General features: G+C 28.4%; 2 protein-coding genes, 1 long non-coding RNA gene and 1 other non-coding gene across 8 annotated transcripts; all 4 read right to left on the bottom strand.

Moving 5' to 3' along the window:
• Positions 1 to 32,740: 32,740 nt before the first annotated feature.
• Positions 32,741 to 32,823, bottom strand: TRNAL-UAA. The gene has a single exon. It is a non-coding gene; the product is annotated as a tRNA-Leu (tRNA).
• Positions 32,824 to 34,344: 1,521 nt separating this feature from the next.
• LOC114165723 lies at positions 34,345 to 35,353 on the bottom strand. The gene is made up of 3 exons (XR_003599767.1): positions 35,204 to 35,353; positions 35,025 to 35,092; positions 34,345 to 34,881 (listed from the first exon to the last, which is right to left on the bottom strand). It is a non-coding gene; the product is annotated as an uncharacterized LOC114165723 (long non-coding RNA).
• An 845-nt stretch (positions 35,354 to 36,198) lies between these two features.
• LOC114167636 (uncharacterized protein At5g41620-like) lies at positions 36,199 to 39,758 on the bottom strand. The gene is made up of 3 exons (XM_028052751.1): positions 39,123 to 39,758; positions 38,292 to 38,414; positions 36,199 to 37,870 (listed from the first exon to the last, which is right to left on the bottom strand). Exons 1-3 carry the CDS (start codon positions 39,507 to 39,509, stop codon positions 36,482 to 36,484), a joined length of 1,899 nt encoding a protein of 632 aa, XP_027908552.1. The 5' UTR covers positions 39,510 to 39,758; the 3' UTR covers positions 36,199 to 36,481.
• A 19,724-nt stretch (positions 39,759 to 59,482) lies between these two features.
• Positions 59,483 to 62,517, bottom strand: LOC114167219 (F-box/kelch-repeat protein At3g61590-like). 5 transcript variants are annotated; one of them, XM_028052232.1, is made up of 3 exons: positions 62,206 to 62,517; positions 61,078 to 61,489; positions 59,483 to 60,989 (listed from the first exon to the last, which is right to left on the bottom strand). In XM_028052232.1, exon 3 carries the CDS (start codon positions 60,922 to 60,924, stop codon positions 59,707 to 59,709), a length of 1,218 nt encoding a protein of 405 aa, XP_027908033.1. In that variant the 5' UTR covers positions 60,925 to 60,989; positions 61,078 to 61,489; positions 62,206 to 62,517; the 3' UTR covers positions 59,483 to 59,706. The 5 variants fall into 5 exon arrangements, with proteins under 5 accessions (XP_027908033.1, XP_027908034.1, XP_027908035.1 ...); XM_028052233.1 differs by having other exon boundaries at positions 61,078 to 61,121; XM_028052234.1 differs by lacking the exon at positions 62,206 to 62,517 and adding an exon at positions 61,980 to 62,199 and having other exon boundaries at positions 61,078 to 61,121.
• Between the last annotated feature and the right edge of the window lie 9,572 nt (positions 62,518 to 72,089).

Raw genomic sequence — 72,089 nt, 5'->3', positions numbered from 1 at the left:
GTAAATAGTGAATTCATTTAAGGGGATCAAAAACGTACCACAAATTAGACTTTTTTTTCGTACTGGACAAACCACTTTCCATAATTACGAGAATACGCATTTTTTAAAAAAATTACGAATTTGGACAAAACGTGTTAGGGTTGCACATTTTCTCATGAAAAAATCGTGGGGGTGTGCATTTTTTGGCAAGAGTTGGTTAGAGAGAGAAATCGTAGTTGGTCAGAGAGAGAAATCGTGTAGGGACCAAACGTTATTTAATTTAAAAAACGTGGGTGGAGGTAGGCGTTTTCTACTCCATTTGATAAGTCTTTCCTATTTTCTACTTTATTCTCTAAATGTGACAAAAATATAATAGTCAACGTTTCCTATTCTCAGATTATAACAAAAATATAACAGCCACTACAAATATTAAAACTATTCCATTACATAATTGTTTCTGCAAATATTAAAATTACCCATTACATAAGCGTCAAATGTTAAAACTACCTACCTATTACATAAGCGTTTATGCAAATATCAAAACTACCCATTACATAAATCCAAAATCTATTACAAACTAAGAACGAGAATAATATAAGAATTGTTAAACATATTCTAGATTTGATCAGTGCAAAGAAATGTTAAACCCATAGCTATTTGACAACATATAACAACTGTCATAGTATGTATTCCACCTCTCAACTTAATAAAATTATGTTCATAATTTCTCACTATCGGGAAAATCACACCACTGACCAAAAATATAATAGTCATTCTAGAACCAATTTCTAGATAATAACTGCATAAAAAAATAACTATTACATTTCCCACAAGAAATCCAAATACTGATCCTACTATTATTTTCACTAATCTTTTCAACCCTGCATCTCCCTCAATCCTTCCTTCAAGTTTGTAAATAATGTATTCATTTAAGAGGACAAAAAACGTAACGAAAATTAGTTTTTCTTTTTTGCAAACCACTTTCCATAATTACGAGAATACACATTTTTTTTAAAAATTACGAATTTGGGCAAAACGTGTTGGGGTTGCACATTTTCTCATGAATATATTGTGGGGTTGTTCATTTTTTTGGCCAGAGTTGGTCAAAGAGTAAAATCGTGTAGAGGCCACACGTTTTCTAATTTAGAAAACGTGAGGGGAAGGTAGGCGTTTTCTGCTCCATGTGATCAGTGTTTCTTATTTTCTACTCTACTCTCAGAATATGACAAAAATATAACAGCCAGCATTTCTTATTCTCAGATTATGACAAAAATATAATAACCACTTCAAATATTAGAATTATTTCATTACATAATCATTTCTGCAAATATTAAAACTACCCATTACATAAGCGTCATATGTTAAAACTACTTACCCATTACATAAGTATTTCTGCAAATATCAAAACTACCCATTACATAAATCCAAAACCTATTACAAACTAAGATTGAGAATAATTATAAGAATTTTTAAACATATACTGAATTTGATCCGTGCAAAAAAATGTTAAACCCATAGCTATTTGACAGCATATTACAATTACTGTATGTATTCCTTTGGTGTCATGTCCACAAGAAATTTAAATACTGATTCTATTGTTGTTTTCAGTAGTCTTTTCAGTTATGCATCTCCCTCAGTCACACCTTCAAGTTTATAAATAATGTATTAATTTAAGGGGACAAAAAAGGTACCGCAAATTAGATTAAGAATAACTCCTTTTATTATAGTTTTAATTTCAGTATCTATTAGATACAAAGAAATTATCAACGTAAAATCAGTAATTAGATTTCTAAAGAATTCTCTTCTTACGTAGTGATCAGCGGGTGACTGTGCTTTTTCATTTTTCACATCGATCACTGGTTGTAGTTCAGTTTGGCCTTCCACCACGCTACATATATCGTTGCATTTGTCTTTGCTATGCATCGTTTTACCACGTTGTGTATATCATTGCTATTGTCTTTGTTATGCATCGTTACATCACAGTGTGTATATTGTTACATTTGTCTTTGTTGTACATCGTTTCACCATGCTGCATATATCATTCTACTATGTTATGTATGACGTTACACCATGCTCTGTACCTTTTTTCTTTTTTGGAAGTCGAACAGGGAATGATTGATGGGTATGTATAGAATTATTAATTATTAATAAATTAATTTTTAAATCAATTTTTTTTGCGTGCCTTCTCTTCACAGTTTGCACGCTCGTTTAGGACATATTATGTTCAAGACGATTAAAAATGGCATCCATTTCACGTTCACGAGCTATCTCATGTTCATGATGTAATGCTTCAACTTCACGTTCAACTACAATATTTGAACTCATAGTGAAAATTTGGATTTTATTGTTAGTGATTGTAGTGCGTTAGAATGATGGTCATATAAATAGTGAGTGAACGTCGCAAAACGACAAATATTTGATTAATATGAAGTCTTTGTGCTCCCCTGCATTTGTCTTTATTGTGCATCGTTCCACCATGTTGTGTATATTGTTGCATTTGTCTTTGTTGTGCATCGTTCCACCACGCTACGTATATCGTTGCAATTGTCTTTGCTATGCATCGTTCCACCACGCTACATTTGTCTTTATTATGTATCGTTCCACCACGCTACGTATATCGTTTCACTACGTTGTGTATGACGTTCCACCACGCCACGCTACATATATCGTTCCACTACGCTGCGTATGATGTTCCACCATGCTCCGTACCTTTTTTTTTCTTTTGAAAGTGGAGCAGGGAAAGATTGAAAGTGTTTCTGCAAAAACTACGCATTACATAAATTCAAAACCTGTTACAAACTAAGAAGAACGAGTATGATTAGAAGAATTGTTAAATATATTCTGAATTTGATCAATGCAAATAAATGTCAAACCCATAGCTATTTCACAGCATATAACAACTACCATAGTATGTATTCCACCTCTCAACTTAATAAAACTATGTTCATAATTTTCCATAAGCAGAAAAATCACACCACTGGAAAAAAATAGAATAGTTGTTCTCGCACCAATCTCTGGATAATAACTACATGAAACAATGACTATTATCCCTCCCAGCAGAAATCCAAACACTGATCCTAGTAGTGTTTTGAGTAGTTTTTTCAGTTCTGCATCTCCCTCATTCCCACCCTCAAGTTTATAAATTATATATTCATTTAAAGGAACCAAAAGGTACCACAAATTAGATTTAAAATAGCTCATTTTCTTATAGTTTTAATCTCTTTTAAATATAAATAAACTATCAAAGTAAAACCAGAAATTAGATTTCTAAAGAACTCTCTTCTTACATAGTGATCAGGGGTGGCTATGCTTTTTCATTTTCCATATCTGGCTGCATTTCAAGTTGGCCTTCAGTTATTTATGGCTGCCCTTCTTCATCTTCCACTTCAATCACGGCTTCTGGTTGCACTTCTTCATCAATCACGGCTGGCTCTGGTTGCACTGCTTCAACAATCACGGCTGGCTCTGGTTGGACTACTTCAACAATTATAATATCCATTTTTCATTTTAGTGTTAGTGATGACATTGTATAAGAATGATCGTTCATATAAATAGTGAATGAACGATATAAAAGGACAAATTATACGAATATCTTTGTCTCTGTGCTCTTTGCATTTCTCGTTCCACTGTGCATTGCTCTTCCTCCTCTACATTTGTCTCACGCTGCTGCTTTGCTGTGCATTGCTCATGTGCTCTCTGCATTTCTCGTTCCACTGTGCATTGGTCCTCCTCCTCCTATGCATTTGTCTCACGCTGCTGCTTTGCTGTGCATTGCTCACATCGATCCACTACCCTGCCACCACGCTCCATACCTTCTTTTTTTTTTCTTTTGTAGGTGGAGCAGGAAAAGATAGCGTAACTCTTTTTTTTTGCCTTTTATTCATAGATTGGGTTAAAAAAATGGATTACATGATTGAATGCTTGTTTGGGTTAAAAAAATGGATTACATGATTGTAATATTCACTACAAAAAAAACTGAAATTATTGATGGAATTTTATCGACAGATATATTTTTGTCGGTAAATTTGAATTACTGACGGATTTTACCGACGGATTCTTATATTTTAATTACTGACAAAAAAATTCGTCGGTAATTCAAATTTTTTTTACCGAAAAATTTACCGACGAATTTTTTCGTCGATAAAAAAAGCGGGAAATTTTACGTCCAAATTTGAATTACCGACGAGTTTACCTGTGGAAAAATCTGTCGGTAAAAGAAGCGAAAAATTTCTCGCCTAAATTCGAATTACCGACGAATTTTTCTGTCGGTAAATTCGTTGATACTTATATAACTCAAAATCCGTCGATAAAATCCATCGATAATTTTTTTTATCGACGAATTTACCGACAGATTTATCTGTCGGTAAAAGAAGTGAAAATTTTCCCGCCCAAATCTCACCTTATAAGAAGACGAGAAGAAGAAGAAAAGAAGGAAAAGAAGAAGAGAAGGAGAATAAAGAAGAAAAAGAAGGAGAAATAGAAGAAGATGGAGAAGAAGGAGAAGGAGGAGAAAGAGGAGAAGAAGTAAAGGAAGAAGGAGAAGATGAAGATGAAGGAGAAGAAGAAGAAGACGACGGCGGCGACGGTGGCAGCGGCGGCGACGATGGTGGCAGCGGTGACTACGGTGGCAGCGACGACAACGACGATGGCGACCACGAAAAAAATGAAAAAAAAAATTGAAAGAGGGAGGAGGAAGAAAATGAACCGTGCAACAAATTTACCGACGGATTTTTGGTCGATAATTACCGATGGATTTTATCGACGAATTTTTTCGTCGGTAATTACCGGCAGATTTACCGACATATTTACCGACAAATTTTTTCGTCGATAGTTACCGACGAAACATGATTTCCGTTGGTAAAATTTTACCGACAAACATTTTACTGACAGATTTTTGACCGTCGATAATCCGTCGGTAATGTTGATTTAGCGACAGATTTTGACCATTACCGACGGATTTTGGCCGTCAGTAATATCGGTTTTTCTTGTAGTGATTTTTTTTTCTATTTGTGTTGTTATTTTTTATTTTGTTTTGGATTTGTATTAGAATTAGAAATGTGTTTCTTTTGCCTAGTTTTGTTTTTCGGTACTTTTATATTTACGGAGTTTTTTTTTTTTGCATATATCTTAAGGAGAAACTGGATTTTTTTACAAAACTATTAATTAGATTATGATTTAGTCTTTCGGTGGATAATAGATTAATTGGAATATAATTTAAAGTTGAGGTTTTTGTAGAAAGATAATTGAAGTTTAGAAAAAAAAAAAAACTTACTATCAAGTTTGGAAGAACAATATTTTTTTAATTATTTTTATTAACGATTAATCTTAAAATAAACAAATTTACAAGTTTGTGAAAAAGTTTAGACTGAACGAAAAAGAGACTTGAGACTTTAAGATACTGCAAGTCTACTATCGAATTTATTTTCTTGACAACCAGAACCAGATTTTATTGTTTTAATTCATTCGTTTTATATATTTATCTTTAGTAGTGTTTTTGTATATTATCATTTTTAATTTCATATAAAAATATATAGGTAAGTCAACTAGAAATTTTGAATTAGGGTATTCAAGAATTCAAAAGAAAAGAAAAATTGAGACTTTAATTACATAACAACAAGGAGTTATGAAGAAAAAGAACAAATGTTTTGTGTGTTACGATGTGTAGATATTTCATTTTTTTTAAATGCTTAAACTTTGAAAAATCTTTAAAACATAATAATTTGTTGTATATTGATGGATTTGATTTAATTTCATAATTAAATATCTTAAGAAAAATTATAGGTTTGGAAAATGATAAACCAATTGACATTCTTAATTATATAAAAAGATAAATTCTTTTCCAAATATATATATATATATAACTTATAAAATAATATTAACAATTCCAGTGTAAATTGTTTAAGTTGAAATGAGTTTTTCAAAACTAAAGATAACAAAGACTTATTTAAGATCAACAATGTTTCAAGATAAATTAAACGAAATAGTCCTATTATTTATTTAGAAAAAAATGTTAAATAAAATTAATTATAATAATTTAATAAATAATTTTGTATAAAAAAACTCAAAAAATAAATTTTAAATAAAAAGTCTCATTTTTTAAATTTGTTTTAGGTGTCCCAAACTGTTGAGCAACCCTCGTTAACGTACACTAACACATTACTAAAATTAAGTTAATGTATACTTAACTGACATTACTTTATTTATTTTAATTAGTATTGACTAATCTAACGTTAGCTTATCTTTAATATTTTCAATTAGTCTTTATTATGTTGATGCTAATTTAATTATTTTTAATATTTATTTTGTTAATGTATACTTAACTGACATTACTTTATTTATTTTAATTAGTATTGACTAATCTAACGTTAGCTTATCTTTAATATTTTCAATACTCTTTATTATGTTGATGCTAATTTAATTATTTTTAATATTTATTTTAGTTAGTATTCGTTAAGTCAACTTATTCACTTTTATTATTTATTTTATTTAACGTTCATTAAGTTGGCACAAATTTAAATATTTATTTATTAAAGAAGTTAAAATTAGTTTTACACCTCTCAAATATGTAAAAGATATATTTTTTTTCTTATGTTAGAGTTGATCTAACATAAAGCTAAGTTTATATTTTCTTATGATAAATGTATTTTTCTTGTAAATAGGTTAATAGCGACCCAAGTGCACTCACATTAGCAAATTATTTTTGAAATTTTAAAAGGCTTATTATTTAAAACATTTAAAACATTATCTGATTCACGTAAAAAATTCAAATGAAACATTTAATATTTAGATTGTTAATGCTAATTCCTTTAAATATGTTATCAATTCATCTTATTTATTTTAAAAGTTATTTTTATTTTTTTTACAAGAGAGATGTGCATTTAATAATTTTTTTAATTAATAAATGAGTAATTAATATTTTTGTGAAAATTCTATAAATTTCTTTAATATAGTAATGAGATCTGTATATAAAGTATGAATTAATTAAATCTGGCCCTTAAAGTTCAAACGAATAATCAAGTGCACTGAAAAGATTGTAACAGAAAAATAATTATTTTAAATGTAATAACCCCAACAATACATTCGATTTGATGTCAAGGTTAATTTTAATTCATCAAGAAACTTTTAAAAGAACATAATGGTAAATCAAATGTGGTAAACCAATCAAAAAGGAAAGGGACACTTATTATTACTTCTACGTAAAAATCTGATACTAAAATATTGAAGAGGTAATTATGATTTTAGTTCTCGAATTTTAAAGTATAATTGAAATACGTGATTATGAAACTTTTTTGATATATTTTTATTTTTAAATTTTAAAAAAATAAATAGATATGTTTATTAAAAAAAATGTGTCCATGTTTGAGTTTGAAATACTTTTGTCTCCGTACTCTAAAAATAAATATATATTTTTTAACTCAAATTAATATCAGTTAAAAAACAAGTTATATTTTTTTTATAAGTTTAAATTTGATGTACTTTTTGTCTTCAAATACTAAAAATAAATGAATATATTCTTTTTTTAATGTAAACGGTTGACATATTATTTTTTCTTCTAAAAGATTAAAATGTATAAAAATTTCATATAGATACATATTAAAATTAAAATTTAAGAACTTAAAACATATTTAATTTATTATTAGTATACGTTTCTAAACTTTAATAATAACATTAAAAGCTATTTAATGACATTAAATGATTTTTAATTAGCTACGTTTTTTCAATTAATACCAAATGTGCTACCCATGACATTGAGATTTTCTTTCCTATTCAAAACCATTTCCCATCCTATATAAAGGTGAGGTTGAGGCATGGATATTGCAGACCGCCCTTCTCTATTTCTTATGACAATAATGTCTTAGGTTAGAAATAGGGCTTCAAACCCAAGTTGGAGTTCCATTCACTCCAAGTATTAGAAGATATGATGGTAAACATCTGCTGCTGGTTCATGGATATCTATGGTTTCGTAACAATACTTGTTTCCACGAAATCAAGGGTTTGCATGAACTGGGAGATGAGTTTACTTTGATCTTTTAGTATTGGAGTGAAGGGAACTCCAAAGACTATATATATTCTACTACGATCATCACGTTATTCTTCCCATTTTGTATTTGAAAAAGTCATTGTAGGCTTTTATTTTTCTTTTGTCAATCAGAAATCTGGAAAACACTCCAATGTGATGCTAATCCTTATATATCCTACAGAACAAAGAAGTTTTTTTTAAAAAAAAAATATTCTAAGAAAGTATTTAATAATTATTTGATTAAAAGCATTCACTAATATGTTAAACTCTCCTTAAACATGCAGGTTTATGATTCTGATTAAAATCGTTGTAGTAAGAATATCATACTAATTCCTTTGACTTGTTGGGAATTAAAATGTAAGTCTAAGTTTTGGATTGAAAGTTATGTTTATATTTATACGGGTTGGATTTGAGTTTTTGTATCAAAAGTTTTTCTGACAAAGATTCTAATGGATTGATAAGAGGAGCTTCAACTACCACTTTTGAAGTGTTTTTGATGTTTTTTATATCTACTTTTTCCTTAGAAATCTTGTTATTATTGTAGGGAAAATGAGTGTTCATGCAAGGTTTTAATGTATGTACATGTGTAAAGAATATGTTTTTCACTAGTCCTTATAGATGTATATCACTCTTCCTATTCCATTAACTCCTATGGTGTTTTTGGGTTTTTGGGAAACAAGATGTGAAAGTTCCATTTCAATGTCTCTTTTTTATCATTTAAAGATAGTTTGAGTAAGAAGAACACCGTGTTGTTGAATACTATAGTGATACTAACTTCTACCACATAGTAAATTCATCTAAATGCAATGAAATTTGTTGAGTGGATTTAATTAAGAAATTACCTCATTGTTATCCGTTTGAGAATGCACTTGTTGGATATCAAAGAACAAAGTGAAGAAGGAGAAGAACCAAAAAAAATAATAGGTTGAATATCATGCAAACAAAACTTAAATGGTTTAAACAAAAAATGTATCTCAAAAGAAAAAAGAAAAAATAAAGATGGTAGAAGAAAAATTAAGTTTTGACAAAAATTGAGATTTTAAAAAAATAAATCGAGATTTAAAAAATATGGATGAAGAACAAACCTTCTAAAAATATATTTTCTTCGCATTGAAAACAGTGTTTAAAATTCTCTTATTACATAAAATTATTTTCTTCATATATTGAAAACTTTATTTCCCTTGATGTGAAGTTTCATTTTGTCCCTCATATATTATTTATGGGATCATTATAAATCACATACAATATACCATCAAAAGTATATATGTGGCCTCAAATAATTCATATACCATACTAATTAGAACATATAGCAAATTCATCTTAATGCAATGAAATTTGTTGAGTTGATTTATTTAAGAAATTACTAATTGTTTTTCGTTTGAGATCTTTTAGACAAAAATCTCATTCATCCATTACATTAGAATGCACTTGTTGAATTAAGTCTAAAAGGAATCATGGTTTTTTAGATGAAGTTTACTAAGCCGAACAATATTTAAAAAGAAATTTGTTGCATTCATAAAATTACAATTTTAAAATAAATACAAACAATATTATCCAACCAAATTTTATTCTCTTATATCATTTTGTTATAGAAATCTATAACTATCATAAAAAGAATTTATAAGAACACTAAATAACATTTGAAAAAACAAGAAGGATGAAACATAACTGCACGTGCGGAGATGATCAAGAACTCTTCAAGAAAAGAAAAAAAAAAAGTAAGTTGAATCTAATGCAAAGAAAAACCCTAATAATAAAAAATAAAAACTTTAATGGGTTAAAAAAAAGATAGCAAAAAAAAATCATATTTGAAAAAGAAAAGAAGTAACCATGAATTAAATTAAATTAAAAAAAAAGACTTTAACTACTTTAACATAGTTGAAAAAACATATCGAGGGAGATCAGTATAAAAAAAATAGTAAATTAATTTAAATGTAAAAAAAAAATCCTAATAACATAAAACTTCAACTTTAGCATAACAAAAAGGAAAAAATTTCGAAAAACAAAGTGAAGAAGGAGAAGAACCCAAAAAAATAGTGGGTTGAATATGATGCAAACAAAACTTAAATGGTTTAAACAAAAATGTATCTCAAAAGAAAAAGAAAAAATAAAGATGATAGAAGAAAAGTTAAGTTTTGACAAAAATTGAGATTTTAAAATAGTAAATCGAGATTTAAAAAATATGGAAGAAGAACAAACTTTCTAAAAATATATTTTCTTCACATTGAAAACCGTGTTTAAAATTCTCTTATTACAGACAATTATTTTCTTCAGATATTGAAACTTTATTTCCCTTGATCTGAAGTTTCATTTTGTCCCTCATATATTATTTATGGGTTCATTATAAATCACATACAATAGACCATGAAAAATATATATGTGGCCTTAAATAATTCATATACTCTACTAATTAGAACATAGTAAATTCATCTTAAAGTAATGAAATTTTTTGAGTGGATTTAATTAACAAATTACCTAATTGTTTTTCGTTTGAGATCTTTTAGATAAAAATCTCATCCATCGAGTACATTAGAATGCACTTGTTGAATAAAGTCTAAAACAAAGAATCATGGTTTTTTAGATGAAGTTTACTAAGTCAAACAATATTTAAAAAAAAATTGTTGCATTCATAAAATTATAATTTAAAAATAAATACAAACAATATTATCCAACAAAATTTTATTCTCTTATATCGTTTTGTTATAGAAATCTATAACTATCATAAAACTTCAACTTTGGCATAAAAAAAGGAAAAAATTTCGAAGAACAAAGTGAAGAAGGAGAAGAATCCAAAAAATAGTGGGTTGAATATCATGCAAACAAAACATAAATGGTTTAAACAAAAATGTATCTCAAAAGAAAAAGAAAAAATAGAGATGGTAGAAGAAAAATTAAGTTTTCACAAAAATTGAGATTTTAAAAAAATAAACTGAGATTTAAAAAATATGAAAGAAGAACAAACCTTCTAAAAATATATTTGTACTTATGCTTGGCCTTGTCGTTGATTCTAAAGAGATCTTCAATCTTATCCTCTTTGAAGATTTCACGGGGATGATGTTAGTCCTTCTACTAAAAATCAAACCTTTCAAATTTGATCTTCGTCCTTGTGCTTCAAAAGCTCTTTCATCTTCTCCTTGAAGTTTTCATTCATCTTGAAAACAAAATTTGAGATAAATTTTCAACAATTGCAAACCATATGAGAAGAGAATAATCCTCATAAAAAAAACAGGAAATTGATAAAAATCAAACCTTTCAAAAAACTGAGTAATCATTTATTTCATTCTGCCAATAAAAATCAAACATTTTTATCTCGAGGCACACTTGCATCTCAATATTTTTTTCATCTCTAAAACAAAACAAAGTTAAATAGGGAATCATAAACACCACAAAAATCAAACTTTTGTAAAAATCAAAGGTAGTTTGCATCATCACAGAACAATAACCTATGGTGTTCTTCGAACAAAATCTTCTACCTTTATTGTATTCTTCATCCATCTGGCAGAAAGCATTCGGAGAAAAAAAAAACAAAAAATATTCAGATTTGGGAGAAGAAGAAAAGATCTTGAGAAGGACAAAAACGTATACATTTATTGTGTTCTTGGAACGGTTCATCACCCATCTGCTAGATAACAATCATTCATCATAGAAAAAACATAAAAAAGTATACAGATCTGGAAGAAAAAGAAGAAAACATTTGCGAGGAGAATGAAAGTTTATAACTTTATTGTCTCACCTTTATTTTGTTCTTCAAATCGTTCATCTATGTGGCAAAAAACATTCATTCATCAAAGATTCAAATTTTATTGTGTTCTTCAAATATTAATATTTGATCCACCTCGTAGAAAATATATATTGATCAGTAAAAAAATTTCAAACCATTCAGATCTTACAGAACAATAAAAGATGTGGCACAGTCTAGAAATTTCGTAACTTTATTCTTGTCTCCAAAGAGTGAAAGGTACAAAGATGGAACATTTATTGTGTTCTTCAAACATTTGATCCACGTTGCAAAAAATATAGATTCATCAATACAAAAAAACATCAAAACCATTCAGATCTTGCATAAGAACAAAAGATCTGACACAAATAGACCATGAAAAATATATATGTGGCCTCAAATAATTCATATACCATACAAATTAGAACATAGTAAATTCATCTTAATGCAATGAAATTTGTTGAGTGGATATAATTAAGAAATTACCTAATTGTTTTCCGTTTGAGATCTTTTGGACAAAAATCTCATCCATTGAGTACATTAGAATGCACTTGTTGAATGAAGTCTAAAAGGAATCACGCTTTCTTAAATGAAGTGTACTAAGCCAAATCTCATACATCAGACAAATTATACAAAATCTTAAATACGTACAATTTTCTTAAAATAACATTTAACTTCTAATTAAGTAATTCAATTATTCCAACAAGTTCAAAATAAATAAAAGTCTAATTTGCATAGTAATACTAGTATAATTCCATTTATCATGTCAAACTCAAGTTCAATCATAAAACCAACATGAATAACAAATTTAATGTATTTAACTTTAAATAATATATATTAACAACTTCAAAATCAATTGTTTATCATAATTCATAATCAAGAATCAAATAATTGTCCTTGTCCCATACTGTTTAAGATCAATAGGTAGACACCCATCGTACACCTAGATTGTTGGAATCTTCGGAAGTAGGAATATACTTAGTCTTGCGGAGTTTTTACCATGTGGAGACTTTACATTAAAAGGTGTAGCATGGAAGAGGAATAGGGCATTCGTGAGTTAGGAAGAATAACATGGTATTTGTAAAGGAATATCTATGATTTATTACCTAGACTTTGTGGTCTAGAGTGCTTTGTTTTGCTATAGGTGTAGTGTTCAGTTTCTACTAAGAAAGATTCACTTATGGATACCTTTCATGGACACAACATCATTCATACCAGAGTCATTAAGAAAGTTGTTGTAGGTGTTTAAATAAGATGGAAAGCTCTATATAAGCATGTATGCGAAGACAGATTTTGTGAATTGAGTTTTTAGTGGAGGATTTGTGTTCTGCTTTAATGTCGTAGTAAATCAATTTAGTGACTAATTATAATTTTTTATTTATAATAGTGGACACAAATAAAGCACCGAAGAAAAGGTATTATTTCTGTAAGACCCGTAAAATTTAAATAAGTAAATAAATAATTATGTAATAAATACGGGTAGTGGAGCCTTTATGGCACTTAAAGTTAAGGTTTATGACATGAAAAAGTACTAGTTCGAGGGGTTGAGAGTACTTTATTGGATTGAGAGGACTTGGGTTTGAATATCATATGCATGCCATTTAGGCGTTATTTTAAATATTTAATTTTAGTAATAATATGTTTCTCGTGAAGAGGGATAATATAATCTCATACTTATAGAAATTATCAAGGAACATGAATTGATTTGATGTTTATGCATGGATTTAGCATTGGCATGGTTAGGGGTTCAATCCTTGCTAGAACCAAATTAAACTTTCTTATTTGCCAAATTTATTTTTGGTATGAAATTGAAGGGACAAAAGAACCCTAGCTGTGTGAGAGAAACTAAGGAGGCTGAGAAAAGAAGTGTAAAACAGCCATTGAATGATAATTATGCCTAGCTTAATGGCAAATTTTCGTTTTAGTCATTATGGCAATTAAAACTAGGCTTGAAACTTGGGGTAAAGGGAAATTTAGTGAGAAAGGAGGACTCTAAGGAGACATAACTCGACTGCACCGAAAAGTGGAGATTGAGAGTGAATTAGAGAACAATTTCAGAAGATTAGAAGCAAGTTGGAAGGAGTCAAGGGCTGGACTTTTGGTGCACAAAGACTTGAATAAATTCTAAGAATTAAGCAAAGAAACCAGGTTAGGGGAGCTGGACCACGTTTATTTATGTTTTTGAATAATTACATGAATTATAGCATGATTGTGTATGTTCTTTGCCGTATCTTATTTTTGGATTTTGTGTTTCTGGAAAATTCCCAGAAACCGCCTGGCGAGCGACGAACTGCCGCCAGGCGACGCATATGCTTTTGTGTGCTTTTCTGGGTTTCAAGTGGAACCGCCCGGCGGCACAAACTGGACCGCCAGGCGGTGCTTGCTGTTCAACCCAATTCTGGGTTTTCTGGATGAAGGGCCTGGCGGTGGTGATTGACCCACCAGGCGACGCGAGCTTTTGGTTCGATTTTACTTTGTTCTGGGTGCTTAAAAACTAATATTGCGCAAGTATTGGTGTAGCGTCTGGCGGTGGTGTTTGACCGCCAAGTGATGGCTACAAAACCAGTAGAGAATTGAAGCGTGTTGCGCCTGACGATAAGGGTTGTCCCACCAGACGATGCTTGTGGAAATAGTAGCATCAGAGGCACTTGGTGCCAGGCAGCACGTGTCCCCCGCCAAGCGGTCTGGAAGCCTTTGAGCTTGGCGACTCGTGTGGAGCGCCAAGCGATTTTTGATGAAGCAGACATTGTGTTTTGCTTCCGTTGGATGTGTGTGGTCTACGAGACTTTGGGTGATATCTCAAGGGTCAGATGTTGGAGTATTCCTGGAGTTGTGGCTCAGGATGGAGGGTAATACGAGCATTCTTTGAGTTGTGGCTCGGAATAGCGAGTGTTCCCGCATGTGTTCTACAAGTGGTGGCTTGTAGGTTTGACAACAATGATAGCTTGAGATTATCAACCAAAGACGTAGAACATGGATTACATGGTGGTGGCCATGTGTGATGAGACCAAAGGATGGAGTTCCTTTAATATGTGTGTTTTGGTTGTCTGAATTGTTGCATATGTTTATATTCCTTTAGCTCACCCTATCTGCCTGTGTTTGGCGATGATCGTGTACGCGGTACACGGGAGCAAATGATGTTGCAGGTGGTACTGGTGGAGCGTAGAGCCAGAGCGTGGGCTAGTTGGAAAACTTTATGGCAGCATTTTATCATTTTTTTAATGAATTTTAAGGATTTTCTTGTAATTATTTGAACTACAGAACTTGGCTTTATAATGAGACTGAGTTGATAATGTATTATGTTTAATAAATATTTGGATTGGATTTGGTTTTATCAGTGTAATAAAGTTTTAAATTTCCGCGGTTTTTGGGAAACGATTTAAAATAAATGAAGTATTATTATTATGTTTTTGTTTTATTATTTAAATTCGTAATATCCAGACGGAATGTTACAATTTCTTCATTCAACAACATTGCATTTGAAACTGAACAAGTATTTATATGTTGTTAGCTTGCTCTGTTTCTAACAGAAGCAAAGCCTGAAACTGAAAACTAATTTTTGGTTACAACTGTCAAGACCCCCCTTAATCCAAAAATTCTAGGCTTGACATCCCAATCTGTTTTCTGAGCTTGTCAAACCTAGCTTGCTTCAGCGGCTTGGTGAAGACATCAGCTGCTTGCTCTTATGTATGACAGTAAAGTAGGATTAGCTTTCCTCTGCTCACTTGATCACGAAGGAAATGGAACTTCGTGTCAATGTGTTTACTTCTCCCGTGTAGAGTAGGATTTTATGACAGGTTGATTGCTGACTTGTTATCAATGTTGAGCTGAACTGGTTTCCTGTAGTCCAGTTTTAGCTCCTCCAAAACTACCTCCAACCACAAACTCTAACAAGCTGCTTCTGAAGCAACTATGTATTCTGCTTCACACGATGATAGAGCCACAACCTTATGTTTCTTAGAGCACCAAGAAATTGGTGCATCTAAGTATCTGGATAGGTACACATAGGTACTCCTTCTCTCCACCTTGTCTCCACACCAGTCTGAGTCAGAAAATGCTTCTAACACAACTTCATTTTGCTCATCTTCCTTTGGGAAGAAAATTCCCTAATTGTAGTACCTTTTAGGTATCTCAATATATGCTTAGCAGCAGCCATATGGGGTGTTCTCGGGTCATGCATAAACCTGCTTATCATGCCCACTCCAGAGCTTAGATCTGGCCTACTATTACAAAGAAATAATAGTGAGCCAACAATCTGCTTGTACAAAGTCCTATCCACAACTTCAACTTCCTTTTCTTTTATCAGCTTTAGTCTAGGCAGCACTAGAACTGCAACCTCATTGCATCCTTCCATCTTGAATCTTTTTAAAATCTCTTGTGCATATTTCTCTGATGTAGGAACACTCCCTTATGCGTGTGCACAAACATTAGCCCGAAAAAGTAGCTTAGTGTTCCTAGGTCTGTCATTTCAAACTCTATCTTCATTCTCCCTTTAAACTCTTCAATTTCTTCTTCCATGCTTCCTGTAATGATCATATCATCAACATACAAGCATACAGTGAGTGTGTTTCCATGACTTGTCCTCTTCACATACACTCCAAACTTAACTGTGCATTTAACAAATCCTAGCTTGGCCAGCACTGCATCAATTAATTTGTTCCAAGCTCTAGGAGCTTGTTTAAGCCCATACAAAGCCTTTCTCGATCTATATACAAGGTGTTTTCTCCCCTCCTTCTCAAATCTAGGTGGTTGTACAATGTACACCTCCTCTTCCAATGGGCCATTGAGAAAGGCTGACTTCACATCCATTTGACTCATTTTCCAGCCTTTTGAACTGGCAACTGTTGTGACCAACCTCACGATTTTCATCCTCGCTAGAGGGGTAAACACCTATGTGTAGTCAATTTCTTGTTGCTGCAAAAAACCTTTTGCAACCAGCCTGGCCTTGTGTTTAGCCACAGACCCGTTTGGCTTCAATTTGAGCTTGAAAACCCACTTCACATCAATGGGCATTTTATCATGTGGTAGATCAACCAGCTTCCATGTCTTGTTCTTCTCAATTGCTTATAACTCTTCTCTCATAGGATCCTTCCATTCCCTTATTTTCAAAGCTTCTCTCCATGTGATAAGTTTTGTGTCAACCATTAATTCTTAATGAACCAAATCACCACCACCTGTAATTACACCATCACCATAAACTTCATGGCCAGCAAATCTAGTAGAAGGGAACCTTGATCTTTGGGTTCTTTTATTGTTTGGAACAACAACAGTAATTTCAGTTTTGTCTTCCAAGACACATGGAACATGTGTTACCACATCATCCTTATTCTTCCAATCCTAACTGGCTGTCGCATCTACCACCACATCTCTGCTAATCACCACCAAATTATTTTTTAGGTCATACAGCTTGTATGCACTTGTTGGATGGTATCCAATCAAAAAATAAATTTGGCCCGGGTGAGTCAACTCAGCTCACACGGGTTGGCTCATCACGAGTTGAGCTAAAAAAGGGTCACTTCAATCTGGCCCGACCTACCATATGTTAGTGGGTTGGCTCACTTACAAATGTTTTGTTTTTTTTTTCAATTTATTTTGTATATTTAGTGCTTTACAATGAGAGTGAATTGACTTAATTTATTTTTTATAATAGTAGAATCAAAGTGTTCACTTAATTCTTGAATATTATTATAAAGATAATGGTTAAAGATTAAAGTATAAACGTATATACCTTGACAAACAAATTAATTAAACATTCAAATTATTCAAATATTATTAAGCAACATTCTAGCATTTAAAAATATGAAATTGTAGACCTGTGTAACTAAATTTTGCTCAATCCAACCCAGCTCAAACTCGTGATAAGTCAAGTTGACTCACGAATTTAAATTCATTTTGACATCTCTACACATTTATCTTTTGACTATCGGATAAGAACTAACTTGATTTCTAGAAGAACCTACATTATTTTTCTCTTACTTTACTACGTTAATTTAATCGGTATTAATATTTAAATAGAAAAACATTTATTACAAGACTTATATATACTTGGTTTAATTAATACAGTCTTAGTTGTCTTCCATATACGAAATTTCTCACGAGCTTCATTCAATACTTTTGAAAGAAAATAATCAATTGTCAAAAAATATTAAATGGGAAGAAATATTAATTGCAATTGTCTTTATTATTTCTTCTCTTTAAGAGCAATTAAGATGCATGGTTGTTTTGAAACTTAATTTACGGAAAAATTAACTTTATCCACCTAAATATTAAATGTTCATTGAAGTCTCTTGCAGAAAGAATCTTAAAAGTCGAAAAAGAGTTTTAAATAATACATTATAAAATTTAATTTAAATCAATTACGAGATGCAAGAAACTCAATTTTCTTTTTTTTAGGCCTATATAATCCAAGGCATACTGGTGCTAAAATCATTCATATTCCAAGTAAAACACTTTCATTCATCTCAAACTAGTATTAGAAGATGTGTTAGTGTTCAATGGATGAAAATGGAACTCACTTTGCCATGAAAATTGAAAGGAGGTGATTGTAGACCATGATTGAAAGCTCATATATATCCCATGTGAGTGACCACAAATATCATTATGCACTCACTAGGGTGTTCATGATCTTTGAAACATGGCTATTTTGATCTTTTCTATTTTGTGGTGAAGTGAGTTCCATTCAAATTTGAGACTAATTTAGCATCTTTTTCATTCATTTTTCTAACAGTACATATTTGAATTTAATGTTCTTCTCTTCAAGCAATTTTAATTTTGTTATCATAGTTTTCACTTCATTTTATATGTTTATCATGTCAAACATTGACACTCTAGCTTTATATCTGTGGATCTAATTAGGTTTAATGTTAAATCTTGATTAACTTTTTTACTTTAAACCATTTTGGTTTTCTATTTTGCGTAGGGCATGATCTGGATCTGAAATTGGGATTGAGGAGATCTTAGAGTTTGTGGAAAACTACACAAAGCGTGGACAAATTCAACATGGTTCGTGGATAAATCTGGGCTTGCATTTGTTTGTATTTAAAATACACGTTTATGAGATAAATAGTTTTAAGAAAAAAATAGGAAAAAGATCAAAATCAATTTAAATTAAAACTTAACAATATTTATTTATAGTATTTAAATTAGATAAACATCTAAAAAGTAGAGAAAAAAGATTCAAGAACTAAATAAACTTCTGCCAGCTTCACTATTTCTCCTTGCGTCACAATTACGAAACAAAACTTTACCGGCGGTGGAAACAAAACTTCACCGGCGGCCTTCACCACCGGTGGAAACAACCTATATAAAAAGTATAATAAAAAATATAGAAACCATGTTTAAGGGTTTTGTATTGTTTTAGGCTTTAAAAAAACCGTAAAAAATCTCAATAAATGAAATTATGATACAAATTAATTCATCACACCTGCAGTAACGATCAATAATATACACCTATCAAATGAATTTATGATACAAATAGAAAAAATTCCAACGCTGAAAAAGATGAATATGTAATAATATAGAGCTATCAAAAGAAACATTTTTGTAATAAAGAAACAAGAAACAGATTACGCGATAGCATGTATGAAGAAGATTGAACGAAAGAACAGAAACCTTGTTGGAATGAGATGACAGAAGATTAGGGTTTGAGGAGACGATGGTGCTCCCTTCACTCCAATACCAAAAGATCAGAGTAAACTCATCTCCCAGGTCATGCAAACCCTTGATGTCGTGGAAACACTGTTGTTACGAAACCATAGGTATCCATGAACTAGCAGAAGAGGTTTACCATCATATCCTTTCAGATTTGGAGTGCAGAGAACACCAACTTCCTTTCGATACCCTATCGGAAACCTAATTCAGACAGTTTCTGTGTGAAGGAAAGAGAGAAGGCTTTGTCTCTGTGGTTCTGTGGTTGCAGGGTTCTGTTCCGTCCGAGAGACCATCGTTTATATACACGGTCTGAATTTTCAATTTTCAAAAGCAAATTAATTCATATACTAAATCATTGCCGCCAGAGATTCAAAATTTATTCAAAATATATTATTTGATATTATTTCAGTTTAACAAAAACCTAAAAGATAATCACCTAAACAACTTCCGCCCGTACACACACACGTATATATATATATATATATATATATATATATATATATATATATATATATATATATATATATATATATATATATATATATATATATATATATATATATATTCCCAATCTTTTATAAATTACTAAGAAATTTCAAAAAAAATAAAATTTACTATTCTTATTATCGCAAATTACGATTTTCTCGAATATTTATAAGTTAAGAAACCATATATTTATCTCTCGTTTTCACAAATATTTAGAAAATACGTGCATATTCCTAATCTTTTACAAAGTACTAAGAAATTTAAAAAAATATATAAAAAAGTCAATTTTTCTATATTTGTGTTTCGATCTCACTAAATTACGATTTTGTGAATCCTCTACTATCGTAACCATTTATTGATTTTAATTACCTTGTGCAACACTACAACCAATTAACATCCATTTTTAAATCAACATTAAAAAAAAAAAAAAATCAAACATGACTTCACACTTAAACTTTTTCACAACATTAAACATTACCACTTTGAGTGACATACCTAGCAATTACCATCTAGATTTGTTGTACCCAATTGAAGTGAGACCGCTATTTAAGTCGCTCATAAATTTGGATAGTTTAAATTAAACTTCTGATAAGTTTTTTTTTCGTATTGAGTATTAAAAAATTGTATATTTTTCAATTAAGTATTCATCCATAACAGCATGAAATAAGTGTTCTCTTATTTTGTTATCTACTTACTTATTTCCACATTAAATAGTATGAGTTTTGTAATTAATATAAAACAATATTGGGTTAATGTAAAATGATAAGTGACTTTATTATTTTAGTTAAAAAAATATTAGATAATAAGATAACGGTCACCTATATTAATATATAGTGATGATATTAGTGGACGTTTTAATTTAGACAATAAAAGTCTTTATTTCACACTAACCATAATAGTAGTTTAGGAAAATGTTATTCAATGCCTTAAAAAGACAGTTTAAGGTCTGAATCATTCTTGATTCTATTACATTTATGTTAAAATTTGAAATAATTAACTCTACTAGTTAAAATAATATAAATTTACAAGTGTTATACAAGTATAATAATTGTATTATGGTCTTAATAATTATTAATGTAATTTTATTTTAGTTAGAAGACAAAAATGTTCATATAATTGATACAAATGTTATCAATTATAATTGTATAATATTTATAATTTTTTTTGTTTTCTAAATAAAGTAAAATTACATTAATAGAGTTAATTACAAAATTGTGTAAAATTTAAAGTATATTAATTATCCAGGACAAATGTAACAATCGATTGTTTTTTCATTCACCGTAAAATCTTTATACTTGGATCAAATTTGAAAACCAAATATATAGTAATTATGTATTAGAAAATCAATTTAACTAATTTGATGTAGAACCAAACACAGAAACATCATGTCATTTAATTAATAAAAAATTAAATGACATGAGCTCAATTGAAAATATAAAAATTAATTATTTAATAGACGAAAGGAAAATTTAATATAAACTTAATTAAAACTTATAAAATAAAATTAACATGAAATACATACTCCCCCGATCACCGTCTTAATGAAAGGTTTCGAGTCACTGTTTTTTGTAGTATTTAATTTAACAAATTTTTATAACTAAAATCTTTTTTTTTTTCAATATCGTATTCTCATCTGCAAAGTCAACATTTTAATAAAATAATATCTCAAAATCATTCCTATTAATTTAAAATTCTAAAATCTTATATAAAATCTTGTTCACTTCACTATCCTAACATAATGTTTAGTCACTCCCTTTCATATACTAAAAATATTTAAATGTAAAACAAAATCATTGCCCTTTCATATAGCCTTTCTGTTCATCCTTTTACAAAAAATAATGACTAAATGCATAAATAATTGTACATATATACTAAAGTCTAACTCCAAACTTAAGAGAATGTAAAAAAATTATCAAATATTTTGTACGTACCATATATAGTTGTTAATCATTACCCTTTCATATAGTGTAAAATTAATTAAGTGTGAAATAACTATTAAAAGTTAAGATTGAGAAGAGAGTATGAATGATTAAACCATTACCCCTTTATATTTTGTAAGGTAGTTAATGCTTATATTTATTGTTTTCAGAGAAAATAATTTATTATTATTATTATTAGGGTAATTTATTATTGACCAATTGAAAGGAGAATTACATTGTATTATCTATCATATATTTATTTTCTCCTTTCTCTTTTTTTTCCCTCTCTCCAACATATTTTTCTTGCTCCAGTAAAAATAGAATGATAGGACCACAAGAAAAAATATAGATGAAAAACTGTCTTTCTAAATTTTAATGGAAAACAGCAAGAAGGGAAATTATTTCTGTGAGATCCATAAAAAATGAAATAAAATCCGAGGAACTTTTTGTCTTCAAATTTTTGTTTCTTTTTTAAAAAATACAAATATTTTTATGTTAAAAATTATATTAGATAAAAAAAAATTGTTTTAATCAATTTAAAAATAATGTATATAATTTATTTATTTATTCCATTTTTTTCATTTATAAAAACTAATGAAGGGAATTTCTTAAGTTTCTTCTTTCCCTATTTCTATTACTAAAACAACATATATTTTTAAATTTTATTTTATTTTTATATTTCATATTTCTTTTTGTTTTTATTTAATTCTCTATCCAAACAAACATAACTGTGTATTAAATTATTAACACAGAGGTGGTCTTGATCAAAGATGCTTACACTTTTCTCGTCAAGCATTCGTTCTTAATAAAAAAATGTTATTGATCAAAGATGCTTATATTCATTTTTCTGATTAAGTATTCAAGCTTAATGAAAGTGCTTTAGAACAGGTTCATATTTAGAGTTCCCTTAATCTGGTACTCAATAAGCACCATTTTTTCAATTATTACTTCCTTTATCACTTTATCCCTTTCACTCGTTAAAAAAATTAATTAATTTATATTCTCATTTTCTAATAAAAGACTAACTGATATTTTGTTGAGTATTTCGATAAAGGATCACCGGAAAAATACAACACCAATAAACATGAATTCAATCCATATATAAAAGATTGATATCGCTATTAATAAAAAATCTTAAGACGATAGATTTATGGGCTTTTATTATAATTTAACTTTTTTATTTTTAATCAATATAGAATTTAGACTCACACTTAAATTTTCAATATATTTTTATATATTCTCAAATTAATTAATCTGACACATACAAATAATACATTTTAAAAAAAAAGTAAATTTATTTCAATATGCAATAAAAATAAATAAGTATTTTAAGTTATTTGCAAGACTCTATTATTTTGATTTTAAGTGATTATGTTAGGTTAGGTTAGGTTAGAAAGAGAAATTAAAGTTGTGAATGTTATTATATGTTGATGTTTTGGATTGTTAATATTGATATAAGCATATATATACTTGTTATTTTTAGGATTAATTTTGTATTTTATACACATTCAATAATATACAATTTTTTCTTCATATTTCTTCAGTGATATAGAATAATGAAATTAATTTAAAATGTATGAAAAAAGATGCTGAAAAGGTGATGCTCTAAGTATCCACGATTTTTATTATAAGGCTTAAATATACATTTGGTCCCTATTTTTGTTGATTTTATTCAATTTGGTCCCTATTTTCGTTTTATGTTCAATTAGATCCTCATTTTCGTCAAATTGTGGTCAATTTGGTCCTTTTCACTAACGGTGTTTAAATAGTTAACGTTTTTGAACAGTACATGCCACGTGTCAGCTCCTGGTTTTTTTGATTTTTTTTTTAATTTTTTTTAATTTTTTTTTTAATTTTTTTTTTAATTTTTTTTTTAATTTTTTTAAATTTCAAAAAAATGGTCCACGTGTCAAGTCATAATTGTGCCACGTGTCAGTTGTGGTAGTATTATTATTTTTGTTCAATTTAGTCCCTATATTCGTTATTTTTGTTCAATTTAGTCCCTATATTCGTTATTTTTGTTCAATTTAGTCTGACACTAAATTTAATATCTTTTATACAAATTATATTAATATCTTTTCTAAAATTGATCTTTAAATTTATTATTTTTTAAATTCAATTATAAATTATTAAATTTAATTATAAATTGAATAAATTCTTATATTTAATTTCTAAATAGAATATAATTATTTAAAATATTATGAAAATATAATTATTAATTTTTTTCTAATATTTATATTCTAAAATATTTTTAAAATTGATATATAAAAATATTTTACATATTCAAAATATTTTAGAAAAATAAACTAATATTTGTAAAATTAACATTTACATATAAAATATTTTAGATTTTAATATCTAAAATGCAATAAAAATATTAAATACTTTAAATTTAAATGTAAATTTTACAAATATTAATATATATTTTTAAAATTTTAATAATTATATTGTAATAATATTTAAATAATTATATTTTAATAATATTTAAATAATTATATTCTATTTAACAATTGAATCTAAGAATTATATTCAATTAATAATTAAATATTATAATTTATAATTAAATTTAAAAAATAAGTAATAATAATGTCAATTTTAAAAATTAAATGGTTCTATTTTCACAAAATTTGGGACTAAATTAAACAAAAATAACGAATATAGGGACTGAATTGAACAAAAATAACGAATATAGGGACTAAATTGAACAAAAAAAATAATACTAGCAGAAATTGACACGTGGCACAATTGTGACTTGACACGTGGACACTTTTTTTGAAATTAAAAAAAATTTAAAAAAATTAAAAAAATTAAAAAATTAAAAAAAAATTAAAAAAAAATCAAAAAAACCAGGAGCTGACACGTGGCATGTACTGTTCAAAAACGTTAACTATTTAAACACCGTTAGCGAAAAGGACCAATTGACCACAATTTGACGAAAATGAGGATCTAATTGAACATAAAACGAAAATAAAGACCAAATCGAATAAAATCAACAAAAATAGGGACCAAATATATATTTAAGCCTTATTATAACAATAAGTGCGTTCATTGTTTGCCTCATAGATTTTTTAATTATATGATTAAAAAATAATGAAAACTATAAGATCGAGTAGTCTTGTCACATTCATGACAACATTGCGTCAAAAGCAAATTCTCTTTTTCTTTTCAATAATGAGTCATCACTCACTAATACCAAACCCTATTAGCTTTGAATTACTTGTTCCAACTTCTCAAAGCTTTTTTCCACCTCATTACAAATGCACTTCTATGTATAAAATTATTTATGCTTTCATTTAATAATCTAAGTTTTTAAAATTATCACATAAGACAAAACTTGTATTCAAAATTATGTATTATTAATTAAATTTAGAATTTTACTTTAATAATTTGTATTTGTTAAATACATTATACTTTATTAAGGTAAAACTCGTATAATTTGGCACTGCACTCCATTTTCACACATGGATTTGCAAGTTGAAGATATATAATAGGAGAAAAAGGTTGATGCAGAAGAACAAACATATAAATAGGAGTTGGATTTATTCTTACGTGAAAACAGAGTCCAGATATTTTATTAGATTTTTTATTATTGATTTCTATTGAATATTAGAAATTATTTATGTTGATATATTAAAAAATATAATAGAATTTTGAAAAATCAAAATTATTTTTTATTTTTTTTAAATCTTAGCAGAAAGACACGTTAGTAGAAAAATACATATTTTTTATAAATTTTGTATTTGAAAATTTTTTATCAATAAATATTTACAAATTTTGAAAATTTTGTTATGAATAATAGTTTACAAAAATATACTATCAAATTTTGTTTAAAATGTTTTGTACAAAATGTTTTTCGCATAAAATTTTGTAAAATTAATTATAAATTTTATATTTTATTAAAAAATAATTATATATAATAGAATTATATAGAATTATCTGTCAATTAAAATTTAAAAAAAAAATTATACAAATTTATAACAAACTTGTAGAAAAAATCCATAAAATATTAAAATTTGTAATAGTGAAAATACTAAAAACTCATTTCTAAAAAAAATCATAGAAACGAAGGAACCCACCAATTCATTATAAAAATATGTGTCCTATTTCATTTACTATTTTTATTTTATTTGATATCTAGTATCTATACAATTTCTGATTTTGAGGTTAAATGTTTAATATAAAAAATCGTGGTTGGGACGGTTATAGTAGCAAGAGCCGTTGGAATTTTTTTTATACATCGGAAGAATCCATTTTTGTTATTAATAGACTAGGAAGAAAATCTAAAATCGTAAAACAAATGGGGTATATGAATATTCACTTTGACCAACCATTGGATAAAATCTGACCAAAACAGATCCCATTTTAATCTAAATCAAATATTTTATGGCATGTTCGTCCACTACACGATTAACTACACGATTAACTTTTTAATTTAAATATGTTGAATCGAGTATTTAATGTCTCTCACTTATGTGTAATGAGTCAAATGATACAATGTATATTTAATTTGAAAGGAATTCGCATTTAAAGAAAAAATATATTAAAAATTCAAATATAAATCTAATTCTCCCGTATGAAAAAATTGAATGATATATTAAAAAGATTTAAGTCTTAAAATTTTAGGTAAAAGATCATATCATATTGTTATATATAAATTTGTTGGTAACTTGGTGTTGAATCTTTCCGATATCACTTATTTGAAAATGATTCATCTTTGTTTCGAGTTTTTATAAAATATTTCTTATGAATTTTAATTTGTAAAGAAAAGTGTACAAAATATTAAAAAGGTTATTACTATAATTTCAATTTTTCTTTTAATTTATTTGATATCATGTTCATAAATTGAAATTATCGTAATGTATATTTTTTAAATATAAATGATTTAATCATATTTTTTTAATTAATATAAATTATAATTGAAACATCAGAATAATAAAATTTATTTTTATATAATTTATAAATAATATAACCGTTGATGAAAGTTATATGATATGTATGTATGAATATTAATTTATTTGTAATGTTATCATCTGGTATTCGTTATTGGACAAAGAAAAAGTTAATTTGCTATAGTGTGAGGTAAGTGTTCAGATGTATGCAATTGTGACATGTAATAAGAAATTATAAATACTTTAACCATAGGCCAGATCAGTGATACCAGTTGTGTAAAGTTATTATAGTGATAGGACATAAAAACTATATATACTTTAAAACTCAAAAAAAAATTATATGGTCAAACCTGTCCCCACATAGTACTTTTCAAAGGTGTAAAACAACTTGGCAAAGAAAACGATATTTTTTATTAATTTAGTTACTCTTAGAGAATAAAATAATTATAAAGACTAATCATTACCTTAAACTAAGTTCATTCCGTTTTGTTAACTATATCAATGTGACACGGAATGATATTTTAAAGAGTTGATTTTATGATTAAAGAAATTGAGATGATGATAAAATACGGATTAGTTTCGTCTTTTTCTAATTTTTTAACAATATTTTATAAATCATTAGAATTATGGGAAAAGGAGACGATGAATTGTTTTACTTAAATTGATGTAGATATGAAATATGAAGTGAAAGCATATGTTAATATCAACGTAGACGATACAAAGTTTTTTAAGAGGAGGGATATGTATGGATGAAAAATAAATGTTTTTTATAGGTATTGTTTGAACACATTTTTATTTTTTATTTTGATGAAAAAATTTTGTACCGAGTATAAAAAATGGATAATATTTAATTTTTTCTATTGAGTTTATAAACATTTGTTTTTATTCTCGTTTTTATACTCATCTTAATACCTATCCATGTTCTCGTCAGTTCTCATTTAAATTAATAAAGTACATACAATTTATTACATTATATATATATATATATATATATATATATATATATATATTATATATATATATAGATATTTAAGAATTGGAATCAAGTTGTTTTATAAAGTTGAATATCAATGAACTTTTATGAAATGATTTTCAAGCATTCAACCAATTGTTTGGATCGTACGATATCATTGAAAAATCTATCAAAAAATTTTCTACCATTAACATAAAAAAGACTTATTTTTACATATGTTATTTTGGACTTATATTGAAGGTCCAACATTATAATAGGAGACATTAATGAATAACAGACATAAATTAGGATTTGTTATAAATGCAACATATATTAATTTACATCGCAGGGACAACAAACATTAATTAGTGGTCTTTTACTTTTCAAAATTTTAGCTAAAATTTACTTTCACTAAAATCATGGAAAATCAATACACCAATACACCACAAAAATTGCTGGAAGTTTTTTAAGTACTATGAGTATCTTAATTAAAGATGTAAAGTATGAAAAAATGAGTGAAAATACTAAACATAAAAAACATAACATAAATGATGGACTTTTGGAGTGTCTTCATTTGAGATCCGTAGCAAAAGTTACGACAATTAAAGTTTTTAACTATAAATTCTTGAAACTCTAAATCCATAACCAATATGTCATACATGAACTCTACATTTAAATACAACCTAATAGAAGTTACCACAAAAAAATTGAGTAAAGAATAATTTTCTAGCTATTTTTAGTGAATTTTATAAAAAAAATAAGATTTAGGGTTTATGGTGAATGAAAACACCAATCGTAATGTGAAATGCAATCGAGGAGGATAAAAGCGTGAGCCCAAATGAGTACCACAACGGCAAGATAGAATGAAATGGGTGGAAGAACTTGCTCCTACGAATTTGGCGTCGTCGCTACTCTTCGGTGAGACGTTTCGCATAAACAAGAAAGAGAAAGGTGAGAGTTGGCATTGTTTTGTGAAATTTTAAGAGGTTAATTGACATCAATCCACCTCCCAAAAGACGTTATTTTCCCGTTTAACATCAATCCTAGGGTAGTCCAACATCAATTTAACGTTTGTTGGGCCTATGGCCAACGTTAAACGGGAAATTAACGTTTGTTAGGAGATAGTACAACATCAATTTGGGTGAAATATTTCAAAAATGCTATCGCGCATTTTGACTGTTAGATTTTGCATCACCTTACGTGGAATTTGTGTGCGATTCTTTTTAGTGTGGAATGAGTCAATCATCCACTTCGGTATCTTATTGAACAAATATGGTGATATTGTTTCTCCATTGATCAAGAATTGCGTATATATTATTTTCTTATTCTTTAGTTAAAACCCTTCTTTTTTTTAGCTACACACTTTTTTTTTCTCATCTCTTATGATTCTTTAGATTATTTTATATCCACAAAATTTACTCACATATCCAAGGTACTTTCCCTTTTATCAAAATCTTTGTGTGGTTACGTTTGAATGAGATATTATCAATTATAGTGAATCAAATAACTTTTACGTCTCACATTTTAATATTTCTACTCTTTTTTAATATTTTTTTTTCACATAAAAATGGTTTTCTCCCAATTTCATTATCTATTAATAATCTAACTAATATTTGAAAAAATTTCTTAGATTTTTAGAGCATTTTCCATCTTCTCATAATCTTAATTATAATTTTGTTTTTCTTTATGTGATTTCATCCAATAGTGTATTAAATTGTTTCTAGCATACATTTGATCATGTAAAGTAACATTTTAATAAATATTTAAAGAATTATGTTTAATTTATAATTTATTTTCATAAATGTAATTTTATAACTACAATTTTATGTTATTATAATATAATAATTTAATGTTATTCTCATAAATTTTTTTATCATTATCTAAGATCAAAATTCAAGTTCAAAAATTTAAGTAACATATAAGAAGAAAAAAACACTACAAATATTGAACATTAAAAGTTTTTTATATTGAGAGTAGTCTTTGTATGATCAACTCATGCCTTAAAAGTGATTGTTCGATACTATTCCAATAAAAAAAATGTCAACAATAGCATCAAAGACAAGACTCTCTCCGCCAAATGATTTTGGTAAATTCTCCCCTTTGAGAAATGATTTCAACTGTCACTCAAATGATGATGATTTTCATTCTTGTTGAAAATCACGATGAAAGAAAATTATTTACTTGTATTATTTTCTATAAAAAAAGCAATATATATATATATATATATATATATATATATATATATATATATATATATATATATATATATATATATATATATATACCTTGAAGGCAATAATCGTTGTATAAAATAAACCTTGTTATTTGTTTGACATCTTTTGTTGCACACGTGTATCTTTCAAAACACTACAAAATGGGTTGACATTGATGAATGATATTACGAGATAATTAGGAGTAATAAAGACAAAAAATCTTACTCAGTCACAATCCTATTCTACCCACTAATCTCTTCCATATTTTAAAATCGAGTGTGATTAACCATGTAATCCTATACTTTATTAATAAGGAAACAATAAGCCAAAAGGATTAATTCACTAAAGCATCTCACTTTCAGAGATTAAATATATTACGTAGTAGTGACCATAAAGTTGATCCAAACATGTATATGACATCTATTTTATTATCTTCATACAATAATCCTTCTCTTAATTTGAAATTTTACTGAAATTATTTTTTATTTTCTATATTAATTCATTATTTAATATATTTAAGTATTATTAGTTAGATCTCTTCAGATAATAAATAAACCTATAGAGTCGTGAGACGATGTATTCGTCAAATCAATAATTCGTGTACTTTTTAAACATTGATTGAAACTACCAAAATAAAACATATATTTTATTGCAAAACAAACATCAAATAACATGTTGATTCCAAGAATATTCTGATTAATTGATTCTGAGGAGAACTTTAAAAATAAGCCCTATAAATATCATTATCAATTACAAAAGAAAAATTGTTACAGGAATATTCGACTGTTTGAAAAGTTTGACTATACAAATACACATTAAAGACAAGAAAGATTTCAACATCTTTCCTCCCAGAAACTTTGAATATCATATTAACCTCAAAGAACTTGTGCACAGCTTTTCGTCTCTCTCTGGTTTAACTTTTCTCTTTTCAGTTTATGCCTCGTGCTTTTCATATCTTTACTTCGCTTTGGACTTACCAAGGTTGAGTGGTGTTGTTCAAATGAGTCACAGATATTCACTGCATAATTAACTTGCCTCTGATCAGTTTTCAATCTTCTTAACCTGCCACATGGAGTGAAAAACATCATATATGTGATCAAAACTTACAAAGGATGTCATCAAAACTTAAAGGAAAAAAAAAAAGCAGAAAGATGTGAAGAAAAGGGTGTGGAGCATCATATATAACACCTGCAATCATCACAACAGCATACATATATAAAATCAAGGTTTTAAATTGAAACTCTGACCAGAAGAGAGAGTATAAGAAGTTGTGAGTTTAACTCTCCGACTAATATAATATTAACAACTAACGATAAAATGAAATATAAATATATAAAGAAGGCGAAATTCGGAGCTCCCTTCACTCCAATACAAAAAGATCAGGGAAACCCCATCTCCAAATTCATGCAGACCCATGACTTTCACATGGTTCTTTGTGTGAAGACAAAGGTGACCATGAATTAGCAGCTAGGGTGCACCATCACCTCCTTCAGTACTGGAGTGGTGAGAGCTCCAACTAGGGTTTTTTTAAACTAATATTTATGTAGTAACTAAGAACTTGGGAGAGAGGATTGTGATGCTTGGAGACATCATAACATTGGGTTTATATAGGCCAAGACCTAGGCTTGATGTGTAATCTGGACCATTCAATTTGAGGATTAAATATTTGATTGGAGAATCTGAAAACAGGATCTTGATGTTCAAGGATTGGTGAACATTGTATTAAATTTAATTTAAAGATTATTCCAGCTGATTAATTGGGGATCTTTTGCTGTCAATCGTCTGATAGGATCTGCAGTTGATAGTGTGTGATGATGCATCAGTTTGGTGATGCTTGCTTGTGTGGGAATACAAACATATGATTAATGATTGGAAGATTTGGGATTAATTATGTTTACATATTTAGAATAATTCTGTTATATGCTTATACTATTATGCTGTTCTTTCCAATTTTTCTTATTATATTCACAGAGATTGATTTTCTGCAACTAAAAATATGTGAATTGATCTTCTTAAAACAAATTGTGGATTAAGAATTCCGGATTTTAATATATATATACAGTGAAATAAAAAAAAAATCTACCAATCAAATATTTCAACCTGGAAAATAAGTTATTGCACAGTCAAATTTTTAAATATCAATAGTGATTACCTTCTAGTTATCAATAGTTTAGTTTTAGAGAGACTAGAAATTAATTAAAAAAAATACCAATGCCAAAATCAGAGCTCACTAATTTTACGTATATTAAAAATATATTTAAATTAAATAAATTTAAAGTATTCTAATGAATAGTAAGTATTTACTAAATATATTAGATGATAATAATATTCTTAGTAACGGTATTTCCGATATTATAATCCTCTATCAATATAATTTTGAATTGAGTTAGTTAATTGTGAACCCCAATCATAATCTTCATTTGCCAACACAATTAACACTTAAGTCATTCCTATACACAAAAAAAGTAATTTTAATTTTTAAACTAATCTTCTACTTTATATTAGGTAATGTTTGATTTGGGACACTTTTCTTAGTGCTTATAAAAAGTAACAAAAATATTTAAATAATACTACTGAAGTACAAAAAAAGTTAGTAATTAATATACTATTACCTTAAGATTTTTTTTTTTACTGAAGTAATAATACAATAATATAATGAAACTGTAAACAGCACGACAACAAAAATAAATAAAAGAATAGTACTTTATAATTAATATAACAAAATGATTTACGAGTATAAAGCATTAAAAAGTAAATATATTTCTTTCCACCTAGCATCACAATGAGTACCAAGTCTAGTATTTTTAACAAGGTGATAGGAACAAAAACATTTGTTCAAAAGGAAAAGAAACTAGCATTATTCAAAATTAAAAAGTGAAATAAACAAAGGAATGAAGAACACAAAAATACAAAATGCAGGCTGTGGGGTTCGAACCCACGCGCACTTATGTGCAGAAGATCTTAAGTCTTCCCCCTTAACCACTCGGGCAAACCTGCTTCACATTTATTAGTTTCATTATCTTTTAATAGTCTTTGTTTAAGTTCTGCTTAACCATTTCTTTTGTTTTGAAGATAGATATTTGACCCTAGTTTTTCTTACGAGTTATTATTTCGTACTATCTACAAATTGAGGCGAGAGAAATCTAGTGTGTGTAATAATCTAACATAAAGTTTATGTTAGCTTTACGACAGTGACTTAGTAACAAACAACATTTTCTTATCATTCTTTCATTAATGTCATCAAACTGAGGAACCAACAAGGAAATCCAGTAAAATGGTTACTGTTATTGTCTTTCTCTAAATCTCGATGACAGTGCTTAAAATAACGTTGCAAAGTTATAGAACATCAAAGAACAAAAAAATGAAACTCATGGTCTTGTTTCTCTTAAAGATTTCTATCTAAACTTTCATGTACATCTTGCTTAAAGATTTCACCTCACATTAATATATATATTTTTTTTCAATTTTCAAAGACTTAATCTAAAAATTTATGATCAAGAATTTTGTATTAAAACAATTTTCATCTAAAATCTCTTTCAGTTTATAGAAACATTAAGCGTACCAAAATATATAATTATTTGTTAATATCAAATTATATATATATATATATATATATATTATTTCAAACATAACATTCAAATTAAGACGTGTACCTTATATAATTTTTGTTCATATATTAATAAATTTTATATAAGAAAAACATTTAAATTAAAAAAAAACGTAAAAAACTTATATAGAAAATTTCTTTATGTTCCGCTAAATAACTTATTTCTTTATGATAATGAATATCATAATAAAAATATGCTATTACTATATTTTACAATACTGTATTATAGTTTGTGTAACACTCCATTTAATTAATAACGTAATTAAAGAAGCGTTACACTAGAATAATATCTTAGCGCAGTCCTAAAGTTTAAACTCACTCTTTATCACATAAGGCACACCACGGTGCCACAGGAAAAACCCAGTTATAAAGTAAAAGGGAACATGAAGAGGTCACAAGTCAATGGAATACATGGGCCGTGGCCCTAAGCAAAAGCCCAACAAAAAAAAAACATCAGCTCCAATCCAGATGGACTATGCAGCCAAAACCATTTCATTAATAAAATCATATACATATTCACAGTTCATTATGCATACATCACGCAAGCATGTTACGACCTTCCAAACAATACACCAAGACTTGACTCGACTCATCCGGACATACATATAGCCCGGTCGGATTCAGCGGATGCTTGCACTTGTGGTGGATACCTCTGCTCACCCCCGAACTACTCACCCATGAGCTATGTGTTACAAGTGTTATAATGAATCATTTTTCCCTCACCACAAGGTTAGCCCTTAATGAATTTCGGGCCTCCTGCTACTCTCACCACAAGAGTCAGTCCGCTCTAAGTGAGACTAACTGACTCCTTAGAGTGTTAGGATGCAACCTTACCTTGAATCCTTACCAGACCATATAGATGGGGCACCACCATGGACACCCACTAACAGGGGCCATGGAATTACGTCCCGACCACTGAAGCGCGACCCTGAAAGTCTCACCTAGAGACTCCAAGGAATTACGCACTGACACGGACCAACATATATAAGTAGCCAAGAATTTACACATACATTACACATAAATTTCATACCAACATCCATAACCAATCATGAGTAAAATGTTTCCTCTCATACCAACACCATGCCACTGGTTTACCAACCATCAATGTCCATTGTTGCTCATGCCAAATTTGTGACCACATGCATCAGGACGCAACCTCGCCCAGCTCCTCGCTCAGGCTGGAGGGTCTCGCTCAAGCGAGAATGACTCTGGCTCAGGCGAGTTCCCCTCCGCCTAGGCGAGAGCTCGACCTGAAGAACAGTAGCCCCTGCACAATCTCGCTTAGGCGAGATCCCCTTCGCCTAAGCGAGACATCTGCTCGCTCAAAACGAGTTTTAGTCGCCTGGGCGACAACTCGCGCAGAAAGCCCTGGGCGAGCCTCTGCTCATCTCGCCTGAGCGAAGTGAGGTCGCTTGGGCGAGATTATCAGTGTTTGCCACTGTTCACGCCTGCAACGCACATAAACATATCCCAAACAAGAAAACCAGTCAGTCCAAACATCCATGGCAGTATATCAACTCAAAAAAAATCATTAAATCAACAATACACACATCACAAACACACCAAACAAGGGGGTTCTAGCTTCCCTTACCTGGAATATGCTAGTACAGGAACTCAACAGCAACCACGGACACCACGGCTCTAGGGCATGCTTAGGAACTGGAAAAACAACGGAGCAGATCACAAGATAAGCTCAGTACGGAATCCTAGCTAAAAACAAACATGAAGAAACACCGAAGGAAGTACGAGCACGAGTTGGAATGGACTTACGAGAAGCGAAAAATTAGTTCGAGCCCACTGGATGCGAAAAAGCGGCTGAACCCTAGCAGAGCTCTCTCTCGGAGTAGAAGGCGTGGCGGCTGATTCTGTGAAGAGTGAGAGTGAGTGTGTTAGGGAAACTTAGGGTTTAGTTTTTATCACTTGGGCCAACCCTATGCCCAATTACAAGAGGCAGTCCTTTACTTTAGGGCAGAATTACATAAACAAGATTTTAATGGACCTTACAGTTTGTGGTTAAAATAATAAAATTTACTCACTTAAAAATTTTAATTCGTGTTTTCCTCTTTAAATATTTAATTATGAATTAATCCTAATCTCTAATTTATGAAATTTCTCTCATATAAATCCTTCTTCTTCAAATCTTCCATGTTTGAATTCGTCCCGAACAAGCATTTTTGCTCCTTTGACGTAGAAAGAAGTAGCCTCCTCTATTGTCGTCCATTGCCAAGTCTTTGTTTCACAACTTGTCCTTCTTTCGACACGTCAGGGACTAATTTAAAAAATAAATAAATATTATTACTAGATATTACCCTGAAATATTAAAATATAGTATTAATATGACCATAAGGCCATAATTTGTTAATGTAGGGAACTTAAGTGTTTTAGGATTGAAAAGATGAAAGAGTTTCATATAGCACTGAGAAGAAGAGTTAAAAATAAGTGAAAAACTGGATTAATTTAGTTTTAAGGGGGTAGCTCCAACATTAAAGAACAAGATGAATTTTCTAGATGGTTCTTTGTCAAAATCAAATATCGGTAATTCATTGTTGACAAGAACTGAAAATTTTCAAGCTAATCCTGAATGGCACTTGTGCAAATAAATGCAATTGCAAACCGATACCAACCATAAAAACCTACAGAGAAAGAAACTATGTTATCATATTTTTTATAACAGTCAAACACAACAATTTGATAATAATCAGTTAAAAATAAGTAAATAAAAGTTATGATCTCTGATTTTCTACACATAGGATTGTTATTCAATATCATCATAATCATGAGTTTATGTAGCAGAATTTTGGAAAATAAGGTCAATTCAACATATATTCCAAATCACTGGTAGTACTCACCAGCACTTGGTAGGCACAGTGAGATCAAATATCTTTTACAGATAATGGATACAACACTGATTTTCATTCGACCATGTACAAAGCTAAACATTATTCAAGGTAAAAGATGGCTACTGGAATTATATGAAAGGTCCTACTGTAATAACCATTTCCACTGTTTCATATTTCCCATTTCCACATTCTTAACTTCTCTAGTTCATCAAGAAGTGCTTTTGCTGGCTCTACAGCGAGATCTCTGTGCCTCTAATCTTGCTTCGAGGAGTTTTGCCATCAATGTGTTTTCCTTTACTCCCGCAGGCAATTTGGAAGAACAAGATTCAGGCTTGTCATAATCTGAAACAGAAAACTTAGGTTTCCACAGTTTTCCAGGACTACCAGTAGTTGTAACTGCAGAGTGGACAGAATAATCTTCCTTGCAAATACTATCAGGATAAATCTTATCACCCTCTGATGACAAGGAACTGTTTCCAACCAGAATATCTGGCCGGTGACTTGAGTTCATTCTCAGGATCCAGGGTCTATCACTCTCTTGTTGATCATGTTTTGCATCTTCATTCAGTAGAGCAATGTTGTCTTCTCCCATTTCACTTGATTTCCTATGCACAAAAAATCTCTCAGTATCATATGACATGTTCTTGTCCATGTTTGATTGCAGGCTTGAACTAAGTTTGTGAAGTCCTTCACCATTAGCCCTTTTTGGTTCAAAAAAGTCATCAATGGAATCTTCCAGACCCATATTTTGAGGTGCACTTCCACCCTCCAATGAATGCTCACAAGGGTGAATCTCAGTGAGCTCCTTTGGTGAGGAGTAACCATATTTTTTCAAATCAACTGATCTTCTAGCATGAAGGAATGTCTCAATATCAAAACCTAACTTGTCAACAATTGAATTTCTCTCTATGAGATCACTGTCAGATTGAGCCAGCTTCATCTGCATGCGCTCATCAAGCCAAGCTTCTGAAATATGAAGTATAAGCCTATCAAGGCTATTATTATTATTATTATTCCCTTTAACCTGAATCTGACCCTTCTCAGAACTCCTCCTAAGAGAATGTACCTCTTGTTCATAATCTCGTATTCCTTTGGCAAACTCATCACACAGATTCTCCAAAAGAATCCTAGCTTTTCTCTCTCTTTCAAGATTTCTCAAACAACCAGAGAAGGAAGACTTCACTTCAGAAATTTCCCTAGCCAGTTTCCTATGCAGGCTTTCAGAATGCTGCCTTAACCTCCTCTCATCTTCTAGCTCCTCCTTGATTGATTGAACAGCAGCTTTAATTCTACCATGTTCTTTGTTCTTCCTAATAAGTTTGTCCACTGTCAGCTGCTGTATTAAGTTCTGCATTTCTTGCCTATTCATCTGCTTGTCTCGTGTCAACTCCTTTATCCGTGCCTGAGAGCGGTCTAGTTCAGTTTTCAAAGTTTTCACCACTGACATGCTTGATGCCTGCTGTTCTTCAAGGCTCCAAATACGGTTGAGTACCTTAAGTAATTCTGTGGATGTTTTAAGGTTGTACCTTGACTCTTCATTCCTACCTTTGAAATCTACCGAGCTTTTGGGGGTTACTGCACATGTATATGATGCTGCCTGTTTTAAGAAAATAGCATTTGCATCATTTCTAAGAGATGTTACACTATTGACATACACATACAACCAGAATGTCTTCTATTATATGATGTATAATATTTCTGTTTCCTGCTTTGTTACTACTAGATTTTACAAATTCTGCTCTTAGGAAAAATGTTTCACGGTACAATCATAAAAAGTAATGTTCCTATATAACTGAGCTAACACCCCAGAATTAAGAATCAATGTTCCCTACAAAGAAAAACGCAATTACGCAAACAGATGAGATGCAAAATTGTCAGCACCCTTAAAAACTCATCTGTGGCAATATTTTAAAAGCTACAAACTGCAAAACTCGTACCATGCCAAGTAATAAAAATTTTAGAACAATGAAAACATAACATGAAATGCAGAAGATTGAAGTTGATTAAAATATGCTTACTTCCTCTGAGCTACTACTGTAACAAGCAGGGGATGCAGGCTGTAAATCACAGCCATTTCTTACTGATGTACGGTGTCGAACAAATGATGCTGCAACAGATCTTGAACTACTGGATGATGCTGGCTGCAATAAGGTACAAGGTCACGGTCAGTGAAAGAAATTTCATTTATCATACCCTAACCTACTGAAGAATGTAGGAATGCAATTATATGGACAAATTTAACAATCTTCCTGAAAAGTTTCTAGTTAGTATATGATCTAGCCTAGCTGCGCTATGAAATTGCACATCTAAGACAATAATGAGTTGATTTATGAGAAAAGATTTAGATAAACAATCCACTTGTTTGAACCTACACAAAAAAGTTATAAACCAAACCCATTACCAAATTTTAACTGAAATTTCCCTTTTTAAGCCATCAAGAAAGGAGGTTAACAAGATGATGGGGGAAACTTAGTAAAATAATACTTTAAACAAAAAAGTTAGCCACATGTGTGTGTGTAATGGAACTAAGTGGAACAGATGGGACACCCTACCCACCAAATCAGATTACAAAGAGAGCAAGATCTTGTTCAACCACAAGAGGTGATGAAGTTAAAGTCAGCAACAAACAACAAAAGACAAGGCTAGAAATTCCTCAAGACACCACTTCCGAACCAGCACCAAGAACATCATACATGGGAAACAAAAAAAAAAAAACACAACTTTCCAAACAATATACAACTAGGTAGAGCTCACAAGTGCAAAACAAGTGGTTAAATAGGAAAGAATGGACAATTTTTTCCCTTTTGTAAGGGAAACAAAATAAGCATTCACATAAATTAACACAAAACCTGATCAGAACCGGAAGGGGTGTCTGGAGGCTCAGCCAATTGGGTGTTGTTCACTTCGGAAGCTGTGTCCTTAGGGTGGCGGAGACGGCGGCGGTTACGGCGGCGGCGGCTGAGGTTGGTGCCAAGCTTGTTCATTTTGACAGGTGGGGTGTGTTGCTGTTGGTGGGGCAGAAGTTCCCAGAGGTTGGCACAGAGCTTTCTGGCCGAAAGAGAAGAAGTTGGAAAATTTAGAAACTCTTGAACGTTGTCACTGCCATTGTACTGCGATGGAAGCTCAAGTCTCCATGTGGGTGGTGGAGTACTAGGCCCTCCCTTTTTCCCCACCAAAACCCCTTCCCTCAACTTTTCCACCATTAATCCACCTCTTTTATCCTCTCTCCTCTCCATTGCACACACTCTTTCTCTCTCTTCGATGTTCAAATTTTAAAGCCCATTTTTTTTCCTTTTTCTTGATCTCTTTCTCTCTCTGCCTCCTCTAACAGTTTGATTACACTGCTTTTTTTTTCCTTTTTTTTTTTCTGGAGTTGACAATGTTTCTTTCTGTGTCTTCTTCTTCTCTGCAGTTTTCTTGAACAAAGTTACCTTAGTTAAGTTCTCTCAAAATTTTAGCCACCTCAGCAGTTGTTTCCATGTTGGGTCCACTGTCATTCAGTTCTTATCTCCAACTTCCTTGTTTTGGCTACCTTTGTCCCCTCTCTGTCAAATTGTTTATGTTATGTCTTTAATTTTTCTTAGAACAAATATCTTAGAATATATTTTTTCTGTAATTATATAAGTTAATAGTATGAAATATTTCTAAATTTTCTTAACCATGAATTCTTATTGGAAAATTTGATTCATTTGGATGATCGAAAGGGAATATATATATATATATATATATATATATATATATATATATATATATATATATATATATATATATATATATATATATATATAAGAAGAAAAAAGAAAGTACTGCAAGTAGAGTGGTTAGGTATTTATTTCAATTGAGAAGAATTATTAATTGAATATTCCAAATAGGTACATGAAAAATTGCAATCTTGGTTAATGGTGACTCAATCATAAATCCCCTTCTCCATAGGCCTCATGTGCTGAACATCTTTTATTTTCGAATCCTATGACATATATATCTGTTTTCTTAAATACTCAAAAAATAGCACTTTCTTTCTTGAAGTGTTAGGAAGTGGTAAAAACATTTTAACAAGTAAGATATAAATTTAATAAATATGTATTGTCCTTGTAGAAAAAATTATAACAATTTTATTTATGTCCTAGGATGCTAAATTAAAATAAAAGTGGATTGAAACTACAGTCTAGTTATAATGATGATTACATTCCTCGTTTATATCTGAATTTCTGTAAGGTGGTTGTCCTTCCAAACCTCAAACATGTCGTGAGCTAAAAAGGAGTGGACAGAGAAAAGAAGTGAAAAAAAAAAAGGGACAAGATCCAATTTTGAATTTTTCATTTTGCTTTCTTTCATGCTAAGCTAACCTAAGCTTAAGCTATATAGCAAGGAATCTAGAAGATGATTGGGGGTGTTTGGATTTGTTCAAGACTATGTTTATGCATGCAATTATGACCAAAACGTTTGACATAAGAAAGATTGAAACTTTTTAGGTCTTGGGATTCATTTTGTCTTGTCCTATTCACTACACCGATTTTGGGCTTAAGATAGACACACATGGTCCTCAAATTTGGGTCCACAACGTTACATATGGTCCTCATGATCCTCATAATCATCGAGCTATGAACAAAAGGGAGATTGTGGTCCACCTACCCATAATGTTTAGTTTCACCAATTTCTTCAACTTCTTCTTTATTTTCTTATGATCAAAAAGCCCATGCATAATGTTCTATTCATAACCACTTAGAACATACCCACTATTGTCAAATTACTCTCTTAAATACTTAGAAAGACAATTTCATTGTCTAATTATTCAAGACTGTTTTTCACAAAAAAAAAAAATTGTAAAATTTCGTTAAAAGTAAATAATTATTACAATTGAAATCAGTTCTTGAAGTCATTGTTTGGTCTTAGGCGTGAGTTTGAAGGAGTAAAAAATATGGATTTGAGGAGAAATAATTTAGAAAGTAATATTGTTTTGTTAAGGGAAAGAAAATTGAAACCGAAAATAAGTGAAGAAAAAATTGTCGGTAGTTTGGGTGTGATAAATTAAAAAAAAAATTGATAAAATTATAAAATTACAATTTCACTCTTGTGTTTAAAATTGATTTAAAAAGAAATATAATTAGTTTAAATTATGTTGAAATAAAATATGAATTATTGTTTAAAAGAAAAATTAAATTTAAATAAAATGTGATTGACAGAAATTAAAAATATGTTTTACTTGATGAAACAAGGATACCATTCATTTAAAAATTTTAACTAAGTTTTTTTCTGTTTAATTTTCTTTTTAATTAAGACAATAATTAGTTTTTCAAAACATTATTTTTGTTTTTTAGTTGGAAGGAAACGTAAATAATTAGGTGCATGTGATAAAAGTTAAACTAACTGTATATTGCATGTGAGAAAAAAAAACTAATTACGTTGTTTTCTAATTTGGATATTGCATTGCCAATTAGGTTGTTTTCCCTACCTTTCTCTTCAAAATTGAGAAATATCGCTTTCTATTTTTCCTTGCATTTCCACCATTTATATTAATTAATTCAAGCATAACTTCAACTCGCAAATCCATCTTCTTGAATAGGATTCACGTTGCACAATAAAAATCTAAAACAAAGATAAAATTAATTTATGATAATCTTATTTAATTGTGTTATACAAAAACTTATGAAGCTCATATATGATATATAATACGATATATATATATATATATATATATATATATATATATATATATATATATATATATATATATAATAATTTTGAATAACATAATAAATATAAGATTATATAAGATTATTATTGTATAAATTTAAATTTAAATTATATATATTATTAATATAAGAAATTATAAATTATTATTATTATAAAAATATTATTATTATATAAAATAGATATTTCTTTAATAAATATTTGTAAAATTTCTTAAAATATTAAATAGATATACATATCAAACACATCGAACAAATGATCTAAATTGAAGTATTGTGTATCATAGATACAAAGCGTGTATAAAAAATTGACAATTCATAAAAGGGTTGTGTGTCCTTGTAGGTAGACCTTACGCAAACTTACCCTATTTTTCTGTCATTCAATCAACATCAATGACAATCCAAGGTTACCATCCAAGAGAGTTAATTGAACAGTAGTATTGCCACCACACCTATGTATGTCTATGCATCTAATTGGATACTTGCATTTATTACTAACTCCCAACACTTAATTTCATCGTGGGACCACAACACTATTATTTTAACTGCTTTTCGTTCTCCAACATTCACATTAACAACATCGCTTTTTATATCTCCAACATTCACAGGTAATGTTCTCTGGTTTTGTAATGCACTTGCCATTTTTCAATGTTCCCCTTACTCTCCACACTGCCAAGCTTTATCAGGAACTCACCAACATTATCGCACTCTTACTTAATGTGCTTTTCTTCTTTCTTTCGATATAGCAAAGTGTTAGGTCCAAGAGAATGAGATACAGTGAGAACATACAATACCAATGAGATCTGAGTCCAATTATATAAGATATTGACACGATTCTTAATTCAACTTTAAAACGATAGATTTATTTGTCTTCATCCTTATATAACGTTGTACTTTCTCGTCTCTAATCGATGTAGGACTTAAATTCACGTTTGGATTCTTAACACAGAGTATTTAATTACAAGAAAAGTACCACACTAAGAGCAAATTAAGTTAACCTATTTAAAAACTCACTTATGAACCACCATTTCATATAGATTAGAAGGCACATGATTTCATTATTCCATTTACCATAAACCATGTAATGAAAGACATAGATGGTTATAGCTGGATACTTTTCACATGCATCATGATGATTGAAGATCGAAACATAATGTAAGGTCAAAAGCAAAAGACAACATCTGAGAAAAAAAGTTAAAATGAGCACATACTGTTACATTAATTGACCATAGATTGACCTGTCTTTTATAATGTCTAAGAATCCAAAGTGCATGAAAGGAGCATATCTACAAAAGAAACATCTAGCTAGAAAATAAAACACATTCCATTGGTTCCAATTCTGAAACATATTCAGTCATTATCAATGCCATGCCATTCACCATTAAGCTTTCGATTTCACAAGCCGAACACTAAAACAAATCAAACTTCTAAACGTTCACATCATAGAAAACATCTGCAAGATGTAATTAAAGATCCCCGACAAGAACAGCAAAGCTACTCAACACAACCATATTTTTCACTTTAGCTCTATGATGTTCCATATACAGATGTCACAGACAGCAATTGGTTTGGACAAGAAGTAACATGTGTAGTGTTTGGAGAATAGAACCAACAAAAAATTTAAGGCAAAAGAGTGTAGAGAAGCATGCAAGAGGGACTGAAAGCAACCTCTAACTTTTCAAAATTTTACTGTGGTTTCCGAAAAGAGAGACCTATTGAAGCTATGAAGGTTCACAAGATTCTGTTATTGGCATATCATAAAATCAGATAAAATGCAGCAATCACTCCAAAATAATGCCATAAGGGTCCATGCATAAAGTAAGATGTAACCAATGTCCCCAGAAACCACTTTCAAGCACATCACATGTCCGCATATGAGCAAACGTTACACTCAAGTAAGGACCAATTTGTTGTAACTTTCTCCCAAAGTAGCACACGTTCTTATTTGGTGAAGCAATCCTCAATCATGTTGCATGGAAGGTGTTATGACTTGGATTTTAAGTCTAACTCAATCCTATAAAAACTATTTGTAAGGTGAGATTTAGTGGCCCAATACCGAATGAAACGATAGGCCTAATAAATAACAAATTAACAAATTTTGTTACAATAAACTTTAACTCATAACTCTTATATCGTGTTAAGATGTGAATTTAAAACTTAATTCAACCCAATAAAACTAACTTGTAAGCCAAAGTAGCACAAATTCTTATTTGGTGAACCAATCTCCAATCATGTTGCATAGAAGGTGTTAAGAAGAATATTTTAAGTTTAACTCATCTTTGTAAAACCTACTTGTAACATGAGGTTAATTGGTCCGATAGCGAGTGAAATAATAAACCTAGTAAACAACAAATTTTACTACAATTAACTTTAACTTATAACTTTTATATAATGTTAAAAAGTTGATTTTAAATTTAATTTAATTATATAAAACCTTAAAATAAATTTTACACTCATTTATATATAATAAATTAGTTCTATTTTAGCGGTGTCATACTTCTCTAAAAAGAAATGTTTTTTATTTTAAATATATGCACCGGAGCCTCTATGTTTATTACAAAAAGTAAAATAATCTATTTTTTTTAAGATTAGAATACACCTTAAATATAGATGTATTCTTTTATTTTTACTTCACATCAACTTACTTTACATTGCTTTTGTTTATATTGCTTTTGATTGGACGAAAATAGTGAAGGGGTGAATTCTTTTTATTTTTTTCCTCCTAAAATTTATTATGTAAAAGAGATTTTTTTTTTATATAACACTGCAAAATCTCATTGATCAAAAATCGATTTAGAGAAAAAATATATATATTAAATTATTAGTAGAAACTATTTTAGAAAATGAGAAATACTATAACAGGTTTATAATTGATTCTAGGATTAAATATGTTTTGATTCCTTAACTTTTAGTGAATTTTGGAATTAGTCTATTTTAAAATTTTAGACCAATTTAGTCCTTCATCTTTCGAAATACATGGATTTAGTCTTTTTAATCAAATTTTGTTAGGTTGATTTGATGTTTCGTACACGTTTCAGGATTATATTTGAGTTGTTTATATTGTTTGACACATCTTTGTTTTAATGTTAAGTCAAATACTATTATGAAACGTGCTTGAAATGTCAAATAAACTTAATAAAATTTGATTAAAAGAACTAAATCCACGTGTTTCGAGAGATGAAATACTAAATTGGTCTAAAGTTTCGAAATGAACTAATTTCAAAATTCTCTAAAAGTTAAAGGACAAAAATATATTTAATCCATGATTCTATGAATTCTATTTTGAATTTAGATTTTAATTTAGTCTTTACTTCGTGACTAATTGTGTGAACCTAGCCAATAATTTAATACCTAAAAACAATTTCTTTTAGTGTATTTTGTAGATTGTACGGACAACATTTACCTATTTCTTTTCTTATATTAAATATGTATTATAAATATTAGACTTATCATCAATTTAATTATTTTTCATTCAGTTTTTCTAATTTCATTTTAATAATTATTTTTTTCGGTTCGGTTCTAATATCGTCAATTTTTCTTTAATTTAATTTTTTTAGCTAACATTGTTTAAATCATTAACCGCAGATGAACAATGACAGTTACACATTATTTTTGTGTTTTTTATTTTTATTTTTTTATTGTGTTATTTTATTTAAAAAGAGTTCATGTGTCAAGATAATATCGAGTCACGTGTCATTTTATGACTTTTTTGGACTTTTTTCTTTATAATTTATTTTAAAAAAAATGTTTACGTATCAAGGCAATTTTGTGCCACCTGTCAGGATAAGTTTTTTATATTCAATTTGGTTTTGATATTCATTATATTTTTTTTTCAATTCAGTTCCAATTTTCTTTTAAAAAAGGAACAATTTTATTCCTCTCCAAATTGAGATAAATATTTTAATTTTTATATAAATATTATACTACTAGTTTCATTAAAGTTCACAATTTGAACCTGATATTCGTTATTTTTTTCAATCTAGTCTCATATTCTTTTGAAATTGAACAATTTGGTTCCTCTTCAAATTGAAATAAAATTTAATTTTATATAAATGTTATACTATTATTTTGATTAAAATTCACATTTTTATTAAATATTTTTTGTTAAAGATTACGGATGATTTAAAATTAGAACAAAAAAACTTTAAAAGTGGGAAATAATATCATTTATTTAAAATTTTAAGAGGTTAAAATTCACATCAAGTATTAAAAATCACATAAAGATGTCATATAGCATTATTTTAATTTAATCAATTATATTACTTTATTCATAATTAATTGTGACATTAAATGAATTTTAACCTCAATAATCATTAATGTAGTTTTACTTTATTTAAAGAAAAAAAAATATCATAAGCAAGATAGTTAAAATCAAAATTTAGATTAAAATCATAAAAGATTTATTTAACCTTAAATTGTGAGATCATAATACATTTATAAAAACATAAAATATATATATATATATATATATATATATATATATATATATAAACACATGTATATTGAAATAAAATTAATCTCTTTACCAATTTAAAGAAAAACTAAAAGAGTACCATGTACCTTTTTAGTCTCTGAATATTTTCATGTTATTGAGAAAAAACAAAAGAATATATGAAAGAATTTTTAGTCCTTAAGTGTTAGTAAAGTAAGCAAATGCTTTACCAAAAAAATAATTATTGGATTTTTATTGTATAAATTAATCATATTTTATCTTTTAAGATTTTAAATAACATGTATGAAAATAATTAATATATTAAAATACGAGAATACAAAAATAATTAAAATAAAATAACAAAGGAAAAATAAATGATAATAATGCATATATTAAAATTTAATAAACTTTATTCATTATTCTCAAAAAATTTAATGAAAAACTTATATCAAAAGAAAAAATATGTTTAATGTTTATAAATAACATTAATATAAATTTCTTTATTTAATAAATAATAAATAACAACGTTATTACGTGTTTTTATACAATAATAATTAATATTAATGTTATAATTAATAAATTCTAACGTTATTATTATGCTTTCTATTTATAAAAAATTGTGACCCTAAAATTAAAAATTATATTTGTATTATACATTAAATTAACAGTGTTTTGTGGTGTGTTGAAGCTAGATTTTAGATGTATTAATTTATAATTAAAAAATAATTTTAATTATATTAATATTTAATTTAACTTGGTTAGATGAAAGGTGGTTGTGTGACTAACAACACATATAACACATATAAGAATGTAAATTTTTAATTACATAAACTTTTAGTTAGGTTTAGATTTAATTTAAGTTGAATTTGTTGACTAAAGAATATGAACAAATAGTGCATTATAAAATTTGAAAAAAAATAACAACGATTTACATGAGTTTGTTGTTCGACGAACTTACCCTTCTATTGTATTACGATTATGTGTGGAATCTGACTCATAAATATAATGTAAAATGGTAGAATCATTTTATGATTTAGATTTAAATATTGATTTTGACTTTATTGTTAATAAGTGCTATATAACTCTATTTGATCATTTATTTGATGCGCATAAAAAATAGAAAATAATTAAATAATAAAACAATTTTAACGTTGTTGTAGTACCAGTTCTTATTTTTTAAAATATTTCTCTTTCATTTTACATCTTAATATTATTAAAAATTAAAATATAATTAAACAATTAAGAAAAAACATAAATTAACATAGTAATTAATAAATGAAAATAAAAAAAGTAAACAACTCACTATATTAACTATAAGTAATAAAGTATTAAACATCTCAAATTTTAAAAAGAAAATTAAAATATGAATTTGAGACCTCTCTTATAATTTCTAAAATGTTAGTTTTGTATTTAGAAAACGGTTGTAGACCTACAAGATAAAAAGAATATTTTTATTTTTATTAAAAAATTATATTAATTTATATTATTTTAATAAGTGAAATTAATTATTTCAGTTTTTAATATAAGTATGATGAAATCAATGATCATTGATTATATTTTAATCAATATTTTTAGACCACAAGATTAATTTGACCTTTAACATTTAAGTGATATTAAATTCCACTAAGGTTAATGAAATAATTATAATTGAAAGAAATTCCTCATTCAACTGAATTAAGTCTTCTCACTCTCTCTTTCTCCTCCTTTATCTTCTATTAAACCATTACACATTCCATCTTCTATTTTTATATATTTTTTTTCTTTTCTTCTCAGTTATTTCCACATAGAGTGTAATTAAAGCTTATCTAGGAAAATTTTCATAAGCCATAAAAAGCAAACAGAGATAGAAGATTGAGAAAGAAATAAAATAAAAATTCATTATAATTAGATTGCACAGAACTAGATACAATTTTCTTACAACCCGCACGTTATACAAGCACGATTCAAAATTATAAAATGGGCTTTTTTGGGCTCTGTAGTAGTCGGCTTGGATTTCGATGAAAACATGGGCCAATAAAAATAATGTATGCTATATTATACAATTATACAACTATGTATTATTAAATTGTTAAAATTTTGTTTATATTTTTCTTTTTAATTTAAACTACGTACAATTTTAGTTTGGAATATTTTTTCATTGTAGATTTTTTTTTAAGTAAAAAAAAAAATTCTTCATTGACCTCTTTCTATATGCAGTCCTAAAATTCTTTTTTATTTTTTATCCACATATCATGGAGCATATGATATATTTAACAAAGGGACCACATGTGCTTCATCTTAGAAACAGACGAATTTAATTTGCCACCTAAAACAAACCAAATTAAAACATAGAGTATAATTTTCATTCACTTCTGTAAAGTTTTTTTTATATATATATTTAATACTTGAAAATAATTTTAAGTATAATTTTTAAATTGATACAGAAATTTCACAAACTATCATACTTAATATACATATATAATTAGATGATAGCATAAAAAATTGACATTATCAATATATTATAATTAAATGTTTGGGTATATGCCAAATTGAAAATTTTAAAGATATCAAGGGCTAGGTCAGAAAGAAGTATGACAATTATCATTGAATGAAAAGTCAAACCTTTTTAATTATACTATAATAAACATTTTAAAGATGCAAATGCAATTGTTTTCAGACATTTTTCTATCAAATAAGCATTTTTTAAAAAAATAGAACAAGTCATGTACCACACAGAAAAGGACACCATATCCAACTACCACTTTACAGTTGCAATGCATTAAATTTTAAACATTTTTATACCAAATATTATTCTAAAACAACAAAACGTGTCATGCAAATCACTTATTGTGGATCCAAACGTGAATCATCTACTTTAAAGAAAAGCACATTTATGAAATCACTCATACTTTAGTATCAATGATTCAAGATTGTTAGTCCAAAAGGGTAAAGAAAAAGGAGTTTTAGGTTTCTATTAATAAACTCATCATGAAGTTCTCTCAATTCAAGGGGAAAAATGATGGAAAAGACCAAAGAGAAACTGAATAGAAAGTTCAACAAGGAGTAGTTTCCTAAAGTTGAAGGACATGAGTCTTTTATACGAGAAAAGTATAATTATAAAAGAATATTCATTTTCGAATTTAAATTCCTTACTATTTTTTATACTTTCTTTAAAATATACTAATAAATATAATTTTGATTTTAAAAATATATTAAAATTTTAATATTTGACAGACAACAACACTAAAAATAATTAACCAAAAGTCTTAACTCATCATTTTTGTTGGTCACCTTTTACATTTTTAGGGTTTAAGGTTTGTAGATAAATGTTTGTTTGTTGGTAGTTGAGAGTGGACAGAGAACATGTGCAACTTTTTGTGTCAAATTTCGTTATGGCTGAAGAAAAAGAGAATGCACATTACTCTTCTATCATATGATTTGACCAATCTATCAACCCTTTGTGGAAAGTGTTGTCCCTTATCCATGCTACTCAACTATTTAGATTTCAACTCTAAAGTGAAAGCAAAACAAGAATCACAAATGGAGATGTACCATATAATTAATCAATCATTATTCTATTATTTATTCTATATTCTAAATGTTTCTTTTTTCATATAGTATTTTAACCTTTTATGGATATAAAATGTAAGGTTACCATTGCTGAGAAGTTCAAAGTTAGGAAACAAAATTAATGAAACATTCATATCCATGTTGGTTGGTGAGATTTTTCAACATGTTATAAAATAAAATCATACTAAATTAATAAATATAATATCATATGAAATTCTCGGTTGGTATTCACTTTTGAAAAAATAAGACTTAAATTTTCAAAAATATATTAGTTATATATTAAAAATCTCACGTTAACTAGTGATAAAACTAATTTATAATATATAAAGATATACAAATTTTACTTTACAAGTCAATTTTGTAAGATTGAGTTTGACTTAAAATTTCACTTCTTAATAAGGTATCAAGAGAGTGAGATAGAGTATCCTATTAAAAAATGTTGTTTTTTGGACATATTGTATCATCCACTATTGGAATAGTTCTTGTTTGTTAAACTTATTATTTCATTTGTCCGTAATTGATTCGTTATTAGACCATTCACTAAAGTCCAGTCTTATATTCAAGATGTATATATCTTAATGTGGGAATGTGTTTAAAATCCTTCATTGATTAATTATACACTCGGTTTATAATATATATATATATATATATATATATATATATATATATATATATATATATATGGATATAAAATTCACTTTAAAACCCAAAAGTTGTTAGACTTAAAATTAACATTTTTAACATCACACAAAAAATGATATATATTACACTACTTCCTATGATAATTGATGTCAGATAAACATATTGGATTACATTAATCTATTAATGATTTAATGTAATTATATATATTTTTTCTTCTAGCTGATAGAAAATTGTTAATTTCAGATATTTTTTAATCGTTCCATATAAATAGGGATGGCAACGGGGCGGGGCGGGTACGGGTATCATGATCCCATCCCCATCCCCATAATAAAAATTCATCCCCATCCCCATCCCCAAACCCAACGAGTATACAACTTTTGACCCATCCCCATCCCCATCGGGTAACCGGTATTTTCTTATACCCATACACATACCCATTTTTTTATTGTTCCATATATCAATTAAATATTTTTTATAAAAAAAATTTAAAAATCACACCAACGGAATCATGATACTATCAAAATATTCAATATTAAAATAACATACTCTTTTTGATTTTCATGATGTCAAATATTAAGAAAAATATTATAATAGTATAAATCTCAAATTAAAGTATCAAACAACAACTAAATAAAATTCAAATAATTATATAAAAGCTAAAAAATTACACATTACTAAAATTTTATAATAACCAAAATATTTATTAATTTTACAAATGATCAGTGGTTTCATTTGCATTCGATCCACCTACACATAGAAAAAAAATGAAAAATTAGATATGATATAATAATTGAAATTGAAAATTTTAATTACTAGAATATAATGTACCTTCTTCATCAGATTCATTTTCACTCATGAGAACATCTTTTTCTTTTAATTTTTTAACACCTACAAACACCAAATGTAGAATATTAGATGAGAATTCACAAAAAATACTAACAAAAAATATTAATAAATTTGAGTAACTTACCTAGATGGTTTGAGTTCCATATCCAACTTCTTGTACACATCAAAGCCTCTATAGTAATATGATGAAGTCGACTACGGTGAGAAGTTAATATCTGACCATCAGTACTAAAAGCAGATTCAGAAGCTACAGTTGTTATTGGAATAGCTAAAACATCCCTTGCAATTGCTTGAAGGGTTGGAAACTTTAACCCATTTGTTTTCCACCATGATAGGATATCAAATTCTTGTGTAACCGGCAAATTATCTTCTTCCAAGTAATAATCCAACTCTGTTTTCATAACTGTAGTTCTAGATTTTTTCTTTTTTGCCATAAACTCTAAAAATTCATTCGCATCATTATCAACATCCTTTCCCAACTTCAATGATGTAGCTTTATAAGAAGAAGTTTCATTCTTTTTTGATTGATATTCCAAAACCAAATCATAGCACATTTGACGAATCCTACTAAGTTTCAGATCAAAATCATTACCATACAATTTATAAAAATAATATTCTAACATGTTCATCTTGTACCTTGGATCTAAAACTGAAGCAATTGCCAATATATCATGAATAACACTCCAGTAACTTTCAAATTTCTTTAACATTTGTATTGCCATATTTTGAATGGTTATCTCAGGAGATTTAACCCAATCATTTATTGCAATCTTGATCTCACAAATCTTTGGGAAAAAGATGTTGGCAGTTGGGTATTTGGAGCCAAAAATGATTTCTGTGATGTCATTAAATAATTTTAGCCTTCGACAAACATCCTTTGCAAATTCCCACTGCATATCAGTTGGCAAAGAAGTGTATTGAGCTTCACGTTGCTTTAACCTAAAAACCACATCCTTATAACATATGGCAATATCAAGCATCTTGTAAGTAGAATTCCATCTAGTTGGGCAATCCAAACTTAACTTTTTAGTGAAAGAAATTCGCAATTGTCTAGCTGTTTCCTCAAATTTTTCCATTCTTTTAGGAGTTGCTGTCCAATATGCTACACTTTCTCGAATTTTTTCCACCCCTTCTTTTAGGACGGCTAACCCTTCTTTCACAATCAAATTAAGGATATGTGCTGAACAACGCATATGAAGCAAAGACCCTTTCTTAATGAGTGTGTCCAACTTCAACTTATCCTTAATTTTTTCAATCATGCTATCATTTGTGCTGTAGTTGTCTAAAGTGATAGTAGACAATTTTGTATCAATATTCCAATCGAACAAACAATCAACTAATACATTGCAAAGTCGATCAGCTGTGTGAGGTGCGGGAACATAAATGAACCTATAAATTAAGCAATATTTTGTAAGACATATAATCTTTCTAGAGGTGCATAAAAAAAATTACTGGAAAATTTATAAATTAAAAAAGGTGTACCTCAAAATTATATTTTGCAATGTCCAATTGTCATCAATATAGTGAGCTGTGATAGACATATACCCTTTCTTTTGATTGCTTGCAGTCCACATATCCGATGTAATTGCTATTCTTCCTTTATTTGTATCTATCAACTTCATAACAACTTGTTTTTCATGTTCATAGATGCCGAGTATCTCTTTCTTTATCGTATTTCGTGAAGGAAGTTGAAATAATGGTTGAATTATTGTCACGAATCTAATAAAACCAATATGGTCCACTATTGACAATGGATATTCATGCAATATAATCATTGTTGCAAGTTCCCTCTTGGCATTTTCTTCATTATAAGCTCCACAAGCCAATTCCTTTTTGCCACTTGAAATCTTAGAAAAAAGTGTTTTTTGTCCCCCTTTTCCTTTTGCTAAAGCCTTCTTTTGAATACATATGTTTGTATGATGGTGCAAGTGCTTTGTTCCATTCTTTGTTTCTCCACCAAGCAGTTTCTTGCAATAGTTACATTTAGCTTTGTATTTTCCATCAACTTTTATCTTTTCAAAGTGTTCCCACACAACACTTTTCAATTTCCCTTTCTCAGGCTCTACTTGTGTTGTTGAATGTATTTCATCATGAACTTCTGAAGGTGTTTGCGTAGATGGATTCAATGGAGATTGACTGTCATTATTGGAACTTTGAAAGGGAGTTGGTTGTTGTGAACACTGTGGTGGACTTGGTACCTGCAAATCTTGATCTCCTGTGCTCATTTTCTCTAGAAACTAACATACGTAACAAAAAAAAATCAAACAAAGTAAAAAGGTTAATTTCTTTTTTAACAAAATATAAAAGGAAAACCAATAATCAAGTTTAAAAATATTTCAAATATTTTTTATACTATTAAAAATTTATATTATACCACTTAAACGAAATAGCACAAATAACAAAATTAAATTAATAATAATTCAAATTTAAACATAGATTCTTCATCTTTTGATCTTGAATTAAATTAAGGATTTATGCAATTGAGCACTTAAAATTGAGAATTAAACATTATCATGAAACAAAAAATAAATAATAAATAAAATTATCATAAAGGAGTAAAGATAATTAAATGTGTGACCCAAATTTGAGAATATCCATTTGAACATAACATAACGGAAAAAAAAATGTATAATTAAGATTATGATAAAAGGAAAAGTACCTTGAAGATCTGCTTAAACCTTAAAGAACAAGCCAAACAATTAAAAGAGAGTAAAAAAGTGTATAACCAAAGTAACAAAAAGAAGAGCTACAAAATAAGAGTCAAACATTTTCATGAAAATAAATAAATAAATAAAGATAATCAAATGTGTAACCTAAAAATTATTTCATAGAATGAAATTGAGGAACACCTATTTGAACATAACCATGTACAGAGAGTAAAAATTATGTAATAAGAAGAAGAAAAATTACCTTCAAAATTAAATCTTGAAAAACAAACCAGACAATTGAGAGAGTAAACAAAGTGTATAACAAAAAACAAAGAGAATGAGAAATATGTTATATATATATATATATATATATATATATATATATATATATATTATATTATATTATATATTATATTACTATGTATATATATATATTATATGTGTGGATATCTTATGTTTATATATATATATATAATTATTTATATATATTATATTATATTATATATTATATTATTATTATTATGTATATATATTATATGTGTGGATATCTTATGTTTATATATATATATATATATATATATATATATATATATATATATATTTATAGATATATATTTATTTTAAGTATATATTATATTATATTATATAATAATATAAATATAATAATATATATTATATTATTATGTATATATATATATATTATATGTATATGCGTAGATATTTTATGCTTTTATATATATATATATATATATATATATATATATATATATATATATATATATATATATATTTCTTTTAAATTTTTATAAATTTGTAATGTTATAAATTTGTTTATAAAAGATCTCACTAGTTAAATGATTAATTTGTTTTATACGTATATATTATATATATTATATTATATTATTATGTATATATATTATATGTATATTATATTATATTACATGTATATGTGTAAATATATATATATATATATATATAAAAGTATATTTTATTTATATGTATATATACTATATTATATTATATTATATTATATTATATGTGTAAATATATTATTTATTTATATATTTTTTTTAGATTATTTAATAAATTATAAATAGTTTAGTAATTTAAGCGGGGACGGGTATTTGGGCGGGTATATATATATCCCCATCCCCATCCCCATCCCCAGTTGAAAATTTCGGGTATTACCCATACCCATACCCATACCCAGTCAAAGCGGGGATTCCCCGTCAAAACGGGGACGGGTTCGGGTGATACCCACAGACACGGGTTTATTTGTCATCTCTACATATAAAGTGATGTATATCAAACAACTAATATAAATAATACTAGTTTTAAAAAAAAATCAGAACAACGTAGACTTAAATAAAAAATATCAAAAATGCTTTTCTTAAAAAAAAAAAAAAACTTCAAAGCAAATGTAAGCAATAGAATAAGGAATCAAAAGTATACTTTAATATTTACCTCTCACATTGTTTGATTTTATTGACTTGCAATTATTTATATTTCAAACTTTGCTTTTAGCTAATAAAAACATGAATTCAAAATGTTAAAAAAAAAACAAGGTTAGAGGTATAAAATTAAGAAAAACAAGTTTAGTGTAATGAAATTACTACTTTTTTTAATGTAATTTTCTAAAACTGTAATATTAACTTTGGTACACCTTTCATGTTATTTGCTGGTTTTTAAAAGTTAGCCGGCAGTTAAATTTTTTTTTTCTTTTCTCTATGTTCTCTGTTCAGTTTTATATATGGCTTGTTTTCCATGTTTTGAAAAAGTGAATTTTCTTTGTTATAAGAGAAGATTTGCAGGAAAATGAATATTAGTCAAATTCAATAATTTATGGTATATGTTATATTTTAAAATATAAATTTTATGTATTAAAAAATTATAAATTTTTTTAAGATTAAATATATTTTTACTCATTAAATTTGAACGCAAAATTAAAATTCATAATATTTAAAATTTTGATGTATTTTATTCTAATTTTAAATGAATATAATTGTCTTAATTTAATTATGTTAATTTTTTATGTATCAAACATATTTTTTTAACTAATATTAAAATGATAATGTGTCAAATGATAAAATAATCTCAAATACTAATCCAACTTTTTTTTCGATTTCTTTTCTTTTATTGTATATATTTCTTGTTTTACTAATTAATAAATAACAAGTGAAATATATTATTTCATGTTTTTTTTCCTTCGTATTTTAATATCTTTTGATTAATTCTAAATACATATATTTATGAAAAAAACTCTAATACTAAGTTGTGGGAATGGTTCATCTGCAAATGTTAGGACAAGAAAATTTTAGTTTGTCATTTTTATTCAAACATTTATTAGGAAAACCCTTTAGGAATTGTTTTTATGTTATGCACACCTTTTTAATCATTATGATATTGATGAGAAAAATATTACATTTATTTATGATTGGCTTTTTTTTTTGTCAAAAAGTTTAACAATCATTTGACAAAGTGTTTTTCTCTTAAATCACTTTTCAGTTATGAATTTCAATTCAGGACATTTATAAAAAAATATAAATATAATATGTTATGCTCAACAAACAACATGTTAGTGTTATATACTCTTTCTATTACCTTTTTTTTTTTCTGAAATCATAGGACTTTTGTTATAAAATTTGATAACATATTTTATATTACATAAAATATTACATAAGATTTTTTATTTTAAATTTGTTAAAAAATTTACAAGAAAAGACTTTTTTCTTACTATTTGTCTTACAAATCTTAATTGACAGACAATTCTTTCGTAGATAATTATTTCCTATAAAATTATAAAATTTGTAAATATTTCCTATAAAATTTGTTGTGAAAAGTGTTTTATAAAAAATATTTTAAAAAAAAATTGAAAATAATTTCCTGCAAATTTTTTTCATAACAAAATTTATAAATATTTTCTAAAAAAAATAAAATTAACAGAAAATATGAATTATTTTAATAACAAATACATATGAAAACTTAATTAATGATTTTGAAAAGTTTGTTTCTATTTTTTTTTAAGTGAGAACAATATGTATAGGAATTTTTTTTTACACAAAATTTCTTATTATTTTACACTTTTAGTAACTATTTTTAAAATTATTAAAGAAAACATTTTTCACTTTTTACCTTTTACTAAATATATATTTTTTAATTCAAATAATTATTTATAATAAAAAATTAATTACATAATGAAAATAAATTATAATAAAATTATAAAAATTATTTATTTTTATAGTTTTACCCTTTTATAAAAATTATTTTATGATTTATTAATATTTTTAATAATTAAAAATTATTTTATCATTTAAAAAAAAATTTGTTAAGGTAAGAAAAAAAAGTTGAACACGCATGCACTCATGTATTTTAATTTTCATTCTTATTTTATTATTGATAATTGGGATTGATTCCTTTTCAGAGTATATTTGAGTGTTAAATAGTGTTTTTGATTTATGTCGGAATATTTAACGTAACTTTCAGTTTTTATTAAACAGTGTATTGATATGTTTTTGATATTTTTTGTCCAAATAATCACAAATAAAATTTGTTTCAAACTCATTTTGAAAGTTACAGTGAACTTTCTTAATTCACCAATTAAATTCAATACAACTTAAATTTTCAATTAGGATTCAAACACTCTATCACGCCCCTTCACCATCAAATCTTAAAAAGTACATTTTCTTTGTCATTTTTTTTTTCATGTTAAAAGCAAAGTCAGTGAAATGGTTAGACCCAACAAAACCAAAACAAAAGCAAAATCCAAAAGAAATAAAAGCTTTGGACCAACCAATTGGGAAGAAAATTACCCTTGTCTCCCACCTTTGGCAGGGATTTGCAATTTTGCATACCTATAAAAACCATTAGAGTACCAAATGCACTATTTTTATACCTTATAAGTGAAAATTCACGATCACAATTTTATAAATAAGATTAGCAGTGAACTAAAATATAACAAAAATACTTATTACACGTTTGATTAATGAAATAAATCGAATAAATATTAGTTGAAAGTAATGTAAAGTTACATATGTAATTTCACCGATTCAATACACTAAAAAATTATTAAATTAAACAGATGCTTAGACTAAATTATTAGTTGATTAGCCAAACCCTTTACAACCATTAAAACTAATTTATTTTTGTAACATGGTGGGGAACAGTCAATGAATCAATAACCACCTTATTTGGACTAAATTATTTGTTGGTTAACAATCACCTGTGAATTTTATAAAGCATTAACAATTCCTTTTGAATACACTTGATAATGGAACAACTATATTCAACATGAACATGATGTGACTTGTTTAGTATTTTGTTCTGATATCTACTTTACTTATCACACCAGATCATTGGATATTCTTATAGATCATTCCAATCAAATCTTAAATAACTCATATCTATGCTTCTCTAATTGTGAAAAGCATTATTTATAGCACTTAATTACATATCATGTATAATTTATTTTAAAAAACAAAACTCTGATATATATCATAACTCCAAGGACCCCTTGAAAGGGTAATTGAATATTGAAATGTTATAGGGAAGTGATGGCCATTTTGAAAAGGAAAATTGTATATAAGCTTTATTTGTCACATCTCCACCAAGGAAAACCCACCTTTGTCATAGCAGGCGTGGACCTCACTTCTCCACCAACCATCACAGACCCTTTCAAGTTGGCATGAATAAAATAATGTGTTGTACGGACGACACACCCACCACACTCATTCACACATGCACAACACAGATTGTGTTATCTGACCACAACATGTGTTGTGTTCTGCTCATTGGCTCATCACTAAATCAAGGAGATTACATGTCTTAGGACACTAGAAAAAATAAAAAAGAGGTTTTTAAAGTCCATTCAGTATCATTGAGGAGCCGTACACCTAAAAAGGAAATATGTTTCTACATAAGAAATTTTGTTTCACCTTTCTCCTAAGTTCCCTAGATGATGAGACTTGACATGTTGGGGATACTGATGAGGACTGTTTCAACACTGAACAACTTTCCCCAACAATGCAATAGTTTCCCAGCAATTAGATATTAGAGCACATGACTTCATTATTTTCAATCCAACACAAGTCAGTGTGCAGGACAGCCTGAATGTTGTTCCACAATTCTAAAGGACACTGCCACTGCGAGGCAGAAGAAAATTGGTCCATCCACAACATTGGATTAGATGCTGTCCTAGTTTAAAAAGGTGATAAAGAAAAGTTTGCATGATAAAAGTGTCATTATACCAAGTTTTAGAAAGCCTAGGCAATCAATCAAATATACTTAAATGCATGATTAACTCCATTTTCAAAGCATGCAGAGAAAAAAAAGCATAGCCTTTTGACTATTAAATACTTTTGTTTTGATTAATAAGAGTAGCAAAACATGTGAGTAGATATAGAAAGGAAACTAAAAATATGTAGCTATTTGTATTTTTCAAATGCTATATAATATCCCAGTATCCACGAATAGCCAACCTTATCAGCAAAGTACACTTTGTATAAAGATGTTGAAAAGCAGAAATCAAATTAAGCTTTACTAGAACAATGGAGTAAAATGAAGAAAACTCAGACACAAAAGTGTCAATACTAATAATAGCAGCGCAGCTGTTGATTGTTTGAAGAACAACCTATGGAGCAATTTCAAGCCTAGGCTCAAAGCAAAAACCAGTGAATAGCTGTAGAGGGAACCTCTTTGATACAGGGCATTTCTGTGACCATCTCCATTGCTTAAGGTTCAAATCAAATGTGAGGAGTGCTGGAGATCCATAACTTTGGATATATATTTGATCATCAGTACCACTGCTAGCAAAAACATCATCAAACTCCCCAAAGCCTTGGAAGTATTTGTGGGGCATTCGGACAATCTCTTCCCACTTCCTATCATTAAGAACCCATATGCCAATTCCTTTTATTATGTCAGGTCGATCTTGTTTTCCAATTCCTCCCACCATTACAAGCTTTTCCTTCATATTCATCAAACGGCCACATGTTAGAGAACAGGGTGCAGCAATAAAGCTCCTTCTCAAGGTAGTTTGAGAAGTGAGATTAGAAACATTATATGCAATCAGTGCATGCCTACTTTCTGAAGGAACACCCCCAGCTGAGTAGACTAAAAAGTATAACACACCATTGCATATCACACTCTCATTACCACCCCTCCAACCCATCAAAACCTCTGTTGTAGTTGTCATCCAGGTCTCTTTCTCTGAGTGGTATATGTGAATTGAGATCTCCCACTGGACAAAATCTTCAGGGATTTGTTTTGATTTCACAATTGCCAGAGTGTAACTGTGGGATTTCCTGTTCACTGACATTGCCAATGCACTGTAATCAGAAAATTTCAGACCCGGAGGACCCTCAAGCCTTCTGCACCTTTTGGTGATAGGGTTGCACATGCATAATTTGCTTCTGCTGTCATTGTCCATGAAGCAAACTAAACCATAAGAAGAAACAACGAACCAACTAGATGTTTCGATGAAGGGAAGCTCAATGCCATACCATTTCCGAGGGATGGGATCGTAAGCATAACCAGTTGGCTCATCTGAGTAGGTGAACATAAAGTACCAAGGCCTCTGAGGCAATGAATTTGAAGGGTTCCATTGAAACCTTTCAGAAGTAACAATCTCATGCCATCTTTTACACACAGAACTTGCTCTGAAAATGCTTACCACGGGGAGATAGGCTAGGATTCGCTCCACCAATTCATCAGGTAACACTGTGTTCACAGAAACAGCAGTTTCCTCTGTATCAACTTCCTCGCCAAATTCCAAAACTGAATCAAAATCCCTAGTCTCCCTACGTGCACCATCATCTAAGTGGCTTATCCATGATGTGTCTCCCGCCATGGTAGAGTTGAAAGTAAAGGGTCACTGAGTATGTTCAGAAGAACTCAGTTAACTGTTAAATCGTCCTAACAAACAAGAAAGAAAACCAGATATTATATCACATGAGGAAATTCTAGATCATAGAAAATCAAACTAGTACAGGGGGTGAAGCACCTCATGACAAAATAGAAAGGACATTTCAAAAAATACACCCAATCCTGCCAAAGGAAGAACATAAGCAAGATCAAACACACACAAAATACTTTCTGGCGTATGATAAATGATCAAAGGATGAATTAGACAAAATACAGCATGTGCCAAATCAAATCTCACCAAAGATAAGAAGACTCAAACAAAAAATCACCTCCTTACAATAAGAAAAACACTAATTCCGAACCTCTGGTCAAAGGACCACAACGAAACTAAAAGCCATCACATGTCCTACTTTTGTAGGTGTTTTAGAAAAGCTGGTCCAGTCCACATGCTACTGGGTAAGATGGTGAAGAAGTTTGGAAATAGCAATCAAAGCCAGACCCCACCTCGGGAAATTTCTTAAAAATTGTTTGGTTCTTTGAAACTAACATTGCTAACAAATCCAAAATACAACGTTAGTAACAACCAAAAGGAGCTGATAGCAGATAGCCAAGTAAAGCAGGAATCGTCCGATATAATATTTAAGTACACGCATAGATAACACCGCAACCACACTCAAAAACAACATGCTTCGAGAAGAGCTCATAAATTTTATGTCAATGTAAAACATACAAGGAAGACACAAAGGAAAACCACGCACAACCCAGAGGTAACACTGTTATCAAACATATAAGAGTAACAAAGTTCACACACACACTATACCATTGGGAGAACAGACACCCAACCTGCTGGTTATCACAAGCATTTCAAATAGTGCAAAAAACAACACGCAATAGAAAAAAATCCAGAAAACCTCTTTTCTGCACAAAGGAGCAACATTTAGAACCAGAAAATCACCCCATTAGAGATTTGGTGGAGATTCAAACAAAACAAACAAAAAAAGGGAGTGTGAGTGAGGAAAGTGATATCAAACGATTAAATACCCATCAAGCAAACAGCGAACATCCTTGAACCTCAGAGACTAATCAGTGAAACAAAAAATCCCAAACAGAAATGAAATTCCGAGGGCGCAAACAGTGCAGATCAACGGACACAAAGGACCACCCATAAAAAACGGAAACAACCAACAAAGCAGCCATTGAGAAAGAAAAGGAAAGAAAACATTTTTAGGATTGAAAGACGAAACCCATTACACAGAGAGATAGATACCTGGTTTGAAAGAGTCCAGCAGAGTGAGTGTGAAAAAGGGGTGGGAAGTGATGGAAGGGATTTATTATAGGGAAAAAGAAAAGGTTGGGAAGAATAAAACTATTATTATTAGGGAAATGGGAAATGAAAGGAGCCAGAAAAGCATTGAACCTTATGGGGGAAAACAGAATGGAGGACGTATAAAATTTTCCTTCAAATGGAAGAACAACGAAATGGGTTGCTCTAGATTTGGTTGATAAACAAGGCCAAGCAACACACTAAATAGAGAGAGAGTGAGAGAGAGAAAGAGAGTGACACAGAGAGAGAGAGAGAGAGAGAGAGAGAGAGAGTTTTTCTTTTTCCCTTTTGTTTATTTATTTTGGTGTGGGGTTGATACGTCAAAAACGACAGCAAATGAAGTGCGGTTTTAGCGTGGGGGTGGCTAGTGCCTTCTATGCGGGAATAGGGAAGAAGCGCGTGCACGGCGCGTGTGAAGTTCGGCTTAGTTATTATTTCTTTTTCATTTTTAATTTCCGTTACTAAAAATGTAATAAGCTTCCGTTTATAATAAGAAAAAACAATCAAAAGAGATAATAGAATTAATTAAATGTATATGGTTGAACAAATTGAAAAAAAAAAAGAGATTGGATTCAAAGAAAAGTAATTGAGAAATAGAGTGAAATGGTATAAATAAAATTCCACCTTATTTATATGGTATTTTTAACTATTAATATTATTTTCACTTTCCTCTTTCAATTTATATACAACCAAACAGTGTATTAGGGTATGTTTGATGGAAAAGGAAAAAATAAATACAGAGAATACAAGTAAGGTATAATTCTCTGATTCGTTGTTTTCATTTTTCAAACGAAAACAATTTATTTTCACCAATCACTCGTATTTTCAGATATGCTGCTAATCACACCAATATGTCATTGGACTTTTTATATTTAGTAGTTTTAGAAATGTTAATTACACACCTCTAATATTCCTTTTAACACGCTTTTATTTTATTAGTTAAATGTATTAAAAGCTACAAAACTAAAACCCACATTATATATAGTTTCAAAAAAAAAATTAAATCAATACGAAAGAATGTGTCAAAAAAAATATACTAAAAATAATGCTTTCTATTTATTTACTTTATATGCATTTTTAATCTACAAGTATTAATATTGTACAACTTTGGTCACTCACATTCTAGTTAGAATCCAAATGACTTAACATCACACAATCACGAGACTTTGGAAGATGGTCTAAAATGTAAATGGACATTTTTTGTGTATTATATATGTTTATTTTGTTTGAATATGATTTTGTTTTGAGGTAGGTGTGATAATATATATATATATATATATATATATATATATATATATATATATATATATATATATATATATATATATATATATATAATATAATGTGTAATGAGTTGGATGAACAAAAAAAATCGTTTTATGTGTTAGAAATCTATATTTACATATTCACAACTATAATCGATATCACTGACTTGGGTGTTTTGCTTGCATAACTTACTAACAAATTTTCTTCATAAATTTTCGAATAATAGAAGTTTGACTAATTTAACTTACTTATGTCGTAGTTAATTGTAGTTTTCAAACATTTTATCATTCAAAACGATGGAATATTGTGCATCATAATTTTGCTTTTCAAAGAATTGAAAGTCAAGAAGACAAATGCAAACATAATAGAATAATTTTGTAGCAAATTAAAAGTGGACTGACTTTTGTTACACCAATAAGAAAAAACTTCCATCTATGCAAAAACATAACATAATATTTATACCATGTGCAACATGTATCCACAATTAAGATGTTTCTAGAATTGTTGTTGTATTAAATGTTGACACACCCCAACTTAATGTATATGTCTCATTATGTTAATGATAAATTACATTTTTTTTTATTGTTTTTTTTTATTTTAATTCATACCTCTCAGTTTTTAAGATCTAAAAAAAATTATTTGTTCATACCGCACTTAATAGTCTCACATTGGAATTGAGATTGGAATTGAGATTTAAAACGGTTTAAATATCTTTTTTTCCTTTCACCCTCTAAAAGGTTTTTAAAGGACAAAAGAGTGACAAAGTTCTACGCTCTAAAAGAAACACACAACTCCTTTGACAATTCCTTTGATACCTCAGATGCATGGTGATTGACCCTAACTATGTCGATGTCCTAGGATTATAACAGTGGCACCCATCGTAAAACCGATAACGAGGTTCTATACACAAATCATTACGAGGTTCTATACACAAATCATTAGTCGCTTAAGTCCTCTATTGAAAATGATTCGGACAATATCTCATATGTATGGTGATTAATTGTAAAAATATTAGTGAAACTCCATGTAAAGTATTATACTTACCTCTCTTAATTGTTGAGAAATGTTTTTCATAAGAATGTGTTGAAAAGGTTAAAAACCAAAGATATTATGTATAATCGACAAAAAGCTCCAAAGATGCGACAAAAATCAAGTGTTTTTTCTTTCTTCGATTGTTTTCCTCTTTTTTTGTTTATGGGTACCTTAATAGATCGAAGAACCTTAGAAACATGACTTTAAAACATTTTTCACAACCCTCTTGAAATCAATTTCTTAAAAATCGAAACTTGAATTATTTCATTATCTTTCTCGATTTTAGCTTTTGGTGAGAGGGAAAGGTGAAGGGAAACATCTGAGTAAAGAATGTGTCGTTATTATTAAGATCAAGATCAAGATTAACATCAAGGGATAACTAGTTAATAAATTAAGAAATCTAAAAATGGTTAGGATCAGAATCATACCTTAAGCCATTGAGATTGTTGTCGTAAGTAGCACAAATCACGAACCAAAAACAGATTAAGAAATGTGACGTTACACTGCAAATCTTCAACTATTTAACAAGTTCCTTCCAATTTTGTTAGGGCAATGGAAGTGGCCAAAGAGAACTTAACAGAGTCCGTGAAGTCGCAATTTTCAGAGAATAAAAAGGAGAGAGATGACACCTATGAAAAAAAAAATTAAAATAGGTTAACCATAAAAAGGTGACATTTACCATTTAAATCAATGTAAAATTTTAAAACATTAATGGATAGTGGAAATGTGAAAATTAAAGAAAAATATGAATGGAAAATAATTAATGAAAGTTGAAAAGTAATTAATAAATGATATTAAACATTTTTAAATGTCTAATAAAAATACAATAAGATCATACCATTAATCGTACAGCTAATATTTACTTATATAATTGTAAGGATCAGAGTGGTAAAACACGAGTATATAATTTCACATTGCTATATTTTGAAATTTGTATTTATTTTTATAAAAGTTAAACCAGATACATTTTCTAAAATGAAGATCTACTATAATTTTTTATATTTAATAAAAAAAATTCTTGTAAATTTGTTGTGAAATTTTGTAAGAAAATATTTTTTTATTTTTTTTAAGTTTTAATTAATAGATTTTTTTATAACTATTTTTTACAAAATATTCTTTATTAGAATCTTTAAACCAAAAACACATTATTGATATTCCCAAACATATAGAACATTAGTCATAATTATTTATCTTACACCTGGACTTTTCATTAAAATTTGAGAGTGAATATACAAACTTTAACCAATGAGATATTATCTATTTACCTTGCAGTTTGTAGATATTTTTAGCGGATACCTTGGTAAAGTTGTTATCTCTAACGGTAAATTTTGGAGAAAGAAAAAAATTATTGAAGAAAAATAAATAAATGAAGAAATAGAACAGAGATAGATATAATTTTTTATTGTTGTTATTGTTATTAATTCACCATCATCATTATTATTAACCTACTACTATTATTATAGTATTATTATTAATTATAATTAAAAAAATAATATTAATTGTAGATGGAGGTGCAAATGACATCTAAGTAAATAAATTGAGAAACTAAAAATAATTGGGAAATTTGAGTACGTATCGAGTTGTTTGGTTGAAGAAAAAATAGGTAAGAAATATGGTAGATTTATTTATTCTTAATTCGATTAAAAATAAAGAAGTGTTGTTGTAAAGTTTGTATTACACCTGTCATGATTTACTATTTTGGAACTGAGATGTGACGAGAAAAATTAAATGAAAAAACGATAGAGAAATATTTAGGTTTGAGATTCGAATTACGGATGCCGCAAACGGTTTCGCTATTCTATGTTATTTTAAGAGAAAAACTTCATCTTTATTTTCATATTTAAATTTAACGGTATCAATTTTTATCTTATTTTTATTTTTAATGGATTATGGATATATAATCATACCTTTATATGGTTTTTTATCGTTTTAATATTAATTAATTAATTTTTAAAAAATAAAAAAAATTACGATAAAAAAATATTTATTATTAAAATACTTTAAATTTAAACTTCACTCTTGAATAATAATAAAAAAATTTTTGACAATTACATTAATTATTATATTATAATAAATAAAAATTATTTATACAATTATAATATAAAATTATATCTAAGATAATGAATTAGAAAAAAATAGATAAAAAATATATAAATAGTATTTTACATGATAAAAATAGAGAACATATAAAAATATTTAAAACAATTATCAAATGTATGTTTTAAAAACAATTCGAGAGACCATTGAATGAAATATCGGACAGAAGAAAACAAATGTATAATTAAGGATATGATTAAATGAAAAATACCTTAGATATCTAAGAAAACACTTTTCAAATATCAACTTACTCGATGGTTAAGAGATAACGAGAACTGTTTTAGTGAAACAAAAGTTCAAATAAAACAAAAATTAATATATATATATATATATATATATATATATATATATATATATATATATAAGATTACTTAATAGATTATGAGTATTTTAATAATTTAGGAAGGGAATATGGTGAGAATGAGTAATATGATGGGTATAGGGACGGGGGCAAGGGCGGACCTTGGTTATGACTAAGGGGAGCCATGGCTCCCCCAAAGTTTTTTATTTTAATTGTTATATATATATATATATATATATATATATATATATATGCATTATTATTTTATTTAAATTAAGTTTATATTATGAAAAATTATAATAAAAAATAAAATAAAGATAAAATAAAAACTAACTTGATAAATACTTTGTTAATGTAAGAAGTTAATGTTCTATTTTTAGTTATAAGGTAAACCATCAAGAAAGTGTAAGAGAAAAAAAAAGATAAAGAGATAAATTGAGAAAGGGATATTAAAGAACAAAGATATTAAAAATTGCATTCTCCCACATTATCTCTTAGAGAGAAATTGAATAACACATTCTCACATCTCTCCCAAATTAAGTTTTTTCCAAATTAGTATAAATCTTGATTACGATTTTAAGAATTCTTTTATGAAATTGATATAAACCATAATTATATTTTCTCCAAAGAAATACAATCCTAAATGTAGAAATGTAGAAATTTTGTGTTTATTTTATGGTTATTTTATGTTATGATAGTGAATGATATTTATTTTTTTAAGAAAAAATCATGTGTAATTGTTTGAATGGAGAGAATGAAGAGTTATTTTAATTAAAAATATTAATTTATATATACAAATTTGAATTTGGTACCCCTGAATTTTTTGTCCAAGTTCCGCCACTGGACGGTGGGCGGGGCATTCTCGTGCAACCTCAAATCCAATTGAAAAAGTCGGGTATTCTCTATACTCATATCGCGTTAATGCGGAAATTCTCCATCAAATAACGAGTTATCGGCTAATACCCACAAAAGTATTTATTTGTCATCACTAATTTCAAATAATTTCAAATGTATATAAAGGTAACGAAGGTTATGACATTTTATAAAATGTATTCTAATGTGATTATTACTAATAAATATGCATTAATTTTTCAAAATACTTATTTTATCCTTTTTAAAACAAATAATGTTATTTTTCTTGTATAATTTCATTTTAAAGAATGAATATTTTATATTAAGCTATTTTTCTTATTTATTTTTAAATATTTATTTAACCGGAAGAGATTTTAATCTTTTTGATCCAACATGTTTTTATTTATGATGAAAAAGTCCAGACTAGATTGTTCTTTTAGTTATATATATATATTGAAATCATATTGATTCAATGAGACTATATCCTCTCAACTATTCAAGGAGTGAAATAGTCTAAAATCATATATTAATTATATGGTATGTACTAGTAAAGTAGTCAAACCAAAACGATTATGTGGAAAGATTAACCGCAAGGTTTAGTGAACTAAAACATTCTATTGAGATCATCACCATGGTAACACACGCTCCAGTAAATCAAAACATGTTCCATTAAGACCATCATTATGCTAACTGTTAGGTTCAGTTAATCAAAATATGTTTCATTAAGACCATCACACCGTAACCGTATGGTTTATTGAATCAAAACATATTTCATTAAGATCACCATCATGGTAACCGCGTGGGTTCAAACAAGGGCCATTAATTTCCTCATTTAATATATAAAGATAATATATCACATTTACAGAAAAATAGATGGAAAAAAATTGAATAAAAAAATTATTACTTATTTATTGCAAATTAAATCCTCATATAAAGTGATTTTTTAAAATTTATATAATTGTTATCTTACTTAGATAAAATCCTAGATGTTACCTACAAGACATATGTGTACTATCTCTAAGACTAAAAATAATTAAGTTTAGAAGACATAATCTAAAGTAAGCAAAGAATAAAAATGGCCATTAGAAAAATTATAAATAAGTTTAAAAATCATTCGTTTTTCATAAGTTTATAACATTGTAGATTTGTCATTTATTACTTACATGATCAAATTACACATTTAATGAGAGAACACAAAAGAAGAAGAAAAATGAACTTATACTAGAGAGAAGAGTTTAGAGTATATATTTTAGCATATTCAGTAAGAAAACCCTTTTCAAAATGTTACAAATTCTATTATATATTATGCAAAAACTTTTTAACGATTTTAAATTTCAATTATATATATAACTTTTTTACTCAATCACGATTAAAAAAAAAAAACATCTCTGTATTAAATGTAATTATTTTAAACAGGCTTAGTTTTGAAGGAGAAAATGATAACTTTCCTTTTGTTCCTGTTCATATACAGTTATACATAGTACACATACATAGCCACGTAGCCATTTATCACTCACAAGTCACAAACAAACGCCTTCAACCATTTTTCTTCTTTCTTTATCACAATTTCTGATGACTCTCTCGTGTTATCATTTTGTTGTTAGATTTCTTGAAGTGGGGGTGTTTCTTTTGTCATTTGGGAGCACCAAAGTAAAGAGATTTTATTCAATTTGCCTTCGTCGTCTTAAAATTCATGAATTGGTGTTTTTATTCTCTATACTCTATTTGTCTTTTAAGTAAAATGTTGAATACTTCAATTTTCATTTCATCGACTCTTGGTGTTAGAGTCAATCATTATTCAAGACATAATTTATTTTGAAGTTTAAAGTTTTGTCATTGTTTTATCTTTAAAAGACATTTTAAAGTCTTAGAATAGAAGAAGAAGAAAATTTAAAATTATCTTTTAATATTAACTCGTACATGATGTGAGATTATTGAAAGTATAAGTGAAAACAAAAATAACCATGATCAAAGATGATGATCAATAATTTTAAATTAAAATAATGTACTCAAAATAAATTTTAATTTTTTATGCAAAATTATTAAAGCAAAATTATGAAAGTTCATTTTTTACTCATTGTAAGATAATATAGTGGGTTAAATATGTTTTTTTTCCTTCAACTTTTAGTGAAAATTGAAATTAGTCACTTCTGAAAATCTTGAATTAATTTAGTCCTTTAATTCTATAATGCGTGGATTTAGTCCTTTTTAACCAATTTTATTTTATTATGTTTATTTTATGTTTCAACCGCGCTTTTCAATTAACATTTAAGCGAACATGTGGCTAATTGTGTAAACAAATTAAAATACAATAATGAATTATGTGTGTTTGAAACGTCAAATAAACATAATAAAATAAATCTGATTAGAAGAACTAAATTTATGCATTTTTAAAAATCAGAGATTAAATTAGTTAAAGATTTTCAAGAAAGACTAATTCTAATTTAAAAAAATATATTTAATTTAATTATAATTGTGTAAAAGGTTCTTATAAATTGTCCAAATAATACATTAGATGATTTGGAATGAATAAGATTGTATTTGACTTTTGACATTGGAAACATTTTAAATGAGACGTAAAGTTGCAACGGTGTTGAGAGAAATTGTGCAAATGTTGATATGAAGAAGACATTGCAAAGAATGGTATTAGGTGGTGTTTTTTGTTGTGATTGGTGGTTGTCAAAGGGACAAAGATGCATAGAAGGAAAAGTCCAAAAAAGTGACTCAATTCAAATCGTGGTGGCACTCGTTAGGTGTTTGCTGTTGCACAGTGACAACAACACACTTAATTATTTCCTTGCTTTTACATTTATACCCTTAATTAAGGAACCTTTTCACAACATCAATATTCAATTTTTAATTAGATCTTGTTTACAAGTTTATCCTACGCATTATTATAAATTTTAATATCTCAACATCCAAAGTCACAAAATCTATAATAAAAATATATTTTGAAACATATACAAACTATATGTATATGATGAAAAAAGTATAAAAAATAATATATGATAAAACATTAAATCGCGATTCTATAAATAAAAGCTTAGTTAAATAACTTATTAACATAATAAGACAGAAAATATAAATAACTTTAAACTTAATTTTTCTTCATTTTTTAAATTAATTAAAATATCTTAAATTGATTCTTTTTTCAATTTCGAGTTGAGTTAGTTCGATCTTGCACAAAGATTACACCTGGATCAATTAGGCTTAACTTCAACTTGGGTTGACTTGACTCGACCTTTAACTCAAACTCATTTGATTCAACCTTTAGACCAACTTAATTCGACCATTGGTCTATCCCAACTCGGCTTGATCTTCGACTCAAACCAACTCGGTTCGACCTTCGATCTGGGTTGACTTAGTTCGACTTCGGCCAGACTGACTTGCTTCAACTAGCCTAGGTCGACTTGGCTCGACCTTTGGCCCAGACTGACTCGACTCGACTTCGGTTTAGGCCAACTCAACTCGACCTTCATGAGTTGAGTGACAGTGAAGTGAAAATGAGTGAAATTTGAATTTTCTTATACTTTTGACGATTTTTAAAATTATTTTATTTTATTCAATTGAAACACTTTACAAAATTTCTTAATTTTGAATTTCTCTCCAATTAATTTATCCAAACATGTCATTTTAGTGTAAAAAAATTTAATTATTTAAATAAACAAATTACTTTTTTAAATTACCTCATCCAAATCCAACATATGTATTGTTCAACTTTTTCATTTCTATTTCTATGAGACTTAAACTCACTTGGATTAAAAAATAAATCAATGTTAAAACCTTTGAGAATTATATATCATTATGGTTTATTTGAATGAGAGAAAAAGTTAAAAGTAAAAATGAAAAATGATTTCACAATAAGGATAATCACCATCCTATGAACTGATTCGATTTTGTAAAGACTAAATTGAATTTAAATCCTTTAATGATACGTATTAGTTTTGAAAATTTCTCCTCATTTCATGATTTTGTAACTTTGTGTTCACAAAATAGAAAGTTATTATGAATGTTTGATTTGATCTAAATGAGGAAAAAAAGAGAGAAGGAACAAAAGATGTTTTAAGATGTTTTGATGATTGAGGGTTGTAATGGGATGGGAATTATTGATGGTTGTTGGGGGCGTGTGAGGCATCACTTAACCTATCAAATAATTGAGGCTTTGCAGGGAAAACAGTTTCCCTACATAAATTTGGTCCCTCACTTTCTGCCTACAAAAATTCATCACACCTTTGCCATTTCTATTATTACTCTTTTCTTCTTCTTCCCAATTTCTCAC

Source organism: Vigna unguiculata, chromosome 10 (assembly GCF_004118075.2).
Source record: "Vigna unguiculata cultivar IT97K-499-35 chromosome 10, ASM411807v1, whole genome shotgun sequence".
NCBI lineage: Eukaryota > Viridiplantae > Streptophyta > Magnoliopsida > Fabales > Fabaceae > Vigna > Vigna unguiculata.
Note: the sequence above shows the minus strand (reverse complement) of the source record. Positions and strands in the feature narration are given on the sequence as shown.

Excerpts from the sequence above, each read along its gene's own strand:
- LOC114167636 (XM_028052751.1), bottom strand. The coding sequence starts at position 39,509 with ATGGAGAGGAGAGAGGATAAAAGAGGTGGATTAATGGTGGAAAAGTTG. Across the intron at positions 38,415-39,122 it reads CCCCTTCCGGTTCTGATCAG|CCAGCATCATCCAGTAGTTC; the intron begins GTTTTGTGTTAA and ends ACCTTATTGCAG. Across the intron at positions 37,871-38,291 it reads ACAGTAGTAGCTCAGAGGAA|GCAGCATCATATACATGTGC; the intron begins GTAAGCATATTT and ends TTCTTAAAACAG.
- LOC114167219 (XM_028052232.1), bottom strand. The coding sequence starts at position 60,924 with ATGGCGGGAGACACATCATGGATAAGCCACTTAGATGATGGTGCACGT.